The sequence below is a fragment of the Neomonachus schauinslandi genome, chromosome X, assembly GCF_002201575.2.
Source record: "Neomonachus schauinslandi chromosome X, ASM220157v2, whole genome shotgun sequence".
NCBI lineage: Eukaryota > Metazoa > Chordata > Mammalia > Carnivora > Phocidae > Neomonachus > Neomonachus schauinslandi.
This window is the reverse complement of record NC_058419.1, coordinates 62,853,408-62,925,496: the sequence shown is the minus strand read 5'-3', so window position 1 is coordinate 62,925,496 and position 72,089 is coordinate 62,853,408.

The window sequence follows — 72,089 nt, the reverse complement described above, 5'->3', positions numbered from 1 at the left end:
TCATCTCTTCAGACCATTCCATCCAAAGTAGGTATGCAAACCATTCCCCTAATGTTATTTTCCATTTATCATTGCACTTGTTTCCATTATTGAAGTTAGTGTAATCTGTATTTATGTTTTATTTACTCATTTTTTCTTTTGTTTCTATTTGTCACTAAATATTAAGCTTCATTGAGACAGGGATACAACAGCCTGTGTGATTGTTGTATACAGCACAATTCCTGGCACATGGTAATTAATATTTGTTTTATGAAATAACAGGATTTCTTTTAAACCACAATTCTGAGATCAGCTGAAGTACCTGAATTGCTACATTAATATAACCTATTGTCAATTCTACTATAGTCTTAATTTGTTTTGAATTATGTTTTTTCTTTTCTTTTTTTTTTTTATTTGAGAGAGAGAGAATGAGAGACAGAGAGCATGAGAGGGAGGAGGGTCAGAGGGAGAAGCAGACTCCCTGCCAAGCAGGGAGCCTGATGCGGGACTCGATCCCGGGACTCCAGGATCATGACCTGAGCTGAAGGCGGTCGCTTAACCAATTGAGCCACCCAGGTGCCCCTGTTTTTTATTTTCAATTTTTTACTATGAAAAATTTCAAGCATACAGAATGATTGAAAATAATATAATAACTGAATATATATCAGTAATCTAGATAAAAAATTAGCAACATTTTGTTATATATTCTTCATCTATATTTGCTTTGAAGTATTTTTGTCTTTCTTACTCTTTTGAAGTTAGCTACAGACATCATGACACTTTAATAGTAATACATCAAAACATAATTACTAACAATAAGGTCATTCTCCTATACAACTGCAATATAATTGCACCTAAGAAAACAAACAATTCCCTAGTATATTCCAATATCTATTTCACATTTAAAGCCAACAAATAGTACAACAAAGATATTTTATAGTTGATTTTTGAGCCAGTATTCAACATTGCATTTACTGTTATGACTCTTTTTTAAAATTTTTATTTTATTTAAATTCAATTAATTAACATGCTGTTTATTATTAGTTTCAGACATAGATTTCAGTGATCCATCAGTTGCATGTAACACCCAGTTCTCATTAAATCATGTGCCCTCCTTAATGCCCATCACCCAGTTACCCCACCCCCAACCCACCTCCCCTCCAGCAACCCTCAGTTTGCTTCCTATACTTAAGAGTCTCTTATAGTTCATTTCCTTCTCTGATTTTATCTTACTTTATTTTTCCCTGCCTTCCCCGATGATCCTCTGTTTTGTTTCTTAAATTCCACATATGAGTGAAACCATATGATAATTGTCTCTCTGATGGACTTATTATAGTGCCTTGCAGTTCTATCCACATCATTGCAAATGGTAAGATTTCATTTTTGATGGCTAATAGTCCATTATATAGATATCTTTATCCATTTATCTGTCAGTTGACATCTGAGCTCTTTCCATAGTTTGGCTATAGTGGATAATGCTGCTATAAACATTGGAGTGCATGTGCCTGTTTGAATCACTTTTTTTTGTAATCTTTGGGTAAATACCTCTTAGTACAATTTCTGGGTCATAGGGTAGTTCTGTTTTTAACTTTTTGAGGAACCTCCATACTATTTTCCAGTTACCATAACAGTTTGCATTCCCAACAGTGTAAAAGGGTTCCCCTTTCTCTTTAGCCTCAACAATATCTGTTGTTTCCTGAGTCATTAATTTTAGCAATTCTGACAGGTATGAGGTAGAATCCCATTGTGGTTTTGATTGTATTTCCAGATGATGAGTGATGTTTAGCTTTTTGTCATGTGTCTGTTAGCCATTTGTAGGTCTTTGGAGAAATGCCTGTTAATGTCTTCTGCCCATTTGAATGGATTTCTTTTTTTCTTTTTTGGGTGTTGTGTTTGATAAATTCTTTATAGATTTTGTATAATAGCCCTTTATCTGATATGTCATCTGCAAGTATCTTCTCCTAATTCATAGGTTGCCTTTTAGTTTTGTTGATGGTTTCCTTTGTTGTGCAGAAGTTCCCCATTGTGTATAATATTAGCTGTGGGTGTTTCATATATGGCCTTTATGATGTTGAGGTATGTTCCTTCTATCCCTACTTTCTTGGTGTTTTTTTCAAGAAAGGATGCTGTATTTTGTTGAATGACTTTTCTGCATCTATTGAGAGGATCATATATTTCTTATTCTCTCTTGAATTAATGTGGTGTATCATAGTGATTGATTTATGGGTATTGAACCATCCTTGCAGCCCAGCAATAAATCCCACTTGGTCATAGTAAATAATCCTTTTTATTTTTTTAAGATTTTATTTATTTGAGAGAGGGCATGGTGGGGACAGAAGGAGAGGGAGAACCAGGTTCCCTGCTGATCAGGGAGCCGACATGGGGTTCGATCCCAGGGTCCTGGGATCATGACATGAGCCGAAGGTGGATGCTTAAATGACTGAGCCACCCAGGTGCCCCTAAATAATCCCTTTAATGTATTATTGTATCTTATTAAGTAGTATCATGTTGAGAATTTTTGCATCAATATTTATCAGGGATATTGGTCTGTAATTTTCCTTTTTAGTGGGGTCTTTGTCTGGTTTTGGGATCAAGGTAATGGTGCCATCATAGAATGCATTTGGAAGTTTCCCTTCCACTTCTATTATTTTTGAAAAGTTTCAGAAAAATAAACATTAATTCTTCCTTAAATGTTTGGTAAAGTTTCTCTGGGAAGCCACCCAGCCCTGGACTCTTGTTTGCTGGGAGATTGTTGATTACCAATTCAATTTCTTTGCTGGTCATGGTTCTAATCACATTTTCTATTTGTTCCTATGTCACTTTTGGTAGTTCATATGTTTCTAGGAATTTATCCATTTATTCCTGATTGCCTAATTTTTTTGCTTATAGTTGCTCATAATATTTTCTTATAATTGCTTTCATTTCTGTTGTCTTGGTTGTGATCTACCTTTAATTTATGATTTTATTTATTTGGGTCCTTTCTCTTTTCTTTTAGATAAATCTGGCTAGAAGGTTATCAATTTTGTTAATTCTTTCAAAGAATCAGCTCTTTGTTTCATTGATCTGTTCTACTGTGTGTGTGTGTGTGTGTGTTTATTTCTATATCATTGATTTTTGCTCTAGTGTTTAGTATTGCCCTGTCCTGCTGGATTTAGGCTTTCTTTGCTGTTCTTCTTCCAGCTCCTTTAGGTGTAAGGTTAGGTTTTGTATTTGAGACTTTTCTTGCTTCCTGATGAAGGCCTCTATTGCTATATATTTCCCTCTTAGGACAGCTTTTGCTGCGTACCAAAGGTTTTGGACTGTTGTGTTTTCATTTTCATTTGTTTCCATGTATTTTGTAAATTTTTCTTTAATTTCCTGGTTGACCCATTCATTCTTTAGTAAGGTGTTCTTTCACCTCCATGTATTTGTGATCTTTCCAAGTTTTTTCTTGTGGTTGACTTCAAGTTTCATAGCTATGTGGTCTGAATATATGCATTGCATGGTCTCCATCTTTTTGTAATGGTTGAAGCCTGATTTGTGACCCAATATGTTATCTATTCCAGAGAATGTTCCACGTGCACTCAGAAAGAATGTGTATTCTGCTGCTTTTGGATGAAATGCTCTGAATATATCTCTTAGGTCCATCTGGTCCAGTATGTCATTCAAATTCATTGTTTCCTTGTAGATCTGCTTAAATGATCTGTCCATTGTTGTGAGTGGGGTGTTAAATTCTCCTACTATTATTGTATTATTTACTATGAGTTTATTTAACTTTATTATTAATTAATTTATATATTTGACTGCTCCCAATTTAAGGGCATAAATATTCACAATTTTTAGATCTTCTGATTGGTGGGCCCCTTTATTAGGCTATATTGCCCTTCTTCATTTCTTATTACAGTCTTTAGTTTAAAATATAGTTTGTCAGTCTGCAGATGTCTTGGGTCTAAAATGAGTGTCTTGTAAGCAGCATATCAATGGATCTTGCTTTTTCATCCATTCTGATACCCTATGTGTTTTGATTAGAGCATTCATTCCATATACTTTAAGAGTAATTATTGAAAGATATGAATTTAGTGCCGTTATAATACCTGTAAAGTTGCTGTTGCTATAGATTGTCTCTGTTCCTTTCTGGTCTTTGTTGCTTTTGGTCACTCTTTTCTGACCAAAATGTCCCCTTTAATATTTCTTGCAGAGGTGGTTTAGTGTTTGCAATCTCTTTTAGGTTTTGCTCCTCTGGGAAACCTTTTATCTCTCCTTCTATTCTGAATAACAGCCTTCTTGGATAAAGTATTCTTGGCTGTAGATTTTTCCCATTTAGCACCTTGAATATTTCCTTCCACTTGTTTCCTGCCTGTCAGGTCTCTGTGGACAGATCTCCTGATAACCTTATGTGTCTACCCTTGCAGGTTAAGGACCTTTTTTTCCCTAAGTGCTTTCAGAATTCTCTTTATCTTTGTATTTTGCAAGTTTCTCTATGATATGTCATGGTGTTGACCTGTTTTTGTTGATTTTGAGGGGAATGCTCTGTACCTCTTAGACTTGAGTGCCTCTTTCTTTCCCCAGATTAGGGAAGTTATCAGCTATAACTTGTTCAAATAAATCTTCTGCCCCTTTTTCCCATTATTCTTCTGGGACTCCTGTGATATGGATATTTTGCTTTATGGAATTGCTGACTTCCCTAAGTCTACTTTCTTGATCTAATAGTTTTCCTTCCCTATTCAGCTTCATTCTTTTCCATAATTTTATCTCCTGTATCACCTATTCTCTCCTCTGCTTCTTCAGTCCTCACTGTAATTATATCCAGTCTGCTTTGCATCTCAGTTATAGCATTTTTTATTTCAGCCTGACTAGTTTTTAGGCCTTTTATCTCTGCAGGAAGAGTTTCTCTGGTGTTTTCTATGCTTTTTTTCAAGTGCAGCTAGTAGTCTTATGACTGTTGATCTAAATTCTTGTTCAGATATATTGCTTATATCTGTTTTGTGCAAGTTCCTGGCTGTGATATCTTCCTGACCTTTCTTTTGGAGAGAATTCCTCCATCTTCTAATTTTGGCTAAGTTCCTATCTTTTGCATGTTATGAAAGCTTGTTATTTTTCCTGCACCTGAGAGTAATCATATATTAAAAAGGGGACATACACTGTCTAGGACCTGGCACTTCAAGAAGTGTTTCTGGTGTATGCTGTGCACTCTGATGTTGCATTTTCACTGCCTTTTCCCACTGGTCAGTTCTCTGCAGAGTTCCTCTTTCTTTGCAGTGGGGTGTGTTTGGACCTTTAACTAGGTGTGGTTTGATTTGTTTGTTAAAATAAGCCTGGGGGAAAAAAAAAAGAAAGAAAGTCTGATCCAAAAAAAAGAACAAGAGAAAAGGAATGAAAAAAAGATTAAAAAAAAAAAACTATAAGCCTGATTCCAAAGAAAAAGAAAAGAAAAAGAAAAAAAGAACAAGAAAGTAGAAAAGAAGCCTGATCCAAAAAAAAGAAAAAAGGAAATGAAAAAACTAACGAACAAAAAACTATAAGTCTGATTCCAAAGGGGGGGAGAAAAAGAGAATACAAAAAATTTACAGCCTGATCCAATTTCCACCAGAACTGAAGGTGGCAGTTTGAAGTACTGTATGATCAGTAGACTTGGTGTATGCATGCTACTGCCTGGGCAGGTCTTCTGATGGAGAGGCCAGCTGGACTGGTTCAGTCAGTCCTGCCCCAGTAAATAGGCACTTTCCAGGTATGGGGGCTGGGATTTGGTGTGAGTGACACCCACCTCCACTGGGGGCTGCTGGGTTGTTCTCTGAAGTCTGACCCTGTTGGTGGTGAGGGGAAAATGGCACCACCCCACTCTCTTATTCCCAGACAGGAGATCTCACATCTGTGTTGTTCAGTAAGCCCTCACAGAAAAGTGAGGGTCATCAGCACACCTGGTGCCACATTTCCCCTGCGTTTTATCTTTGGTGTGTGGCAGAGATTCAAAATGCCAACTCTTAAAAGACCCTGCATGGCATGGATCTGCTCTCTCCTCGAACTAGAGCCTCCCCTCCATGCTGTGTCTTGTGTTCTTGGTCCCAGAAAAACAGTCCCATGCCTACAAGGTGCATGGAATCTATCATGTAGCACCTGGAAAAGCAGTAACCAGGTTATCCACCCTCTGTGTGGACCTCTGTCTCCTGCTGATGAAAGGCCATCTGATGGTGCCTGGAGGGTCTTTTGTCCTTAGAGAGACAATATGCCTCTTCTAAATGTACTCCAGGCAGGGGAACTTTCTCTCCCACTGCAAACCAGGAAATGCTTACACCACTTTGTGTGCTCTCTGGCCAGTGCCCCCCTTCTCCCCAAGAGCATGCACCACAGTTCCACTCTGGCAAAAGTCATGCATGTCCAAAACCTCAGTTTGAGCTGCACACACTGTTTCCAAAAAACACTCCCACACTCAGTTCCCCTGGCTCCACAGTCTGTGGTCTGGAGAGGTTACCTTCTAGGGTGGACCCAACACCACACTCTCTGAACACCTCTCTTTTTCTTTCCCTTTTCTCTCTCTGCAGAAAGGGTTCCCCCCTCTCTATGGCAAGGAAGTTTGTTTCTCCCTCAATTCATTTCCATGCACTTCACACCTGCCAGACTCTTTCCCTCTGACTGTGGAGATATTTCTTCATATCCTCACATCAATTTCCTGGGTGTTCAAAATGATCTGACCTCAAAACTTTCTCGGGGATGAGGAAAGCCCACAGTCTACCTCCTTCTCTGCCATCTTAACTTATAACTATATTTATGCCAGAAAAAAAAAATGGATCTTAAAACAAAGACTGTAGTAAGAGACAAAGAACAGCATTACAGAATGTTAAAGTGGTAAATTCAAAAAGAGGATATAACATTTGTAAACATTTATGCATCCAACATTGAGACACCTAAATATATAAAGCAAATATTAACAAACTTAAAGGGAGAAATAGATAGTAATACAATACTGTAGAAGATGTTAATACCAGAATTACATCAATAAATAGATCATTTAGACAGAAAATCAAGAAGGAATCACTGGACTTAAATGACACAGTAAACCATATGGACTTAACAGACATATTACAAAACATCCCACCCAAAAGCAGCAAAGTACACATACTTCTCAAGTGCACATGAAATATTCTCCAGAATAAATTATGTTAAGCCTCAACAAGAAGACTAAAATCATTTGAAGCATCTTTTGTGACCACAATGTTATGAACCTAAAAATCAGCTACAAGAAGAAAACTGGAAAATTCATACATATGTGTAGATTAAACAATATTCTACTTAACAATTAATGGGTCAATGAAGAAATTAAAATAAAAAAAAAAAAGCTTCAGACAAATGAAAGTAGAAATACAACATACCAAATCTTATGGGATGCAGCAAAAGTAGTTCTGAGATATAAGTTTACAGTGATAAATCCCTACATAAAAAAAAAAAACAAGAGAAGCTCACATAAAAACCTAAATTTACAGCCCAAGAAACTAGCAAAAAAAAAAAAAGTTAGTAGAATTACTATGAACAATTTTAGGCCACCAAATTGGAAATCTTAGAAAATAGACACATTTCAGAAACATACAACCATTCAAGACTGAAACATGAAGAAACAGAACATCTGAATATAATGAATACTAGTAAGAAGATGAAATCAGTAATCAGAAACCTTCCAACAATCAAAGTCCAGAACCAGATGTCTTCACTGTTCAATTTTGCCACTCAAAGAAGACTTAATACCAATTTTTCTCAATTTCTTCCAAAAAATAGAAGAAAAGAGAACATTTTCAAAGTCATTTTAGGAGTCCAGCATTGCCATGATACCAAGACCAGACAAAGAGCCAGAAGAAAGGAAAATTACAGGCCAATTTTCCTAATGAACATAGATACAAAACTTCTCAACAAAATATTAGCAAACTGAATTCAACAATACATTAAAAAGATCATATACTGTGATCAAGTGAGATTTACCTCAAAGATACAAGAATGTTTCAACATCCACAAGTGAATCAATGTGATACACCACATTAACCCCTTATAAGAATTATATAATTATCTCAATAGTTGCAGAAAATTAATTTGACAAAATTCGCATCTATGACAAATCTTTTAACAAAATGGGTATGAAGGGAACATACCTCAATATGGTAAAGTCCATGCATGAAAAAATACAGCTAGCATTATGCTCGATGGTGAAATCTGAAAGCTTTTCCTCTAAGATCAGGGATAAGAAAAGGGTGTGCATTTTCGCCACTCTTATTTATCATAGCATTGGAAGTCTGAGGGAAATTGAGCAAGAAAATGTAGTAAGAGACATACAAAATGGAAAGAAGTAAAGTTGACATTATTTGTAGATGACATAATATTATATATAGGAAACCATAGACTCTATCAAAAACCTGTTAGAACTAATAAATGACTTAAGTAATGTTGCTGAATAGAAAATCAATATATAAATTCCATTGTGTTTCCATTCACTAATTATGAACTATTGGAAAGAGAAATTAAGAAATAAACACCATTTAAAATTGCATCACAATAAAAAAAAAATAACCTAGGAATACATTTAACCAAGGGGGTGAAAGGCTTGTACAATGAAACTATATAACCTTAATTTAAAAAATTGAAAACCACACAATGAAATGGAAACATATTTCATGCTCATGTATTGGAAGAATTAAAGTCGTTAAGATATCCATGTTTCCTCAAGCGATCTACAGATTCCATGTAATTCTTATCAAAATTCTAATGGCAGTTTTCAGAGAAATACAACAAACAATTCTAAAATTAGTATGGAACAACAAAGATTCTGAATAGCCAAAGCAATCTTGAGAAAGAAGCACTAAGCTGCAGATATCAGACTCCCTGATTTCAAAAGATATCGCAAAGCTATAATAATAAAAGTGGTATCGATTAACATAAAATTATCATAATCAATGGAACAGAAGATAGAACACAGAAATAAACCCATGCACATATGGTCAATTAATTTGTGACAAAGGATCCAAGAATTTCAATGGGGAAAGAAGAGTCTTTTCAATAAATGGTGGTGGGAAATCTCGAGAGCCATATGCTAAAAATGAAACTAGAATCCTATTGTATACCATATGCATATATTAACACATAATTGACTAAAGACATTTTTATTTGGGAGAGAGAGAATGAAAGCGAGAGAGAACATGAGCTGGAGGAGAGGCAGATGGAGAGGGAGAGGAAGACTCCCCACTGAGGAGGGAGCCCAATGATGCAGGGCTTGATCACAGGACCCTGGGATCATGACCTGATCTGAAGGCAGACGCTTAACTGACTGAGCGACCCAGGTGCCCCTTGACTAAAGACTTTTATATAAGATTTGGAAAGCTCCTTGTAAGCTACTTGACATAGATCTGATACAAAGAGAAAAGGCAAAAAATGCAAAACTAAACAAATGGTACTAGATCAAAAGCTTCTGCATGCCAAAGGTATCATAAACAAAACAAAAAGCAACTTAATGAATGGGAGAAAATATTTGCAAATCATGTATGTGATAAGGGGTCAATATCCAAAATATATAGGAATCACATACAACTCAAAAGCAAAGAAAGGAAGGAAGGAAGGAAGGAAGGAAGGAAGGAAGGAAGGAAGGAAGGAAGATGGAAACAAAAAGAGAAAGAAAATCTAATTAAAAAATGGGCAGATCTGAATAGATATTTTTCCAAAGACATATAGATGGTCAACAGCTACATAAAAAGTTGCTCAACATGACTAATGATCAGAGAAATGCAACTCAAAACCACAATGAGATATCACTTCACACAGTTAGAATGGCTATGATAAAAAAGACAGGAAATAACAAATATTTGCAAAGTTGTGGGAAAAAGGAAACCCTTGTGCACTATTGATGGGAATGTAAATTTGTGCAGATGCTATGGAAAAACATATGGGGATTTCTCAAAGAAACTAAAAATTGAACTACCGTATGATCCAGTAACTTCACTTCTGGGTAATCTAAAGGAAACAAAAGCATTAATTTAAAGATATATACACAATCATGTTCATTGAAGCATTATTTACAATAACTAAAAAATGGAAACAATCTAAGTGTCCATCAATGAATGAATAGATAAAGAAGGTATATATGAAATAGTATACTACACACTAATAAAAAAATAAAATTTGGCCTTTTGTGATGAGGTGGATGGACTTTGAGGGCGTTATGCTATGTGAAATAAGTCAAACAAAGACAAACACTATATGATCTCATTTATATTTAGAATTTAAACAAGAACAAAAATCAAGCTTATAGATTTAGGAAACAGATCAATATTTGCCAGGGGTTGAAGAAGTGGAGTGGGCAAAATGGTAGATGGAAATCAAGAGGTACAAACTTTTGAATATAGATTATATAAATTATGGGGATGTAATGTACAGCATGGTGACTATAATACTGTATAGCATATTGAAAATTTGTAAGAATGTAGATCTTAAAAGTTTTCAACACAAGAGAAAAACTGTAACTGTGTATGATGCCAGATGTTAACTAGATTTATTGTGGTAATCATTTCCTAATATATACAAATATTAAATCATTATGTTTTACAACTAAGCTAATATAATGCTATATATCAGTTGTACCTCAATTAACTTATTTTTTAGTTATAAAAAATTAAAGAGAAATTCTGTAATTGAAGAACACAATAAATGAAATAAAAAATGCAATACAGAGCTTTAACAGCAGACTTCATCATACAGAATAAAGATCTGTGAACTCAAAAACAGATCATTTGAAATAATTTGTCAGGTGGAATTTTTTTTTTAAATAATGTAAAAAGTGAAAAAAAAGCCTACAGGACAAATGGGAAATCATCAAAAATATCTGTATTACGGAAGTCCTGGAAAGAGAAGAGAGACAGAGAAGGGAAAGAAAACTTATTTAATGAGATAATGACTGAAAATATGATAAATCTTAAGAGTGACATGAACAACTGAATTCATGAATGTCAAAAGTCCCAAGACAGAAAAAAACTCAAAGAAACTTACATCAAGACACAATATAATTTCTTTCAAAAAAAAAATCTGTAGCAATTTTTTTCTAGATACGTGCCCCAAGGCAAGGGAAACAAAAGCAAAAATAAACTATTGGGACTCATCAAGACAAAATGCTTCTGCACAGCAAAGGAAGCAATCAACAAAACTAAAAGGCAACCTATGGAATGGGAGAAGATATTTGCAAATGACGTATCTGTTTAAGGATTAGTATTCAAAACATATAAAGAATTTATAAAACTCAACATCCAAAAAATGAATAATCTGATTTAAAATGGACAGAAGATATGAATAGAAATTTTTCCAAAGAAGACATCCAGGTAGTCAACACACACACGAAAAGATTCTCAACATCACTAATCATCAAGGAAATACAAATCAAAACAATGGTAAGATATCACCTCACAGCTGTCAGAATAATTAAAATCAACAAAACAAGAAACAGCAGGTGTTGGTAAAGATGTGGAGAAAGGGGAACCCTCCTACACTGCTAGTGGGAATGCAAACTGGTGCAGCCATTCTGAAAAACAGTATGAAGGTTCCTCAAAAAGTTAAAAGTAGAACTACCCTAATATCCAGCAATTGCACTACTAGGTATTTACCTAAAGAATATAAAAATACTAATTCAAAGGAATACATGTATACTGATGTTTATAGCAACATTATCTACAATAGCCCAGATATCCATCAACTGATGGATGGATAAAGAAGAAAAGGCATATATATAAATATAATATATATTAAATTATTATATACTATTATATTAATATTATGTATGATATATATTATGGAATATATGTGTATATAATGGAATATTACTTAGCCATAAAAATAATGAAAGCTTGCCATTTGCAAAGAAATGGATGGAGCTAGAGAGTATTATGCTAAGCGATATGAGTCAGGCAGAGAAAGACAAATACCATATGATCTCACTCATATGTGGAATTTAAGAAATAAAACAAATGAGTAAAGGGGGAAAAAAAATAGAGAGAAAGGCAAACCAGGAGACAGACTCAATTATAGAGAACAAATTGATGGTTACCTGAGAGGAAGTGGGCTGGGAGATGTGTAAAATAGGTGATGGGGATTAAGGAGTGCACTTGCTGTGGTGAGCATGGGTGTTGTATGGAAATTTTGAATCACTAAATTGTATACCTGAAACTAATATTACACTATATGTTAACTAACTGGAATTTAAATAGAGACTTAATAAAAGCAATGACAAAGAATTTTGACAAAGAATCAAAGACAGATAATTTTGAAAGCGAAAAGAGAAAATTTACTCATCACATACAAGGAAACTCCCATAAGGCTATCAGTGGATTTTTCAACAGTAATCCTTCAGGCCATGAGAGAGTGGAATGATATATTCAAATTACTTACAGGGAAAAAAACAAAAAACAAAAAAACAAAAATACTTTCCTGGCAAAGCTGTTCTTCAGAAGGAATAAAAACTTTCTCAGTCAAATCTGATGGAGTTCCTTACTACTAGATCTGACTTACAAGAAAGGTTAAAGGGAGTTTTTCAAGTTTAAACAAAGGATGCTAATTAATAAAGTAAAAACACATAAGAGTATAAAATTCGCTGGTAATGGTAACTATGTAATAAAATTCAGAATACTCTTACTTTGATTGTGGTTTATAAATCAATTTTACTGTACCTAGTACAAAAGTTAAGAGTATTAAAATAACTATATATACACTAATTCGATAACAGATAAAAATATTTTAAAAAACATAAATTGTTATACCATGAACATGATATGTGGTGGAGAGAGAAGTAAAACAGTAGAGACTTGTGTGCAAATGAAGTTAGGTTGTTAAGATTTTTTTTTTTCTGTTTCAAGTTTTTATTTAAATTCAGTTAGTTAATGGTGTAATATTAGTTTCAGGAGTAAAATTTAGTGATTAATTACTTACATATAACACCCAGTGCTCATCACAAGTGCCCTTCTTAATACCTATCACCCATCTGGCCCATCCCCAGGCCCACATCCCCTCTAGCAATCCTCAGTTTGTTCTCTATGGCTAAGAGTCCCTTATGGTTTGCCTCTCTTTTATCCTCCCTTCACCTATGTTTTGTTTCTTAAATTCTATATATGAGTGAAATCATATTATATTTTTCTTTCTTTGACTGACTTGTTTCACTTAGAATAATACACTCTAGCTCCATCCATGTCATTGAAAAATGGCAAGACTTGATTCTTTTTGTTGGCTGAGTAATATTCCATTATATATATATTCCATTCACTAGTTGATGGACATTTGTGCCCTTTCCATAATTTGGCTATTGCACATAATGCAGCTATAAACATTGGGGAGCATGCATCCCTTCAAATCACTTTTTTTTTAAAATCCTTTGACTAAGTGTGTTTGTATCCTTAGGGTAAATACCTACTAGTTCAACTGTTGGGTCATAGGGAAGTTCCATTTTTAACCTTTTGAGGAGCCTCCATACTGTTTACAAGGGTGGCTGCACAAGTTTGCATTCCCACGAAAAGAATAAGAGCTCTACATCCTCGCCAATATTTGCTGTTTCCTATGTTGTTAATTTTAGCCTTTCTGACAGGTGTGAGGTGATATCTCACTGTAGTTTTGATTTGTTTTTACCTGATGATGAGTGATGTTGAGCATCTTTTCATGTGTGTGTTAGCCATCTGGATGTCTTCTTTGGAAAAACATTTGTTCATGTCTTCTGCCTATTTCTTAATTGGATTATTTGTTTTTTGGTGTGTTGAGTTTGATAAGTTCTTTATAGATTTTGGATACTAACCCTTTATCAGATATGTCATTTGCAAATATCTTCTCCCATTTCATAGATTGACTTTTAGTTTTGTTGATTGATTCCTTCATTGTGCAGAAGCTTATTGTTTTTATGAGGTCCCAATACATCATTTTTGCTTTTGTTACCCTTACCTCCAGAGATGTGCTAATTGCTGGAAGTGAAATTCAGCCAAGTTGCAGGATACAAGATCAATGTACAGAAATCTGTTGCATTTCTATACACCAATAATAAAGCAGCAGAAATTGAAATCAAGGAATCAATCCCATTTACAATTGTACCAAAAACCATAAAATACTTAAGAATAGGTTGTTAAGCTTAAAATGGACTGCTATACCTGTAAGACATTGTATGTAAATCTCACCAATAATTACTTTATGTGTAAAAAGATGAAACATTCTAATCAAAAGACATATAGTAGCCAAAGGGGTGTCTGTGTGGCTTAGTTGGTTAAGTGCCTGACTCTTGTTTCAGCTCAGGTCATCTTAGTGTTGTGAGGTCAAGCTCTGCATCGGGTTCCACATTGGGTGTGGAGCCTGTTTAAGATTCACTCTCTTTCCTTCTCCATTTGCCCCTTCCCCAATCTCTCTCTTTCTCTCTGTCTACAAAAAAGACATATAGTACCTGAATACATTAAAAAAAAGTTCCAAACAATAGGCTGCCTTGAAAAAATTCACTTTAAGGACAAACATAGGCTGAAAGTGAAGGGTTAGAATAATATATTTCATGCTAATGGTAACCAAAGGAGAAAAGGTGTGGCTATGCTAATATCAGATAAAGTAGACTTAAACTAAAAACCTGTCATGAAACAAACAAACAGAAAAAGATGATTAAAGAATGGTAAAAGGTCTAATTCAACCTAAAGATACAACAATGAAATATATATGTATACACCCAACAGAAAAGCACCCAAATATATAAAGCAAACATTGATAGATATGAAGTGAGAAATAGACAATATAGTGAACATAGTAGGAGACTTAAATACCCTTTATATAATTGATAGTTCATACAGACAGAAAATTAATAAAGAAATAGCAGAACTGAACAATACTATAGACTAAACTTACCTAACAGATATATACAGAAATTTCCACTCAACAGAAGAATAAGCCTTCTTATTAAGTACACATGAACAATCCTGAGAATACATCAGATGTTAGGTCAAAAAAAATAAGTCTTAACAAATTCAAGAAGATTGAAATTATTCCAAATATCTTTTCCAACAATAGTATGAAACAAGAAAACAATAGCAGTAAGAAAACAGGGAAATTGACAAATATGTTAAAACTAAACAACACAATCTTAAACAATTACTGAGTATAGGAGGAAAACAAAATGAATCTTTGAATATATCTAAAGTCAAGCAAAAAATAAAAGACAAAATAACAACATTTAACAGATACATCAAAAGCAGAATGAAGAGAGGGGCGCCTGGGTGGCTCAGTTGTTGAGCATCTGCCTTCGGCTCGGGTTGTGATCCCAGGGTCCTGGGATCGAGCCCCGCATTGGGCTCCCTGCTCTGCAGGAAGCCTGCTTCACCCTCTCCCACTCCCCCTGTTTGTGTTCCCTCTCTCACTGTCTCTCTCTCTGTCAAAAAATAAAAAATAAATAAAATAAAATAAATTAAAAAAGCAGAATGAAGAGAAAACTTTGTAGCAATAAATACCTACATTAGGGCACCTGGGTGGCTCAGTTGGTTAAAGGACTGCCTTTGGCTCAGGTCATGATCTCAGGGTCCTGGGATCGAGCCCTGCATTGGGCTCTCTGCTCAGTGGAAGCCTGCTTCTCCCTTTCCTCCTCCCCCTGCTTGTGTTCCCTCTCTTGCTGTCTTTCTATGTGTCAAATAAATAAATAAAATATTTAAAAATAAATAAATAAATACCTACATTATAAAAGAATCATGATCTCAAACAAACCCTAACTTTAAAAATCCAGAAAGTAGAAAAAGAAAAAATGAAGTTGAACGTTATCAGAAAAAAAAAAAGAAATAAAAATTTGAGGAGAAATGAAAGTAATAGACTCTAGGAAAAAATAGAAAAAAAATAACAAAAATAAGCATTTTTGTTATTGTTCGTATTGTTAAAAAAAGGACAAGAAAGGATTTATTAGGCCCACTAAAGACAAAAAAAAAGATACACGACTCAAATAACAATAATAAAAGAGGAGATACTACAATATAGTCCTCAGAATTTAAAACAAACATAAAGGACTATTGTTTTTCTCTTTTTTTAATTTTATTTTTTTAATTCAATTAATTAACATATAGTGTATTATTAGTCGCAGAGAGAGTTCAGTGACTCATCAGTTGCATATAACACCCAATGCTCATTTCATCATGTGCCCTACTTAATGCCCATCACCTAATTACCACATTCCCCCCACACACATCCTCTCCAACAACCCTGTTTGTTTCCTATACTTAAGAGTATCTTACGGTTTGTATCCTTCTCTGATTTCATCTTTTTTTTTTCCCTTCCTTCCCCTATGATCCTTTGTTTTGTTTCTTAAATTCCACATATGAGTGAAATCATATGATAATTGTCTTTATTTAATTGACTTATTTTACTTAGCATAATACCCTCTAGTTCCATCCATGATGTTGCAAATGGTAAGATTTTATATTTTTGAAGGTTGAACAATATTCCATTGTGTGTGTGTGTGTGTGTGTGTGTGTGTGTGTGTGTGTATACCACATCTTCTCTATCCATTTCTCTGTCAATGGACATCTGGGCTCTTTCCATAGTTTGGCTATTGTAGAAATTGCTGCTATGAATATTGGGGTGCAGGAGCACCCTCAGATCACTACATTTGTATGCTTTGGGTAAATACCTAGTACTACAATTGTTGGGTCATAGGGTAGCTCTATTTTCAACTTTTTGAGGAACCTCCATACTGTTTTCCAGAGTGGCTGCACTAACTTGCATTCCCAAAAACAGTGTAAGAGAGTTCCCCTTTCTCATCTCCTCGCCAACATCTGTTGTTTCCTGACTTGTTAATTTTAGCCATTCTGACTGGTGTGGGGTGGTATTTCATTGTGGTTTTGATTTGTATTTCCCTGATGCTGAGTGATGTTGAGCATTTTTTTCATGTGTCTATTGGCCATTTTATGTCTTCCTTAGAGAAATGTCTGTTCATACCTTCTGCCCATTTCTTGACTGGCTTATTTATTTTTTGGGTGTTAAGTTTCATAAGTTCTTTATAGATCTTGGATACTAGCCCTTTTTCAGATAAGACATTTGCAAATATCTTCTTCCATTCTTTAAGTTGTCTTTTGGTTTTGTTGACTGTTTCCTTTGCTGTGCAGAAGCTTTTTATTTTGATGAAGTCCCAATAGTTCATTTTTTGCTTTTGTTTCCCTTGCCTTTGGAGATGAGTCTAGCAAGAAGTTGCTGTGGCCAAGATCAAAGACTTTGCTGCCTGTGTTCTCCACTAGAATTTTGATGGATTCCTATCTCATGTTTAGGTCTTTCATCCATTTAGAGTTTATCTTTGTGTATGGTGTAAGAAAATGTTCTAGTTGCATTTTTTTGCATGTGTCAGTCCAATTTTTCCAACAGCATTTGTTGAAGAGAATGTCTTTTATCCATTGGATATTCTTTCCTGCTTTCTAGAAGATTAGTTCACTATACAGTTGAGGGTCAATTTCTGGGTTCTTTATTCTGTTCCATTGATTTATGTGTCTGTTTTTGTGCCAGTACCATACTGTCTTGATGATTACAGCTTTGCAATACAGCTTGAAGTCTGGAATTGTGATTCAACCAGTTTTAGTTTTCTTTTTCAACATTCTTTTGGGTATTCAGGGTCTTTTCTGGTTCCATACAAATTTTTGGATTATTTGTTCCAGCTCTGTGAAAAAGGTTGATGGTATTTTGATAGGGATTACATTGAATGTGTATTTACTCTGGGTAGCATAGACATATTAATATTTTTTTCTTCCAATCCATGCACATGGAATGTTTTACCATATCCTTGTGTCTTGCTCAATTTGTTTCATAAGTGTTCTATAGTTTTAGTGTACAGATATTTTACTTTGGTTAGGTTTTTCCTAAGTATCTTACGGTTTTTGGTGCAATTGTAAATGGGATTGACTCCTTAATTCCTTTTTCTTCTGTCTCATTATTAGTGTATAGAAATGCAACTGATTTCTGTACATTGATTTTATGTCCTGCCATGATGATGAATTCCTGTATGAGATCTAGCAATTTTGAGGTGGAGAATTTTGGGTTTTCCACATAGAGTATCATGTCATCTGTGATAAGTGAGAGTTTCACTTTTTCTTTGATGATTTGGATGCCTTTCATTTCTTTTTCCTGTCTGATTGCTGAGGCTAGTATTTCCAATACTATGTTGAACAATAGTGGTGAGCAGGGACATCCCTGTCATGTTCCTGGCCTTAGGAGGAAAGGCCTGTTTTTTTCCCAGTGAGGTTATATTCACTGTGGGTTGTTCATTTATGGCTTTTTTAAAAATTATGTTATGTTAGTCACCATACAGTACATCATTAGATTTTGATGTAGTGTTCCGTGATTCATTGTTTTTGTATAACACCCAGTGTTCCATGCAATATGAGCCCTCCTTAATACCCATTACTGGGTTCACCCATCCCCTCATCCCCTCCCCTCTAAAACCCTCATTTTGATTCTCAGGGTACATAATCTCTCATGGTGCTCCTCCCCCTCTAAATCCCGCCCCTTTATTTTTCCCTTCCTTCTCCTAATGTCCTCCCTGCTAGTTCCACAAATAAGTGAAACCATATGATAATTGTCTTCCTCTTTTTGACTTATTTTACTTAGCATAATCTCCTCTAGTCCCATCCATGTTGATGCAAAATTTGGGTATTCATTTTTTCTGATGGCTAAGTAATATTTCATTATATATATGTACCACATCTTCTTTATCCATTTTTCTGTAGAAAGACATCTCGGCTCCTTCCACAGTTTGGCTATTGTGGACATTGCTGCTATGAATATTGGGGTGCATATGGCTGCTCTTTTCACTACATCTGTATCTTTGGGGTAAATACCCACTAGTGCAATTGCTGGGTCATACGGTACCTCTATTTTTAACTTTTGAGGAACCTCCACACTGTTTTCCAAATTGACTGTACCAGCTTTCATTCCCACCAACAGTGTAAGAGGGTTCCCCTTTCTCCACAACAAAATGTTTTTTCTGCATCAGTTGTGAGGGTCATATACTTCATGTATTTTATTTTATTAATGTGATGTATCACATTGATTTAGGAATGTTAAACCAACCATGCAGCCCAGGAAAAAAATCCCACTTGGTTGTGGTGAATAATCCTTTTAATATTCTGTTTGATCCTATTGGCTAGTATCTTGGTGAGAATTTTGGCATCCATGTTCATCAGGGATATTCGTCTGTAATTCTCCTTTTTGATGGGGGTTTTGTCTGCTTTGGGGATCAAGGTAATCCTGGTCTCATAGAATAAGTTTGGAAGTTTTCCTTCCATTTTTATTTTTTGAAACAGCTTCAACAGCTTCAGAAGAATAAGTATTAGTTCTTCTTTAAATGTTTGGTAGAATTCCCCTGGGAAGCCATCTAGTCCTAGACTCTTGTTTGTTGGGAGATTTTTTATTATTGATCCAATTTATTCCTGGCTAGGGTCTGTTCAGCTTTACTACTTTTTCCTGTTTCAATTTTGTAGTTTATATGTTTCTGGGAATGCATCTATTTCTTTGAGATTGCCTATTTTTTTGGCATATAGTTGCTCATAGTATGTCCTTATAATTGTATTTTTTCGGTGTTGGTTGTGGTGTATAAAGGACTGTTTTGAATAAATATATGCCAACATTGTGGACAACTTAGCAGAAATAGATGCATTAAACTCTCTAGCTCCATCTAGTTGTTGCCAAAGGCAAGACAGAAAAGACAAATACCATGTGCTTTCACTCATATCTGGAATTTAAGGGGAAAAAAAAAAGATGAGCAAAAGGAAAATGAGAGAGAAATAAACCAAGAAAGAGACTGTTACCTGTAGAGGACGAACTGATGGTTACCTTAGGGGATGTTGCTGAGGGGATGGCTTAAATAGGTGATAGGGATTAAAGAGTGCACTTATCATGATGAGCACTGGCTGATATATGGATCTATTGAATCAGTATATTGTACACCTGAAACTAACATAACACTGTATGTTAAATATATTGGAATTTAAAATAAAATAATAAAGAGAAAAAACAAACTAAAATAGCTGGAGAAGAAAGGACACTGCATTACAGGGCACCACTGGATTTCTTCTTCATAAGGCCATTACCTTCAAGAGCAAGAGACATATCTGCCTTTCCTAACACACAGAAACAGACACAGAGTTGTAGAAAAATTGAGGAGACAGAGGAATATATCCCAAATGAAAGAACAGGAACAAGCACAGCAACAGACCTAAGTGAAATGGATAACATAATATGCTTGATAGTGAATTTAAAGTAATGATAATAAAGATTAAAAATAGGTTCTATAAAATAAATAGCAGGCTAGACAAAGCACAGGAATGAATTAATGACCTGGAAGACAGTAATGGAAAGCAATCAAGCTAAGCAAATGAAACCAAAAAGGATTATGCAAATTGAGAATAGACTTAGGGAATTCAGTGACTCCATCCAGCATAATAACATTCACATTATAGAGATCCCAGAAGAAGAAGGAGGGAAAAAGGACAGAAAATTTATTTGAAGAAATAACAGCTAAAAACTTCCCAAATCTGGGGAAGGAAACAGGTATCCAGATCCAGAAGGCACAGAGAGCCCCAAACAAAATCAACACAAAGAGGTCCACAACAGGACACATAGTAATTAAAATGGCAAAAGTGGTAATAAACAACAACAAGAAAATAAGCATCAAGAGAAAAAGTAAAGCACCAAGAGATAAGAGAACAGTTGCATACAAGGGAAACCCCATAAGGTTAGTGGGGTTTTTTTCAGCAGAAACTTTGCAGGTCAGTAGGAAGTATCATGATATACTTAAAGTCCTGAAAGGGAAAAATCTGCAGCCAAGAATACACTCTCCAAGGAGGCAATCAGTCAGAATAGAAGGAAATATAAAGAGTTTCACAGACAAAAAAAAAATAGAAAAGAACAGAAAAGGAAAGGAAAATAAAAAGGAAGGAAGGAAGGTAGGTAGGTAGGAAGGAGCTCAAGACCACTAAACAAGCCCTACAAGAAATATTTAAAGGGAACTCTTTGAGTGGAAAGGAGAGAACATAAGTGAGAGTATGAAAAGTAAAAAATACAAAAGCTGTAAAAGCAAATAAATCTGTATAAATCAGTAAAGGCATTCACAAAATAAAAGAATGAAAATATGACACAATATACCTAAACATGGGGGAAAGAAGAGAAAAGAATGGCTTCAAACTTAAGCACCATCAACTTCATATAGACTGCTATATGCAGAAGATGATATATACAAACCTAATGGTAACAACAGATTGAAAACCAGTAACAGGGGCACCTGGGTGCCTCAGTCAGTTAAGCCTCTGCCTTCAGCTTGGGTCATGATCCCAGGGTCCTGGGATTGAGCCATGCAATGAGCTCCCTGTTCAGTGGAGAGCCTGCTTCTCCCTCTCCTTCTGCCCCTCCCCACCCACATGTGCTCTCTATCTCAAATAAATAAACAAAATCCTTAAAAAATAAAATAAATTAAAACCAGTAAGAGATGGTTAAAGAATAAAGAGAAAGGAATCCAAGTATATCATCCAAGAAAGTCAGAAAACCATGAAAGTACACAACGGAAGAAAGGATTAGAGAAAAACTACAAAAACAACCACAAAACTAGTAACAAAATGCAATAAATACATATATATCGGTAATTACTTTAAATGTAAGTGGACTAAACACTCCAATCAAAAGACATAAGGTGGCTGAGTTGAACAAAAGACAAGACCTATCTATATGCTGCGTATAAGAGATTCATTTCAGACCAAAAGTCCCCTGCAGATTGAAAGTGAGAGGGTGGAGAAACATTTGTCATGCAAATGGATGTCATAAGAAAACCAGAGTAGCAATACTTAGGTTGGAGAAAATAGACTTTAAAACAAAGACTGTAACAAAGAGACAAAGACAAAGAAGAACACTATATAATAATAAAGGGGACAATGAACCAAGAAGATAAAATAATTTAAAATATTGATGCACCAAATGTTGGAGAATCCAAATATTTAAAACAGTGAATAACAAACATAAAGGACAATCTTACTAGAATGGAACTTCACTCCACTTAAATCTATGGATGGATCATGCAAACAGAAAATCAACAAAGAAACAGTAGCTTTGAATGACACACTGGAACAGAAGTATATTCATAACATTCCATCATAAAACAGTATAACACACATTCTTTTCAATTGAACATGGAATATTCTCCAGAATAGATCGTGTATTAGGCCACAAAACAATAATCAACAAATTCACAGGATTTAAGTCATACCATGCATCTTTTCTAACCACAATGCTATCAAACTAGAAGTCAACAACCAGAAAAAATCTGGAAAGACCAAAAATACATGGAGGTTAAGTGGCATGCTACTAAAAAATGAATTGGTCAACCAGGAAATAAAAGAAGAAATTAAAAACAAAATACATGGAAACAAATGAAAATGAAAACAGAGTGGTCCAAACTTTTAGGGATGCAGCAAAAGAGGAAAGTTAATAGCAATACAGGCCTACTTGTCAAATAAATGACCTAACACACCTAAAGTAGCTAGAGAAAGAAAAACAAACAAACCCCAAACCAGCAGTAGGGAAGAAATAATATGAATTAGAGCAGAAATAAATGTATAGAAACAAACAAACAACACAGATCAATGAAACCAGGAGCTGGTTCTTTGAACAGATTAACAAAATTCATATACTTCTAGCCAGACTAATCAAAAGATAGAAAAAAAAAATCACTAATGAAAAAGGAGAAATAACAATGGACACCACAGAAATGCCAATGATTATAAGGAATATTATGAAAAAGTATGTGCCAATAAATTGTACAATTTAGAAGAAATGTATAAATTCCTAGAAACATGTAACCTACCAAAACTGAAGCAGGAAGAAATCAAAACTGATCATACCAATTACCAGCAAGGAAATTGGATCAGTAATCAAAAAACACTCCCCCCCCAAAAAAAGTCCAGAACAAGACAACTTCACAGGGTATTTCTATGAAACATTTAGAGAAGAGCTAATACCTACTCTCAAAATATTCAAAAAAATACAAAAGGAAGTAAAACTTCCAAATTCATTCTATGAGGCCAGTGTTATCCTGATAACAAAACTAGATAAAGAAACCACAAAAAAAGAACTACAGGCCATTATCTCTGATGAACATAGACACAAAAATCCTCAACAAAATACTAGCAAACTGAATCCAACAATACATTTTTAAAATATTCATCATGATCAAGTGGGATTAATTACCAGAAGCAAGGGTGGTTCAATATTCACAAATCAATCAACATGATACATCACATCAATAAGAGAAAGGATAAGAACTATATTATCATTTCAATAGTTGCAGATAAAGCATTTGGCAAATTACTATGTTCATTTATAATAAAAACCCACAAAAAAGTATGTTTAGAGGTAATATATTTCAGCATAATAAAGGTTTTGTATGAAAAACCAACAGCAAACATCATTGTCCTTGGGAAAAACAGTGCTTTCCCCCTAAGGTTAGGAATAAGATGAAAATGTCCACTCTCACCACTTTTATTGAACATAATACTGGAAGTCCTAGCTACAGTAATCAGAAAACAAAAAGAAATAAAAGGCATCCAAATTGGTCAGGAAGAAGTGACATTCTCACTATTTGCAGACGACATGATACTCTATATAGAAAACCTGAAAAACTTCACCAAAAAGTACTAAAACAGATAAATGAATTCAGAAAAGTCGCAGGATACACAATCAGTGTACAGAATTCTGATACATTCCTATACACTAATAATGAAGCAGAAGAAAGAGAAATTAAGAAACAATCCCATTTATAATTGCAACAACAACAACAAAAAACCTAGGAATAAACTTAACCAAAGAAGTAAAAGACCCACACTCTGAAAACTGTTAATGCATTGTTGAAAGAAATTGGAGATGACGGAAAGAAATAGACATCTCATGCTCATGGATTGGAAGAACAAATATTGCTAAATCATCTATATTACCCAAAGTATTGTACACATTTACTGCAATCTAGAGAACTAGAACAAAAATCCTAAAATTTGTAAGGAATCACAAAGACCCTGAATAACCAAATCAATCTTGAAAAAGAAAAACAAAACTGGAGTCATAATTCCAGACTTCAAGTTATATTACAAAGCTGTAGTAATCAAAACAATATGGCACTGGCACTAAAATAGATAAGTCAATGGAACAGACTAGAAAACCCAGAAATAAACCACAATTATATGGTCAATTAATCTTTAAAATGAGGCAAAAATATGCAATGAAAAAAAAAACATTCCCTTCAATAAATGGTGTTGGGAAAACTGAATAGCCATATGCAAAAGAATGAAACTGGCCCACTTTAAAGATAACTCAAATTGGACTAAAGACCTAAATGTGAGACCTGAAACCATAAACATCCTAGAAGAGAGCAGAGGCAGTCATGTCTCTGACATGAGCCATAGTAAAATTTTTCTAGATATGTCTCCAGAGACTAGAGAAATAAAAGCAAAAATAAACTACTGGAACTGTATCAAAATAAAAAGCTCCCACACAACAGGGATCCCTGGATGGCTCAGTCAGTTAAGTGTCTGCCCTCAGCTCAGGTCATGATCCTAGGGTCCTAGGATCAAGTCCCATATTGGGCTCTTTGCTCAGCGAGGAGCCTGCTTCTCCCTCTCCCTCTGCTTTCTGCTCCTCCTGTTGTGCTCTCTCTCTCTCTGACAAATAAATAAATAAAATCCTTTAAAAAAGTTTCTACACAACAAAGGAAACAATAAATAAAACTAAAAGGCAACTTACTAAATGGGAGGAGATATTTGCCATGACATGACTGATAAAGCATTAGTATCCAAAATATATAAAGAACTGATGCAACTCAACATTCAAAAAAATAATAATCCAATGAAAAAAATTGGGTGGAATACATGAACAGACATTTCTCCAAAGAGGAAATCCGGATGTCCAACAGAGACATGAAAAGATGCTCAGAATCACTCATCATCAGGAAAATGAAAATAGAAACTACAGTGAGATATCACTTCACACCTGTCTCAATGGTTAAAACAAACAAAAACACAAGAAAGAACAAGTGTTGGCAAGGATACGGACAAAAAGGAACCCTTATGCACTGTTGGTAGGAATCCAAATTGGTGCAGCCACTCTGCAAAACAGTATGGAAGCTCCTCAAAAAGTTAAAAAATAGAGCTACCCTAAGATCCAATAATTGCACTAATTTGCATTTAACCAAGGAATACAAAAACACTAATTCAAAAGGATATATGGACCCCTATATTTACAGCAGCATTATTTACTATAGCTAATTTATGGATACAGCCAAAATGCCCATTGATTGATGAATGGATAAAGAAGATTTGGGGAATATATATTATTCAGCCATAAAAGGAATGAAATCTTTCCATTTGCAATGACATGGTTGGAGCTAGAGAATATAATGCTATAGCAAAATAAGTCAAGAGAAAGATAAATACTGTATGGTTTCACTCATATGTGGAATTTAAGAAACAAACAAACAAAAAATGAGCAAAAAGGTAAAAAAAAGAGAGAGAGAGACAAAGATAGAGAAACAAACCAAGAAAAAAGACTCTTAATTGTAGAGAACAAACTGGTGGTTTCCAGAGAGGAGGTGGGTGGAGGCATGGGTAAAATAGGCAATAGAGATTAAGGAGTGCACTTGTAGTGATGAACACTGAGTGATGTATGGAATTGTTGAATCACTATATGGTACAACTGAAATGAATATAACACTGTATGTTAAATAACTGGAATTAAAATAAAAACTTAAAAACTAAAATAATTTACTGTTCATTAAAATAACATAATAACAAAAGTACATTAAGTAAATGGACTATGAATGATGTTGCACACATCTAAAGCAACTACTATTTTTTAAGCAACATGCCAGGCTTGTGCTAAACAGTTTTTATATATCAAGTCTTATAATCCTTACAATTAACCCATTTGTGTAGGTTTAATTTTCCTCATTTTAACATACAAAGAAATTGAAACTTGAATAGTTTAAGCCATTTGGTCAAGAACACGTAAAGCAAAATATCTAACCAAGATCTATTTAACAAACCGCTGTGGTCTTCCTGCACTACACTGACACAAAAGAGTGATTAAGTAATTTCAAACATCTTTGAAAGGTGTAGGTATGACTGGTGGTAGTGGTGGCAGTAAAGAAAACCTAACCAGTGTACCATTTATCAAGTTACCTGACAAATTTGGGTTCCTTCAGGGTTATAAGATATTTTTTCTTTAAAAACGATTTCCTATTTGATATGGAATGAACAGAAATAAAAAAATAATAGAACTTGTGGTGCACCTGGGTGGATCATTCAATTGAGGGTCCAACTCTTGATTTCGGCTCAGGTCATGATCTCAAGTCCTGGGATCCAGCTTTGCATTGGGTTCCAAGCTCAGCAGGTAGTCTGCCTCTCTTCTCTCTCTCTCTCTCCCTCTACCCCTACCCTGGCTCACGTGTGCTCTCTCTCTTAGATAAATAAATATTTTAAAAAATATAAATAAAATATAATACAACTTGTTCAAAACATTAGTCTTTCATAGTTTCATAGTTAAAAGAGGTTTATACCAATTTACAGCACATGCACATGATGAAGTTTTATTTTCTTTATATGTATATATATACACATATATTATATTGAATATATATGCAAATATATACAAATATATACACATATATTATTTAAATATATATACATATAAAAGTATTTTAATAAATACTTAATATTTAATATATATTGTTAAATATAAAATTGTACATAATTATATATACTTATATATACTATATTTAATATTGAATATATATTTAAGTATATATTATTTAAAATCAAGTTAGTTAACAAATAGTGCAGTATTGGTTTCAGAAATAGAATTTAGTAATTCATCACTTACATATAACACCCAGAGCTCATCCCCACAAGTGCCCTCTTTAATATCCATCAGCCATTCAGCCCATCCCTCCACCCACCTACCTTCCAGCAACCCTCAGTGTATTCTCTTAACCATAGAGTCTCTTATGGTTTTCCTCACTCACTGTTTTTAATCTCCTTTTATTTTTCCTTCCCTTTCCTTAAGGCCATCTGTTTTGTTTCTCAAATTTCCACATATGAGTGAAATCACACATTTGTCTTTCTCTGACTGACTTATTTCACTTAGCATAATATCCTCTAGTTCCAAACATGCTGTTGCAAATGGCAATATTTCATTCTTTTTCATGGCAGAGTAATATTCCATTTTATACACACACACTTACACACATAATATTCCATTATATATGCATATTATATATAAATATATATTAATAAATTATAAGTACATTTATAGTTATATATAACATAATATAAATATTATATACATACCACCTGTTCCATTCCATTCCATATTTTATATATATACCACCTGTTTTTTATCCATTCATCAGTTGATGGACATTTGGGCTCTTTCCACAATTTGGCTATTGTTGATAGGGCTGCTATAAACATTGGGGTACACGTGCCCATTCAAATCACTTTTTTTGAATCCTTTGGATAAATACCTAGTAGCATAATTGCTGGGTCATAGGGTAATTCTATTTTTAACTTTTTGAGGAACCTCCATACTGTTTTCCAGAGTGACTAACAGTTTGTATTCATCTGAACAGTGCAAAAGTGTTCCCCTTTCTCCACATCCTCACCAATATCTATTGTTTCCTAATTTGTTAATTTTAGCTATTCTGTCAAGTGTGAGGTGGTATCTCATTATGCTTTTGGTTTGTATTTCCCTGATGATGAGTGATGCTGAGCATTTTTGGATGTATCTGTTAGCCATTTGTATATCTTCTTTGAGACATATCTGTTCATGTCTTCTGCCCATTTGCTAACTGGATTATTTATTTTTGGGGTGTTGGTTTTGATGAGTCCTTTTTTAAAAAGATTTATTTATTTATTTGAGAGAGAAAAATAGAGAGAGAGAGTGGGGAGATGGGCAGAGGAAGAGAATCTTCAAGCAGACTCCCCACCAAGTAGGGAGCCCAATGCAGGGCTCGATCCCACAACCCATGAGATCATTACCTGAGCCTAAACCAAGAGTCAGAAGTTCAACTGACTGAGCCACTCAGTTGCCCCAGTTTTGATGAGTTCTTTATACATTGTGGATCTAGCTTTTTATCTAATATGTCACTTGAAAATAACTTCTCCCATTCCGATGGTTGCCTTTTAGTTTTAGTGATTGTTTACCATGCAGTGTGGAAGTTGTTTTGTTTTGTTTTGTTTTGTTTTAATCTTGATGAAGTCCCAAAAGTTCATTTTTCCTTTGCCTCAGGAGTCATGCCTAGTAAGAAGTTGCTGTGGCCAAAGTCAAAGAGGTTGGTACTGGTGTTCTCCACTAGGATTTTGATGGTTTCCTGTCTTACTTTTACATCTTTCACCCATTTTGAATTTATTTTTGTATATGGTACAAGAAAGTGAGCCAGTTTCATTCTTCTACATGTGGCTGTCCAGTTTTCCCAACACCATTTATTGAAGAGACTGTCTTTTTCCATTGCATATCTTTCCTGCTTTGTCAAAGATTAATTAGCCAGATAGCTGTGGATCCATTTCTGGGTTCTCTATTCTGTTCCTTTGATCTATGTGTCTGTTTTTTGCCAGTATCATACTGTCTTGATGATTACAGCTTTGTAATATAGCTTGAAGTCTGGAATGGTGATGCCACCAGCTTTTTTTTTTTTTTTTCAACATTACTTTGGCTATTCAAATTCTTTGCAGATTCCATACAAATTTTAAGATTTTTTGTTCTAGCTCTATGAAAACATGCTGTTGGTATTTTGATAAGGATTGCATTGAATGTGTAGATTGCTTTGGGTACTATAGATATTTGAGTAATATTTGTTCTTCCAATCCATGAGCATGAATATTTTTCTTTTTTTCTTTTTTTTTTAAGATTTTATTTATTTATCTGACAGAGGGATAGAGAGAGAGAACAAGTACGCAGAGAGGCAGGCAGAGGGGGAGGGAGAAGCAGGCTTCCCGCCGAGCAGGGAGCCCGATGCGGGGCTCGATCCCAGAACCCTGGGATCATGACCCGAGCCAAAGGCAGCCGCCCAACCGACTGAGCCACCCAGGCGCCCCGAGCATGAATATTTTTCAATTCTTTTGTGTCTTCTTCAAATTCTTTCATAAGTATGCTATGGTTTTAGTGTACAGATCTTTTACCTCTTTGGTTGTGTTTATTCCTAAGTATCTTATGGTTTTAGGTGCATTTGTAAATGGGATTGATTCCTTGATTTCTCTTTCTACTGTTTCATTATTGGTGTATAGAAATGCAACAGATATTTGTACATCAATTCTATAGCCTGCAAGTTGGCTGAATTCATGAATCAGTTCTAGCAAATTTTTGGTGGAGGCTTTTGATTTTCTACATAGAGTATTATAAGAGAATATTATGAGCAATTATATGCCAACAAATAGGGCAATCTGGAAGAAATGGATACATTTCTAGAAAAATATATACTACCAAAACTGAAACAGAAAGAAATAGAAAATTTGAATGGACCCATAACCAGCAAATAAATTGAATCAGTAATCAAAAATCTCCCCAAAAGGGGGAGAAAAAAGATGGTGGAGGAGTAGGGGACCTTATTCCCACTGGTCCCCAGAATTGAGCTGGATATCTACCAGACCACTCTGAACACTCATGAAATCAGCTTGAGATGTGAGAAGACAGATCTGGATCTCTACAAACAAAATATCAGAGGGGGTGGTTTCAAGGTACAAAGCAGGGAGCCATGATTCTGAGGGCAGATATCAGAGGATAAATGGAAGGAGGAGGGAGCCTGGACATCAGGATCCTAACCTCTGGTGAGCGATAGCCTCCCATGCTGGGGACAGAGCACAGACTCGGAGACCTGTAGCAATGGTGAAAGGACTTTAGGGGAGACCCCAGGACTGAAACCAGAGTGGCAGGGCCACGCATGCGAACAGGTGCAGTTGGCTGTTTTAGAAGCACAAAGGGCAGAGATGTGCCCTGACCTGGAGGCAAGGCTTGGGACCCCTGCAGAGGGGCGCACAACACAGGATGCTGCAGTTTATAGCAGCACAGACAGAAACGGAGATAGTGTGGCCTGGAGAGCTCACTGAAGAAGAGTCTGTGATCTCTCTGCTCTGAGGCAGGGGGTTGGAAATGCTCTCTTCTGCTCTGACTCTTGGAAGAGATGCAGAAAGCTGCCAGGGAAAGCTGCCAGAGAACAAAAGCTCCCCAAAAAAAGATTTCCACTGAGACCATCCCCTGTCACAAGGGGAGAGCAACTCTACCCAAAAGGGGTTGCCTGAGTAACAGTGTGGCAGATCCCTCCACCAGAAGACAGCCTGGGAAAACAAGAGGCCAGCAACCCTGAGATCCCTAGAAAACAGGTGCATCTTGCTTGGGTTGTAGTCAATAATTTGGACTCTATAAATTCCCTCAACCACCCCTCAACAGAATGACTAGGAGGAGGAACCCCCAAAATAGGAAAAACTCAGAGACTCTGACTTATGCCACAGATTTACAAATGGATTCAGATATAACCAAGATGTCGGAGATGGAATTCAGGCTAGCAATTGTGATAAAAACAGCTAGAATGGAGAAATCAATTAATGGCAACATAGAGTCTCTAAGGGCAGAAATGAAAGCTGAATTGACAGAACTTTAAAATGCTATCAATGAGATCCAATCTCATCTAGATAATCTAACAGCTAGGGTAAGTGAGGCAGAAGAATGAATTAGTGACCTGGAAGACAAAATTTAAAAAAAAAAAGGTAAAAGAGGAGGCCATGGAGAAACAACTCAAAATCCATGAAAAAGAATCAGAGAAATAAGTGACACCATGAAATGTTCCAATGTCAGAATTATTGGAATCCTGGAGGGAGTGGAGAGAGTGAGGGGACTAGAAGATATATTTGAGCAAATCATAGCTAAGAATTCCCTAATCTGGGGAGTGAAACAAACATTCGTGTCCTAGAGGCAGAGAGGACCCCTCCCAAGATCAAGGAAAACAGGCCAACACTCCGGCATGTAATAGTAAAACTCAGAAATCTTAGAACCAAGGAAACCATCTTTTTTTTTTAAAGATTTTATTTATTTATTTATTAGAGAGCGAGCGAGAGAGAAACAGCATGAGAGAGGAGAGGGTCAGAGGGAGAAGCAGGCTCCCCGCTGAGCCGGGAGCCTGATGTGGGACTCGATCCTAGGACCCTGGGATGATGACCTGAGCCGAAGGCAGTCGCTTAACCAAATGAGCCACCCAGACGCCCCCCAAAGAAACCATCTTAAGGGCAGTTAGGAGGAAGAGATTCCTTATGTACAGAGGGAGGAACATCAGAATAACGTCAGACCTATCCACAGAGACCTGGCAAGCCAGAGAGGCCTGGCAAGACATATTCAGGGTACTAAATGAGAAGAACATGCAACCAATAATACTTTATCTGGCAAGGCTGTCATTTAGAATGGACAGAGAGATGCAGAGCTTCCAAGATGGGCAGAAACTGAAAGAATATGTGACCACTAAGCCGGCCCTGCAAGAACTATTAAGGGGGGGTTATAAAAGGAGAAAGACCCCAAGAGTGATATACAACAGAAATTTACGTGGACAATCTATAAAAAAAAAAAAAAAGTCTTCTCAGGAAACATGATGACAATTAATTCATATCTTTCAATAATTACTCTCAATGTGAATGGCTTGAATGCTCTCATAAAATGGCACAGGGTTTCAGATTGGATAAAAAGACAGGACCCATCCATAAGCTTTCTACAATAGACTCATTTTGAACCTAAAGATACATCCAGACTGAAAGTGAAGGGATGGAGATCCATCTTTCATGCCAGCAGACCTCAAAAGAAAGCTGGGGTAGCAATTCTTGTATCAGACAAATTAGATTTTAAACTAAAGACTGTAATTAGAGACACAGAAGGACACTATATCATTCTTAAAGAGTCTATCCAACAAGAAGATCTAACAATTGTAAATATCTATGCCCCCAACATGGGAGCAGCCATCTACATAAGCCAACTGTTCACCAAAATAAAGAGTCCTATCGATAACAATACCTTATTTGTAGGAGACCGCAATACTCCACTCTCAGCAATAGACAGATCATCTAAGCAGAAAATCAACAAAGAAACAAGAGCTTTGAATGACACACTAGACCAGATGGACCTCATAGATATATACAAAACATTCCACCCTAAAACAACAGAATATGCATTCTTCTCGAGCGCAGATGGAACTTTCTCCAGGATAGACCACATACTGGGTCACAAATCAGGTCTCAACCAATGCGAAAAGATTGAGATTATTCCCTGCATATTCTCAGACCATAATGCTTTAAAACTGGAACTGAAGCACAAGAAAAATATTGGAAAAAATTCAAACACTTGGAAGCTAAAGACCACTCTGCTCAAGAATGTTTGGGTCAACCAGGAAATCAAAGAACTTAAACAATTCATGGAAACCAATGAGAATGAAAACACATTGGTCCAAAACCTATGGGATACTGCAAAGGTGGTCCGAAGGGGGAAATCCATAGCCATCCAAGTCTCACTCAGAAAAATAGAAAAATCCGAAATACACGAACTAACTTTACACCTTAAAGAACTAGAGACAAGAAACAAATGATGCCTAAGCCACATATTAGAAGAGAAATATTTAAGATTAGAGTGGAGATCAAAGAATTAGACACCAGAAACACAGTAGATCAGATCAATGAAACTAGAACTGGTTCTTTGAAAGAATTAATAAGATCAATAAACCACTGGACAGAATTATCCAACAGAAAAGAGAAAGGACCCAAATTAATAAAATCATGAATGAAAGGGAGAGATCAAAACTAACACCAAGGAAATAGAAACAATTATTAGAAATTATTATCAACAACTATTTGCCAATAAGCTGAGCAATCTGGATGAAATGGATGTTTTCCCGGAAACCTATAAGCTGCCAAGACTGAAACAGGAAGAAATTGACAACCTGAATAGGCCAATATCCAGTAACGAGATTGAAGCAGTGATTAAAAACCTCCCAAAAAACAAAAGTCTAGGGCCTGATGGATTCCTTGGGGAATTCTCCCAAACATTCAAAGAAGAAATAATACCTATTTTCCTGAAGCTGTTTCAAAAAATAGAAACAGAAGGAAAGCTTCCAGACTCCTTCTATGAGGCCAGCATTACCTTGATCCCCCAAGAAAGCAAAGACCCCATCAAAAAGGAGAACTTCAGACTGATATACCTGATGAATATGGATTCTAAAATTTTCAACAAAATCCTAGCTAATAGGATCCAACAATACATTAAAAGGATCATCCACCATGACCAAGTGGGATTTTTCCCATGGATGCAAGGGTGGCCCAACATTTGCAAATCAATCAATGTGATAGAGCACATTAATAAGAGGAGAGAGAAGAACCATATGGTACTCTCAATTGATGCAGAAAAAGGATTGACAAAATATAGCATCCTTTCCTGATTAAAACTCTTCCGAGTACAGGGATAGAGGGAACATTCCTCAAGTTCATAAAATCCATCTATGAAAAACCCACAGTGAATATCATCCTCAATGGGGAAAAGCTGAGAGCCTTTCCCTTAAGATCAGGAATATGTCAAGGATGCCCACTCTCGCCACTATTGTTCAACATAGTACTAGAAGTCCTAGCAACAGCAATCAGACAACAAAAAGAAATAAAAGGTATTCAAATTGGCAAAGAAGTCAAACTCTCTTTTAACAGATGTCATGATACTTTATGTGGAAAACCCAGAAGATTCCACCCCCAAATTACTAGAACTCATACAGCAATTCAGTAATGTGGCAGGATACAAAATCAATGCACAGAATTCAGTTGCTTTCTTATACAATAACAATGCAACTCTAGAAAGAGAAATTAGAGAAATGATTCCATTTACAATAGCACCAAAAACCACGAGATACCTTGGAATAAACCTAATGAAAGAGGTAAAGGATCTATACTCTAGGGACTACACAAGACTCATGAAAGAAATTGAAGAAGACACAAAAAGATGGAAAAACATTCCATGCTCATGGATTGGAATAATAAACTTTGTTATAATGTCTATGCTACCCAGAGCAATCTATACCTTCAGTGCCATCCCAATCAAAATTCCAATGACATTTTTCAAAGTGCTGGAACAAACAATCCTAAAATTTGTATGGAATCAGAGAAGACTCTGAATCACCAAGGAAATGTTGAAAAAGAAAAACAAAGCTGGGGGCATCACGTTGCCCGATTTCAAGCTATATTACAAAGCTCTGATCACCAAGACAGCATGGTACTGGCACAAACACAGACATATAGACCAATGGAACAGAATAGAGATCCCAGATATGGACCCGCAACTCTATGGTCAAATAATCTTCGACAAAGCAGGAAAAAATACGCGATGGAAAAAAGACAGTCTCTTCAATAAATGGTGTTGGGAAAATTGGATAGCCACATGCAGAAGAAAGAAACTGTACCATTCTCTTACACCATACACAAAGATAAACTCAAAATGGATGAAAGACCTCAGTGTGAGACAGGAATCCATCAAAATTCTAGAGGAGAACACAGGCAGTAACCTCTTTGACATCGGCCACAGCAAACTCTTTCAAGATACAACTCCAAAGGCTAGTGAAACAAAAACAAAATTGAACTTTTTGGAGTTCATCAAGATAAAATCTTCTGCACAGCAAAAGAAACAGTCAACAAAACAAAGAGGCAACCCACAGAATGGGAGAAGATATTTGCAAATGACATTTCAGATAAATGGCTGATATCCAAGATCTATAAAGAACTTCTCAACCTTAACACCCAAAAAACAAATAATCAAGTCAGAAAACAGGCAGAAGACATGAACAGACACTTCTCCAAAGAAGACATAGAAATGGCTAACAGACTACATGAAAAAATGTTCATCATCATTAGCCATCAGGGAAATTCAAATCAAAACCACACTGAGATACCACCTTACCCCAGTTAGAATGGCAAAAATTGACAAGGCAAGAAACAACAAGTGTTGGAGAGGTTGTGGAGAAAGGGGAACCTTCTTACACTGTTGGTGGGAATGCAAGTTGGTAGAGCCACTTTGGAAAATGGTGTGGAGGTGCCTCAAAAAATTAAAAATAGAGCTACCCTATGACCCAGCAATTGCACTACTGTGTATTTACCCCAAAGACACAGATGTAGTGAAAGGAAGGGCCATATGCATCCCAAGGTTCATGGCAGCAATGTCTGCAATAGCCAAACTGTGGAAACAGCTGAGTTGCCCTTCAACAGATGAATGGATAAAGAAGATGTGGTCCATATATACAATGGAATATTTTTCAGCCATCAGAAAGGATGAATATCAAACTTTTACATCAACATAGTTGGGACTGGAGGAGATTATGCTAAGTGAAATAAGTCAAGCAAAGGAAGTCAATTATCATGTAGTTTCACTTATTTGTGGAACACAAGGAATAGCATGGAGGCCATTAGGAGAAGGAAGGGAAAATGAAGGGGAGGAAATCGGAGGGAGAGATTAACCATGAGAGACTACGGCCTCCGGTTTTAGAGGGGAGGGGGGTGGGGATATCGTTTAGCCCAGTGATGGGTATTAAGGAGGGCACATACTGCATGGAGCACTGGGTGTTATTGAAAAACAATGAATCAGGGTGGCTCAGTTGTTAGGTGTCTGCCTTTGGCTCGGGTCATGATCCCGGGGTCCTGGAATCGAGCCCCACATCGGGCTTCCTGCTCGGTGGGAAGCCTGCTTGTCTCTCTCCCACTCCGCCTGCTTGTATTCCCTCTCTCACTGTGTCTCTCTCTCTGTTAAATAAATAAAGTCTTTAAAAAGAAAAGAAAAGAAAACAATGAATCGTGGATCACTACATCAAAAATGAATGATGTATTGTATGGTGACTAACATAACATAATAAAATAAAATTTTAAAAAATGCCCAACAAACAAGAGCCCAGGCTGGATGGCTTTCCAGGGGGATTCTACCAAACATTTAAAGAAGAATTAATACCTATTCTTCTGAAACTGTTCTAAAAAATAGAAATGGAAGGAAAACTTCTAAATTTCTTCTGTGAGACCAACATCACCTTGATTCCAAAACCGGACGAAGGCCTCATTAAAAAGGAGAATTACATTTAAAAGGGATAAGAAGCATATTATCCTCTCAATAAATGCAGTAAGAGGATTTGATGAAATTCAGCATCTTTTCTTGATAAAAACACTCAAGAAAGTAGGGATAGAAGGAATATACCTCAACATCATAAGAGCTATATGAAAGCTAATACCACAGCTAATGTCATCCTCAATGGGGAAAAACTGGGATTGTTTCCTCTAAGGCAGGAACATGACTGGGATTTTCACTCTCACCACTGTTGTTCAACAAAGTACTGTAAGTCCTAGCCTCAGTAATCAGACAACAAAAAGAAATAAAAGGCATCCAAGTCAGCAAGGAAGAAGTCGTACTTCCACTCTTCCACTTTTCACAGACAACATGATATTTCTTTTACTATATATTTTATTGACCATATCTATTTATATTTGATTAATATTGAGAAAAAGATACAAAATCACTTTAGTTCTTTTTAATTTAATTTAATTTTATTATGTTAGTCACCATACATCATTCGTTTTTGATGTAGTGATCCACGATTCATTGTTTTTGTATAACACCCAGTGTTCCATGCAGTATGTGCCCTCCTTAATACCCATCACTGGGCTAACCCATCCCCCCACCCCCTTCCCCTCTAAAACCTTCAGTTTGTTTCTCGGAGTCCATAGTCTCTCATGGTTTGTCTCCCCCTCGGATTTCCCCCCCTTCATTTTTCCCTTCCTTCTTCTAATGTCCTCCATGCTATTCCTTATTTTCTAAAGATAAGTGAAACCATATGATTTAGTTTCTCATTTTTTTTAATTTGAGTGTATTTGACATGCAATGTTACATTAGTTTCAGGTATACAATACAGTGATTCAATGTTTCTTTAATGTTATACTATGCTCACCACAAGTGTAGCTATCATTCATCACCATACAATTCTATTACAGTATCATTTACTGTATTCCCTATGTTGTACATTTTATTTCCATGATTGTTCATTCCATAATTGGAAGCCTGTATCTCTTACTCCCCTTCACCTATTTTGCTCACCCTCCCCACCCTCCTTCCTTTTGGCTACTATGTTTGTTCTCTGTATCATAGGTCTGATTCTGATTTCTGTTCATCTGTTTGTTCATGTCTTGTTTATAGGCACTGTGGAAAACAGTGTGAAAGTTCCTTAAAAAATTAAAAAAAAATCTTATGATCCAATAATTTCACTACTGGGTATTTACCCAAAGAAAATGAAAACACTAATTTGAAAAGATATATGCACCCTATGTTTATTGCAGTAGTATCTACGATAGCTAAGTTATGGAAGCAACCTATGTGTCCATCAATACCTGAATAGATAAAGAAGATGTAATATATATATAAGAGCTTGCCATTTGTGACAACAGGAATGGACCAACCGAGTATTATGCTAAGTAAAATAAGTAAGACTGAGAAAGTAAAAAACAATGTAAAATATAACCTTTAACATGCGCTAATTAGAAAGACTTGAAACCTTATATTTTAAGTTTATACAAAATATATTTCAAAAGTAAATAATAAGATACTAAAGTTCAATTAATCAATTACCAATATTGGCACAAATTTAACCCACTGAAATTGATGTTTTATATGATAGTTTGAGGAGTTTAAGTTTCCTTATTAACCAGGCAGTGAAGTGTGATCAACAAAATAATTGGCTTGTGCTCAGGAACACTGAGGCTTAGAATGGATACTTTTTCTTTAGGAAGAAAGTATATTAATTTGCAATATTGGTTATTCATGGCATCCCTAACCTCTTGTTTAAATCAGGTCCCTTTTTTTACTGCTTTAGAACAAAATTCAAAGGGAATGGGAGCTTTGTAAGAATGGGAATGGATGCATTAAATATGTACCAAGTGTGATACCACAGTGGAAAAAGTAATGTCAGTAGCTGGAGAGCAAAAAATTCACAAATTATATATATCTCAAAAGTAGGAGGTTGAAGTTTGGAAATGTCACTTCTTAAAGCTAAAATTATTCAGAATCAATACAGAAATATTGACAATAACTATAGATTATCAAACATTCTAATTTCTAAATACTTATGCAGTTAAGTTGGTAAGAAGCGACTAAACTACAGCTCAATTAAATGTGAAATATAATATAATATTGGATATTCATAATATGCTAATGAAACATGGGGACAAGTAGAATTCTCATGGAATCTAGAAAAAGGTAAGTTAAAAGATGAGATTTGTCACTATTTTGTAACAATGGAAAAATTTTACTGTATCTGGTTGATACAGGTATTTCAGTCACTAGAAAGAGACACTTTTATAGTGGAGCAAGCACTACTACAGTCTGGAAAAAATATCCCCCAAATCAGTTGGAATTTATTTTCTCTCTACTCACCAAGAAAATTTTTGATAATTAATTCATTTTTCTTTAAAACATGGATATGTTGCTTCAAGGATCAAAACCAGGTATTATTCCCAATGTAAATTAATAAACAGAAATGCTATATCATTGATTCATATGATTAGTAAGTTAGACATAAATCAATTCACCACAATGTGGTCAGCTCTTGGATTGTTAAAACTAAATTTTTATAGTAGAAAATCTGTGGACTAGCTTCTGATAACACTCCCATTTTTTCCCCATGAAACCCAGCTTTAATCAGCCAACTTGAATTTACAGGTAATAATATAATAGGATACTCCTGAATAGATGAAAGAATCTTAGCAATCCTAGCCACATAAGAATGATATATAATATAATAACAAAAAATTCTAAGATCAGACCCTGAGGAATTGCAGCATTTAATGGCTGGGTAGAATAATAAAATATGGAAAATACACTGATAATGCATGTCAGGTCTATAAAAAAAAACCTAGAAATATATGAAAATAAAGATCAGTGTCAAGGAATTCAAAGAAAAGTATTATATCAGGTAGTGGGTGGTCAATTGGACTGAATGCTTCTGAAAGGGCAAATAAGATGAAGATAATAAAGTGTCCCTTAGATTTTCCTTAACAAGAGCTTTATTCTTCCTTAACAAGTGCAGATTTAAAGTTAATAGGAAGGATTAATGAGTGAGTAGGACGTGAGAAAATAACAAGAACAGACTACACTTTCTTGTTTTTTACTCATGTTATTTTCTTTTGTTAGTTTGATTTTAATTATTCAAGTTATATATGTGTATATTTTCCATTGCTCAATGGCATACCTCTACTTCCTTCTAGTTCATTGATTTCTACAGTAGAATATATTATCTAGGAATTTGTTATTCAGAGAGCATTTGTAAATGGTGAAAATTTTGATCTCTTTTAGTTCTAAAAATGTGTTTAGTTTGTCTTCATTCTTTGATCATTTTTTTGGTTGATGTACTATTTTGTTGAAAGACTAATTTTAGAGTAAACCTGATTATTTTCCTTTGAGATAGGTGGACCATTACACGTAGACACAGACTTCTTGGGCTAAAAATCCAAGCAAACTTTAGTACTGTGTCCCATTCTTTCAAGATCAAAGGAGAAGAAAAGTGAGAACCACTAGGTAGAGAAGACAAGAATGTTCATAATTTCTCATCACTACAAGTAGGCTACAAAATAAGCTGACAGTGGAGACAAATCACAAACTGTCTGTTTGGCAAATTGGTTTCAACAGAAGCAGCACAGTCTGGGTGAGTACTATTGACTTAGAACAATTCAGATCATAAGTCAACAGGCCCTCCTTAAAAGGCTATCTGGGTATAATTCTTAATTCTACTACAAGTAGTGAAGCACAACAAGCTAATAAAAATGGGGAAGAGACATGTGAGAATACAGAAAAAAGTAATTCAAATGGCTTTTAAATGTATATAAATGCATTCAACCATGAACACAGTAAAAGAAATGAAAGTTAAAAGTACTTTAAGAGATGGGAAAGAGAAATGAACATTTTTCCAAAGAAGAAATCCAGATGGCTAATAGACACATGAAAGGATGCTCAACATTACTCATAACCAGGGAAATGCAAATCAAAACTACACTGAGATATCACCTCCCACCTGTCACAATGGCTGAAATAAAAAAATTCAAGAAAGAACTAGTGTTGGCAAGGAGTGGAGAAAAAGGAACCATTGTGCACTGTTGGTGGGAATGCAAACTGGTGCAGGCATTCTGGAAAACAGTATGGAGTTTCCTCAAAAAGTTAAAAATAGAGCTACCCTACAATCTAGTAATTTCACTCCTGGGTATTTACCCCAAAATTTAAAAAAAAACCCACTAATTTGAAGGGAAAATGCACCCCTATGTTTATTGCAGCATTAATTACAATAGCCAAATCATGGAATCAGCCCAAGTGTCCATCGATACATAAACGGATAAAGAAGTGGTATATATAAACAATGGAATATCATTTGGCCATTAAAAAAATGAAATCTTGCTATTTGCAACAACATGGATGGAGCCAGAGAGCATAATGATAAGTGAAATAAGTCAGTCAAAGACAAATACTATATGATTTCACTCATATGCAGAATTTAAGAAACAAACAATAAAAACAAGCAAAGGGGGAAAAAGGAGTGAGAAACAAACCAAGAAACAGACTGTTAGCTATAGAGAACAAACTTTATATATTTAAAATTTTCTCATTTAGTATGGCTTATTATGCAAAAATCTGGAAATCCATGTGCTCATATTTAAGGAACTAGTTTAATAAACTCTGGCACATCCATACAATGGAGTGTTATGCAGATGTAAATATAAGAGTCAGTTCTCTGTGTATTGATATGGAAAGATCTGCAAAATATATTAAGTGAAAAAAGCAAGGTGTGGAATAGTGTATATTGCATACACACTTTCATATAATAAAGGGCATATATATATATATATAGGCAATAAATTGGAAATACAGTTAACAATCAAATACATACACACACACACACACACATTTGTATTTGCATAAAGAAACACTGAAAGGAGATATTAGAAACTAATAATAGGATTCCCCAACTATGAGATGGGTGGCAGATTGTGGAAATTGATGGATAGGAATGTGGAGTGAAAGGTGATAACACAAAGCAAAAGCCATGCAGCCTAATCACCTGGCCTTTTAAGGATTGGGCAACATGTATACATTCAGGATTTGGAGCAGCCTGGACAAAAGTAACTCATCAAACTTTTCAAATACATCCATAAAAACCAATTAAAAATTTCAAACAGCATTAGCACCTCTATCCAAACTGCCTTATCCCAATGGTTATAGTTTTTAAATTATTTTATGAAGACAGTATGATAAAAAAAATAACATTTCATTTCAAAAATTTTTTGCTTGGAAGCAATTATTCCCCAAGACAAAAAGTGTTACAAGAACCTGTTACCAAGACAAGAAGGTAATGGGAAGAAGAAAGAAAGTTCAACAGGTAGCAGGAAAAGAATAATTACAGAGAACCCACCATCAATTTTCTCTATAACTGGTCATTTTTAAATAGAGTATATATAATTTTAAAAATAATTTTAACATCTGTTAAAAACATAAAATAGATAATATTTACCCATATCTCTAGGCATCTAAACATTACTCTGATCTCATTTTACAGATAAGCCAAATCAGAGGTTCATGCTGTGTATACCCTGGATATTAGAACAACCGTTATCATGTCATATGACTGTCACATTTTACCTTGCTGAGGAATTGGGTTTCATTTGTGACTGTAAACAGGACAAGTATTGAGACATGGATCTATGGACCTGTATTTTGCCACTGAAGTGATGTGGCCTGTCTTGATGCCAAATGCAGTTTCTTTCGAATTCAAAATTATTTGTTGTTTTTATTCAGATTAAAATGCATGCAAAATGCCATAATGTCCTTTGGTATCAAGTGGGCACTGTTTCTTGGAACATCTGGGAAATTATTTTGTGTGACTGTTAACTGTATTTTCAATTTACTGCCTTGGAGTTGGTTTGGTAATGTCAGTCGTATTAGTGGAAATAATTCTAACTTCATTATATAGCTAAAAGATTAAAGTGATGAGGCATTATAATTTTTTCTTAAATTAAAGGAAATAAATGGTTTGGGTCAATTTGAGTAGATTACTTTAATTGTATAGAAAGGGCATGTTGTTCTCTTTGATGTTTCCCAATGCCTTTCATTGATAATTAGTTTAAGATGAGATGATGCATTAGTATTTTTAGTGCAAAAAAAAAAAATTGGCTTACCATTTAACCAGAAAGAGGTGCTTTTACTTCTCTTGGTTTCTTATAATTTCTTGCTTCTCGTTTGTCATTTTCTTACTGCACACTATAAAATATGCTTTGTTCAATCAAAATACTGAGTAAATAAAACAGGAATAGTAGGTATTCAATATATATTTATTAAATTCAACCTAATTGCTTCAATATTTCTGTATCAAGTAGAAGAAAATCTAAACTGCGATTATATTTGTTGTACTATTAGCACCAAAGATAAGTTTTACTTCATTCACTTTTCTGTGTCCTATGACCACAAGCACTTTGCAGTAACTATTCAAAAGAGATCCCTATTAAACAACTCTAAATCTGGCACAAAACAAAAGAAAATAGGTAAATAATTTTCCAAGAGAGGGAAATGAAGAAGGTGGCAACATTTTTTACGTTGTTATTTAAATTCCAGTTAGTGAACACACATTGTTATATTTGTTTCAGATGTACAATATAGTGATTCAACACTTCCATACAACATAAGGTCTTCATCTCAGTAAGTGCACTCCTTAATTCTCATCAACTATTTACCCATCACCCCACCCACCTTCTCTCTGTTAACCATCAGTTGATTCTCTATAGTTAGGAGTATGTTTCCTGGTTTGCCTCTCTTCCTATTTTTGACCATTTCTTTGTTTCTTTTGTTTCTTAAATTCCAAATACGAGTGAAATCATATGGTATTTGTCTTTCTCTTACTGATGTGTTTCGCTTACCATTATACTTTACAGCTCCATCCATGCTGTTGCAAATGACAAGATTTTATTCTTTTTTTAAAGAATTATTTATTTATTTTAGAGAGAGAGAGCACAAGTGGGGGGAGTGGCAAAGGGAGAAGAGATGAGCAGACACCCACTGAGCAGGGATCCCCACTCTGGGCTTGATCCCCAGACCCTGAGATTATGACCTGAGCTGAAATCAAGAGTCATCTGTTGCTTAACTGACTGAGCCACCCAGGCGCCCCAATTTCATTCTTTTTATGGCTGAGGAATATTCCCTTGTATATAAATACTACATTTTTTTCATCTATTCATCAGTCAATGGGGACCTGGGCTGTTTCCATAATTTGGCCATGTAGATAATGCTGCTATAAACATTGGGGCGCATATATCGCTTTAAATTAGTGTTTTTGTATATGTTGGGTAAATACCTAGTAGTGCAAGAGCTGGATCATAGGGTAGTACTATTTTAACTTTTTGAGGAACCTTCATAGTGTTTTCCAGAGTGGCTGCACCAGATTGCATTCCCACCAACAGTGTAAGAGCATTCCCCTTTCTCCACATCCATGCCAGCAATTGTTTCTTGTATTGTTGATTTAACCATTCTGACAGGTGTGAGGTGATATCTCATTGTTGTTTTAATTTGTATTTCCCTGATTATCAGTGACTTTGAGCATCCTTTCATATGCCTGTTGGCCATCTGTATGTCTTCTTTGGAAAAATATCTACTCATGTCTTCTGCCCAATTTTAATTGGATTATTCATTTTTGGGGTGTTGAGTTTATATATTTGGGATACTAACCTTTTACAGATATGTCCTTTGCAAATATCTTCTCCCATTCCATAGCTTGCCTTTTAGTTTTGCTGATTGTTTCCTTTGTTGTACAGAAGCTTTTTATTTTGATGAAGTCCCAATAGTTCATTTTTGTTTTTATTTCCCTTGCCTCAGGAGACATATCTAGGAAAAAAGTTGCTAAGGCATAAAGTGGTATCTCAATGTGGTTTTGATTTGAATTTCCCTGATGTCCAATGATGTTGAGCATTTTTTCATGTGTCTGTTAGCCATTTGTATGTCTTCTTTGGAGAAGTGTCTGTTCATGTCTTCTGCCCATTTTTTTACTTCATTATTTGTTTTTTTGGGTGAGTTTGAGAAGTTCTTTCTAGATCTTGGATATTATCCCTTTATCTGTAGTGTCATTTGCAAATATCTTCTCCCATTCTGTGGGTTGTCTTTTTGTTTTGTTGACTGTTTCCTTTGCTGTGCAGAAGCTTTTTATCTTGATGAAGTCCCAGAAGTTCATTTTTGCTTTTGTTTCCCTTGCCCTTGGAGACGTGTTTTGAAAGAAGTTGCTGTGGCCGATGTCAAAGAAATTACTGCCTATGTCTCACATTAAGGTCTTTCATCCATTTTGAGTTTATCTTTGTGTATGGTGTAAGAGAATGGTCGAGTTTCACTCTTCTGTATATAGCTGTCTAATTTTCCCAGCACCATTTATTGAAGAGACTGTCTTTTTTCTATCGCATATTTTTTCCTGCTTTGTTGAAAATTAGTTGACCATAGAGTTGAGGGCCCATATCTGGGCTCTTTATTCTGTTCCATTGATCTATGTGTCTGTTTTTGTGCCAATACCATGCTGTCTTGATCACAGCTTTATAATATAGCTTGAAATCAGGCAACGCCATGCCCCCTAGCTTTGTTTTTCTTTTTCAACATTTCCTTGGCAATTCAGGGTTTTTTCTGGTTCCATACAAATTTTAAGATTGCTTGTTCCAGCACTTTGAAAAATGCCACTGGAATTTTGATCGGGATGGCTTTGAAAGTATAGATGGCTCTGGCTAGCATAAACATTTTGACAAGACAAGGAACAACAAATGTTGGAGAAGTTGTGGAGAAAGGGGAACCCTCCTATACTGTTGGTGGGAATGCAAGTTGGTACAGCCAATTTGGAAAACAGTGTGGAGGTTCCTCAAAAAGTTAAAAATAGAGCTACCCTATGACCCAACAGTTGCAATACTGGGTATTTCCTTCAAAGATACAGATACAGTGAAAAGAAGGGCCATATGCACCTCAATGTTCATAGCAGCAATATCCACAATAGCCAAACTGCAGAAGGAACAGAGATGCCCTTCAACAGATGAATAGATAAAGAAGATGTGGCCCATGTATACAATGGAATATTACTCAGCCATCAGAAAGGATGAATACCCAACATTTGCATCAACATGGATGGAACTGGAGGAGGTTATGCTAAGTGAAATAAGTTAAACAGAGAAAGACAATTATCATATGGTTTCACTTATTTGTGGAACATAAGGAATAACATGGAGGATGTTAGGAGAAGGGAGGGGAAAATGAAGGGGGGAAATAAGAGGGGGAGACAAACCATGGGTAACTATGGACTCCGGGAATCAAACTGAGGGTTTTAGAGGAGGGTGGGGAATGGGTGAGCCCGGTGATGGGTATTAAGGAGGGCATGTATTGCATGGAGCACTGGGTGTTATACGCAAACAATGAATCATGGAACACTACATCAAAAACTAATGATGGGGCACCTGGGTGGCTCAGATGGTTAAGCGTCTGCCTTCGGCTCAGGTCATGATCCCAGGGTCCTGGAATCGAGTCCCGCATCGGGCTTCCTGCTCCTTGGGAGCCTGCTTCTCCCTCTGTTTCTGTCTGTCATGAATAAATAAATAAAATCTTAAAAAAAAAAGAAAAAAAAACAAATAAAAACTAATGATGTACTGTATGGTGACTAACATAACATAATAAAAAAATTATAATAAAAAAAGTTGCTATGGCTATTTCAAAGAGATTATTGCCTGTGTTCTTCTCTAGAATTTTTATGGTTTCATGTCTCACATTTAGGTTTTTAATCCATCTTGAATTTATTTTTGTGTATGGTGTAATAAAGTAGTCCAGTTTCATTACTTGCTTGTTGCTGTCCAGTTTTCCCAGCACGATTTGTTGAAGAGACTGTCTTATTCCCCTGGGATATTCTTTCCAGCTTTGTGGAAAATTAATTGATCACAGAGTTGTGGGTTCATTTCTGGGTTTTCCAATTTGTTCTATTGATCTATATGTCTATCTTTGTGCCAGTACCATACTCTTTTGATTACTACAGCTTTACAATATAACTTGAATCCAGAATTGGGATGCTTCCAGCTTTGTTTTTCTTTTTCAAGTTTGTTTTGGCTAACTCTGGAAAACAGTATGGAGGTTCCTCAAGAAGTTAACAGTAGAGCTACCCTACAGCCCAGCAATTGCACTAGTAGTTATTTACCCCAAAGATACAAATGTAGTGATCTGAAGGGACACCTGCACCCCAATGTTTATAGCAGCAATGTCCACAATAACCAAACTATGGAAAGAGCTGAGATGTCTATTGACAGATGAAAGGATAAAGATGATGTGTGTGTGTGATATGTGTGATATATATATATATATATATATATATATATATATATATATATATATATTGGGAATATTAGCCTCAGAAAGGATGAAATCTTACCACTTACTTCAATGTGGATGGAACTGCAGTGTACTGTGCTGAGCAAAATAAGTCAATTAGAGAAAGACAATTATCATATGGTTTCACTCATATGAGGAATATAAGATACAGCACAGAGGATCGTAGGGAAAGGGAGGTAAAAGAGAATGGGAAGAAATAGAGAGGGAGACAAACCATGAGAGACTCTTAACCATGGGGAAGAAACTGAGGGTTGCTGGGGAGATGGCATGGGGGGCATGAATAATTGGGTGATGGGTATTAAGGAGGGCACATGATGTGATGAACACTGGGTGTTATATGCAACTGATGAATTACTGAATTCTACATCTGAAACTAGTGATGTACTATATGTTGGCTAATTGACTTCAGATTAAAATAATTGCTTTGGCTATTCGGGGTCTTTTGTGGTTCAATAAAGTTTTAGGATTGTTCTAGACCTGTGAAAAATACTATTGGTACTTTGATAAGGATTTGGTTGAGTAGATTGCTTTGGTTGGTATAGACATTTTAACAATATTTGGTTTTTTTCAATCCATGAACATGGAATGTCTTTCCATTTCTTTTTGTCCTCTTCAATTTCTTTCATCAGGGTTTTATACTATTCAGAGAACAGGACTTTCACCTCCTTGGTTAGGTTTATTCCAGGTATCTTATGGTTTTTGATGCAAGTCTAAGTGGGGTTAATTCCTTGATTTCTCTTTCTGCTGTTTCATAAGTGGTGTATAGAAATGCAATAGATTTCTGTACATTTATTTTGTATCGTGTGAATTTACTGAATTCGTGTATCACTTCTAGCAGTGTTTTGGTGGAGTCTTTTGGGTTTTCTACATACAGTGTCATGTTATCTGTAAATAGTAACAGTTTTACTTCTTCCTTGCCAATAAGGATGCCTTTTATTTCTTTTTGTTGTCTGATTGCTAAGGATAGGACTTTCAGTACTATGTTTTTGTTGCTGTTGTTGTTTTAATTCAAACTCAATTAATTAACATATAATGTATTATTTGTTTCAGGGGTACAGTTCTGTTATTCATCAATCTTACACAACACACAGCACTCACCACAACACATAACCTCCCCAATGCCCATCACCCAGGCACCCCATCACCCCAACCCCTCCCCTCCAGAAACCCTCAGTTTGTTTCCTAAGATTAGGAGTCTCTTACTGTTTGTCTCTCTCTCTCTGGTTTCATCTTATTTCATTTTTTTCTCTCTTCCCCTATGATCCTCTGCCTTGTTTTTTAAATTCCACTTATCAGTGAGATCATATGATGATTGTCTTTCTCTGATTGACTTATTTTGCTTAGCATAATACCCTCTAGTTCCATCCACGTCATTGCAAATGGCAAGATTTCATTTTTTGATGGCTGCATAATATTCCATGTATATATATATGCCACATCTTCTTTATCCATTCATTTGTTGATGTACATCTGTACTCTTTCCATCATTTGGCTATTGTAGACATTGCTGCTACTAAGTTAAATAACAGAGGTGGTAGTGGACATCCCTGTCTTGCTCCTGACCATAGAGGAAAAGCTCTCTGTTTTTTCCCATTGAGGATGGAATTAGCTGTGTGTTTTTCATATATGGCCTTTATTATGTTGAAGTATGTTCCCTCTAAACCTATTTTGTTCAGTGTTTTTATCATGAATGAATGTTGTACTTTGTCAAATGCTTATTCTGCAACTATGAAAATGATCATATGGTTCTTATCCTTTCTTTTATTAATGTGTTGTATTTCACAGATTGATTTGTGAATATTGAACCACACTTGCAACTGAGGAATTAATCTCACTTCATTGTGGTGAATGTTTTTTTTTAATGTATTGTTGGATTTGGTTTGCTAGTATTTTATTGAGAATTTTTGCATCCATGTTCATCAGGGATATTGATCTCTAATTCTACTTTTTATTGGAGTCTTTATCTGGTTTTGGTTTCAGGGTAATGCTGGCCTAATAGAATGAATTTAGAAGTTTTCCTTCCTTTTCTACTCTTTTGCAGTAGACTGAGAACAATAGATATTAACTCTTCATTAAATATTTGGTAGAATTCGCCTGTGAGGACATCTGGCCCAGGACTTTTGTTTGCTGGGAGTTTTATTATTATTACTAATTTTAATTCAATTATAATTGCTGGTTATCAGTCTGTTCATGTTTTCTATTTGTTCCTGTTTTAGCTTTGGTACTTTATATGTGTCTAGGGATTTGTCCATTTATTCCGGGTTGTCCCTTTTTTTTTTTTTTTTGGCATAGAGGTTTTCATTATAATCTCTTAAAATTGTATTTCTGTCTTATTGATTTTTATTTCTCCTCTCTCATTCATTTTTTTTTTAATTTAGATTCTTTCTCTTTAGTTTTTGGTAAGTCTGGCTAGGTTTTTTGTTTGTTTTGTTTTGTTTTTCTAATTGATTTATTCAAAGAACCAGCTCCTGGTTTCATTGACCTGCTTTTGTTTCTTTGTTTGTTTTAGTTTCTGTAACATTTATTTTTGCTCTAATTTTTATTATTTTCCTTCTCCTGCTTGTTTTGGTTTCATTGTTCTTTTTCTAGCTCCTTTAGGTGTAAGTTTAGGTTGTTTATTTGAGATTTTTCTTGTTATTGAGGTAGGCTTACTTACTATATACTTCTTTCTGAAGACTGATTTTGCTGCACTTCAAAGGATTTGGACTGTTGTGTTTTCATTTTCATTTGTTTCCATGTATTTTTTTTTCCCCCTGGTTGGCCTATTCATTGTTTAGTAACATGTAGCTTCACCTCCATATATTTGTTGTCATTTTTTTTTTTTTCTTCTGGCTATCTTCTAGTTTCAAAGCATTGTGGTCAGAAAAATTTCATGGTATAATTTCAAAATTTTGTATTAGTTGAGGTCTGTATTATGACCTAATATGCAATCTCTTCTAGAGAATGTTTCACGTGCACTTGAAAAGAATGTGTGTTCTGTTGTTTTAGGATGGAATGTTCTGAGTATATTTGTTAAGTCTATCTGGTCCAGTGTGTCATTCAAAGCCATTATTTCTTGTTGATTTTATTGTTTGGATGATTTGTCCATTGATGTAAGCGGGATGCTAAAGACCCCTACTATTATCTTGTTATTATCAATTAGTTCCTTTATGTTTGTTATTGTTTTATATATTTGAGTTCTCCAATGTTGGCTGCATAAATGTTTAAAATTGTTATATATTCTTGGGATGCCTGCATGTCTCAGTCAGTTAAATGTCTGCTTTCAGCTCAGTTCATGATCCCAGAGTCCTGGGATTGAGTTCCACATTGGGCTCCTTGCTCAGTGGAGAGCCTGCTTCTCCTTCTGCCTGCCACTCACCCTCCTTGCTCAGTCTTTCTCTCTCTCTCTGACTAATAAATAAAAATCTTTAAAAAAAAAAGTTGTGGGAGGAGCAAGATGGAGAAGGAGTAGGAGACCTAAATATCATCTGGTCCCAGGAATTCAGCTAGATAGGGATCAAACCATTCTGAACACCTATGAACTCAACAAGAAATCGAAGAAAAGAATAGAAGCAACTCTCTGAACAGAAAAGCGACCACTTTCTGGAAGGTAGGACGTGCAGAGAAGTGAATCTGAGGAGATATTCGGGAAGATAGACGGCGGGGGAGGGGGCCTCTGGCAGCTGCTACTGGCAAGCGATAGAGCAGCAGAGCACAAAATCAGAAATTTTAGAAGTCAGCTCTGCTGAGGGACGTTGCTCCAGTGGCTAAGCGGGGGTGGAACCCTCACTGGGACAGTGTGGTCTCAGGACCTTCGGGGCCAAAGAAAGACTGGGGGTGCCTGAGAGCAGCAGAGCTCCCAGCTATCAGAGCAGGGAAGCCAAAAGCTAAGACAGAGCTGAGGAGTGGGCTCTCAGCTCGAGGTTGCCATAAACTGTGATCCATGGCACAGTCAGGCCACTGCTCTTCCAGCGGGGACCCAACAAGTGGCAGATCGGGAGAGACACACTTTTCTCCCCTGGGAGGAGTGGCACGGGAGTGCCCCACAAGAATCTGCTGGGTTTGGAGACTGCAAATGGGGTCGTGTGCCAGAGATAGAAATGCTCAGTCACAGGCCAGTGAGCACGAGTGCAGCCAGAGACCAGGGAGACGGGAGTGATTGATTGCTTTTCTCTGGGAGCTCACTGAGGAGTGGGGACCCAAGTTCTCGGCTCCTCCAGGGTGGAGATTGGGAGGCTGCCATTTCACTCTCGTCTTCCAAAGCTGTACAGAAAGCTTGCAGGGTACAAAATCTACCGAGAGCAAACCCGAGCAGATTACTTAGCCCTGACCGGCAAGGGCGGGGCAATTCCGCCTCTAGCAAAGACATTTGGGAACCACGGCAACAGGCCCCTCCCCCAGAAGATCAGGAAGAACAGCCAGCCAAGACCAAGTTTACTGATCAATGAGAACAGCAGAACTCCAGCACTAGGGGAATACAGCACATAGAATTCATGGCTTTTTCCCCTGATTCTTTAGTCTTTCAAAGTTAATTTTTTTTTAATTTTCTTTTTTTGTCTTTTTCTTTTTTTTTTAATTTTTCTTTTTCCCTTTTTCAACCAACATCTTATCAATCCCTTTTTTAAAAAATCTTTTTTATTTTTCATTTTTAGAGTCATATTCTATCTCTTAATAGTAGTTAACCTTATTTTTGGTATATATATATATAAGTTGTTCTCTCTTTAAAATTTTGGGATACAGTTTCTTCTAACAGACCAAAATATACCCTAAATCTTCAGTGTATGGATTTGTTCTAGTCTCCTGCCAAATCCATTCTCTCCTACTTTTTTTTTTCTAATCCTCTTCTTTCTTTCTTCAACCAACTTCTTATCATCAATTCCTTTTATAAAATCTTTTATAATTTTCATCTTTGCAGTCATATTCCATCCTTTCATTGTATTTAACCTTATTTCTGTACATATGTAAGCTTTTCTTTCTTTAAAATTTTTGGAGGAACTTTCTTCTAATGGACCAAAATACACCCAAACTCTAGTGTGTGGCACTGATCTATGCACCAGCCTGATCATATTTGATCATATTCTATATTTTGTTTGTTTGTTTATTTTATCTTTTTCTTTCTTTATATTTTTTTTTCTTTCTTTCTCTTTCAGGTCTCTTCTGATTTGTTTAGTGTATATTTTTCTGGGGTCGTTGTTACCTTGTTAGAATTTTGTTCTCTCATTCATATATTCTCCTCTGGACAACATGAAAAGATGGAAAAAATCACCAAAAAAAAAGAACAAGAGGCAGTACCGACTGCCAGGGACCTAAACAATATGGACATTAGTAAGATGTTGGAATTAGAGTTCAGAATGATGATTTTAAAGATACTAGCTGGGCTTGAAAAAAGCATGGAAGGTACTAGAGAAACCTTTTCTGGAGAAATAAAAGAACTAAAATCCAACCAAGTTGAAATCAAAAAGGCTGTTACTGAGGTGCAATCAAAAATGGAGGCTTTCACTGCTAGGATAAATGAGGCAGAAGAGAGAATTAGTGATATAGAAGACCAAATGATGGAAAATAAAGAAGCTGAGAAAAAGAGAGATAAACAACTACTGGATCACGAGGACAGAATTTGAAAGATAAATAATACCATAAGACAAAACAATATTAGGGGGCACCTGGGTGGCTCAGTTCTGAAGCGTCTGCCTTCGGCTCAGGCCATGATCTCAGGGTCCTGGGATCAAGCCCTGCATCAGGCTCCCTGGTCAGCAGAAGCCTGCTTCTCCCTCTCCCCCTGCTTGTGTTCCCTCTCTCTCTCTCTCTGTCAAAATAAATAAATAAAATCTTAAAAAAAAAGATGAAACAATATTAGAATAATTGGGATCCCAGAAGAAGAAGAAAGAGAGAGAGGGGCAGAAAGTATATTGGAGCAAATTATAGCAGAGAACTTCCCTAATTTGGGGAAAGAAACAGACACCAAAATCCAGGAGGCACAGAGAATCCCCCTCAAAATCAATAAAAATAGGTCAACAGTCCAACATCTAATAGTAAAACTTATGAGTCTCAGAAACAAAGAGAAAATCCTGAAAGCAGCTCAGGATAAGAGATCTGTAACCTACAATGATAGAAACATTAGACTGGCAATAGACCAATCCACAGAAACCTGGCAGGCCAGAAAGGACTGGCAGGATATATTCAGAGCACTAAATGAGAAAAATATGCAGCCAAGAATACTATATCCAGCTAGGCTGTCATTGAAAATAGAAGGAGAGATAAAAAGCTTCCAGGACAAACAAAAACTAAATGAATTTGCAAACACAAGACCAGTCCTACAAGAAATATTGAAAGGGATCCTCTAAGCAAAGAGAGAGCCTAAAAGTAACATAGACCAGAAAGGAACACAGACAATATACAGTAACAGTCACCTTACAGGCAATACAATGGCACAAAATTCATATCTTTCAATAGTTACCCTGAACATAAATGGGATAAATGCCCCAATCAAAAGACACAGTGTATCAGATTGGATAAAATAAAAACAAGACCCATCAACATGCTTTCTGCAAGAGACTCATTTTAGACCCAAAGACACCCCCAGATTGAAAATGAGGTGGTGGAAAACAATTTACCATGCTAATGGACACTAAAAGAAAGCTGGGGTGGCAATCCTTATATCAGACAAATTAGATTTTATTTTTTTATTTTTATTTCTTTTAAAGATTTTATTTATTCATTTGAGACACAGAGATACAGAGAGAGAGAGCATGAGCAGGGAGAGAGGCAGAGGGAGAAGGAGAAGCAGGCTCCCTGCTGAGCCAGGAGCCCGACGTGGGGCTCGATCCCAGGACCCTGGAATCATGACCTGAGCCGAAGGCAGATGCTTAACCATCTGAGCCACCCAGGCGCCCCCAGACAAATTAGATTTTAAACCAAAGACCATAATAAGAGATGAGGAAGGACATTATATCCTACTTAAAGGGTCTAGCCAACAAGAAGATCTAACAATTTTAAATATCTATGCCCCTAACATGGGAGCAGCCAATTACATAATCCAGTTAATAACAAAAGAAAAGAAACACATTCACAACAATACAATAATATTGGGGACTTTAAAACTCAACTCACTGAAATGGACAGATCATCTAAGCAAAAGATCAACAAGGAAATAAAGACTTTAAATGACACACTGGACCAAATGGACTTCACAGATCTATTCAGAACATTCCATCCCAAAACAACAGAATACACATTCTTCTCTAGTGCCCATGGAACATTCTCCAGAATATATTACATCTTAGGTCACAAATCAGGTCTCAACCAGTACCAAAAGATTGGGATCATTCCCTGCATATTTTCGGACCACAATGCTTTGAAACTAAAACTTAATCACAAGAAGAAAGTCAGAAAGAACTCAAATACTTGGAAGCTAAAGTGCATCCTACTAAAGAATGAATGGGTCAACCAGGAAATTAAAGAAGAATTTAAAAAATTCATGGAAAAAACGAAAATGAAAAATGACGAGTCTTCAAAATCTTTGAGATGCAGCAAAGACAGTCCTAAGAGGAAAATATATAGCAATACAAGTCTTTCTCAAGAAACAAGAAAGGTCTCAAATACACAACCTAACCCTACACCTAAAGGAGCTGGAAAAAGAACAGCAAATAAAGCCTAAACCCAGCAGGAGAAGAGAAATAATAAAGATTAGAGTGGAAATCAATGAAATAGAAACCAAAAGAACAGTAGAACAGATCAATGAAACTAGGAATTTGTTCTTTGAAAGAATTAATAAGATTGATAAACCCCTGGCCAGACTTATCAAAAATAAGAAAGGATCCAAATAAATAAAATCATGAATGAAAGAGGAGAGATCACAACCAACACCAAAGAAATACAAACAATTATAAGAACATATTATGAGCAACTATATGCCAGCAAATTAGATAATCTGGAAGAAGTGGATGCATCCCTAGAGATGTATCAACTACCAAAACTGAACCAGGAAGAAATAGAAAACCTGAACAGACCTATAACCACTAAGGAAATAGAAGCAGTAATAAAAATCTCCCAGCAAACAAGAGCCCAGGGCCAGATGGCTTCCAGGGGAATTCTACCAAACATTTCAAGAAGAATTAATACCTCTTCTTCTGAAACTGTCCCAAAAAACAGATATGGAAGGAAAACTTCCAAACTCATTTAATGAGGCCACCATTATCTTAATCTCAAAACCAGACAAAGACCTCATCAAAAAGGAGAATTACAGACCAATATCCCTGATGAACATAGATGCAAAAATTCTCACCAAAATACTAGCCAATAGGATCCAACAGTACATTAAAAGGATTATATTCACCATGACCAAGTGGGCTTTATCCCTGGGATGCAAGGTTGTTTCAACATCCACAAATCAATCAATGTGATACAATCCATTAATAAAAGAAAGAACAAGAACAATATGATCCTCTCAATAGATGCAGAAAAAGCATTTGACAAAGTAGAGTGTCCTTTCTTGATCAAAACTCTTCAGAGTATAGGGATAGAAGGTACATACCTCAATATCATAAAAGCCATCTATGAAAAACCCACAGCAAATATCATTCTCAATGGGGAAAAACTGAGAGCTTTCCCCCTAAGGTCAGGAACATGGCAGGGATGTCCACTATCACCACTGCTGTTCAACATAGTATTAGAAGTCCTAGCCACAGCTATCAGACAACAAAAAGAAATAAAAGGCATCCGAATTGGCAAAGAAGTCAAACTCTCACTCTTTGTAGATGATATGATACTTTATGTGGAAAACCCAAAGACTCCACCCCAAAACTCCTAGAATTCATACAGGAATTCAATAAAGTGGCAGGATATGAATTCAATGGACAGAAATCAGTGGCATTCCTATACAACAACAAGACAGAAGAAAGAGAAATTAAGGAGACAATCCCATTTACAATTGCACCCAGAGTATAGGATACCTAGGAGTAAATCTAACCAAAGAGGCAAAGAAACTGTACTCAAAAAACTATAAAATACTCATGAAAGAAATTGAGGAAGACACAAAGAAATGGAAAAATGTTCCATGCTCATGGATTGGAAGAACAAATACTGTGAAGATGTCAATGCTACCTAGAGCAATCTACACTTTTAATGCAATCCTTATCAAAATACCATCCACTTTTTTCAAAGAAATGGAACAAATAATCCTAAAAATTTGGATGGAACCAGAAAAGACCCGAATAGCCAGAGGAATGTTGAAAAAGAAAAGCAAAGCTGGTGGCATCACAATTCCGGACTTCCAGCTCTATTACAAAGCTGTCATCATCAAGACAGTATGGTACTGGCCCAGAAACAGACACATAGATCAATGGAACAGAATAGAGAGCCCAGAAATGGACCCTCAATTCTATGGTTAACTAATCTTCGACAAAGCAGGAAAGAATATCCAATGGAAAAAAGACAGTCTCTTCAACAAATGGTGTTGGGAAAATTGGATAGTCACATGCAGAAGAATGAAACTGGACCATTTCCTTACACCACACACAAAAATAGACTCAAAATGGTTGAAAGACCTAAATGTGAGACAGGAATCCATCAAAATCCTAAGGGAGAACACAGGCAGCAACCTCTTCAATATCGGCCACAGCAACTTCTTCCTAGAAACATCACCTAAGACAAGGGAAGCATGGGCAAAAATGAACTATTGGGACTTCATCAAGAGAAAAAGCTTTTGCACAGCAAAAGAAACAGTCAACAAAATCAAAAGACAACTGACAGAATGGGAGAAGATATTTGCAAATGACATATCAGATAAAGGGCTAGTATCCAAAATCTATAAAGAACTTATCAAACTCAACACCCAAAGAACAAATGATCCAATCAAGAAATGGGCAGAAACATGAAGAGACCTTTTTGCAAAGAAGACTTCCAAATGGCCAGCACACACATGAAAAAGTGCTCCACATCACTTGGCATCAGGGAAATCCAAATCAAAACCTCAATGAGATACCACCTCACACCAGTCAGAATGGCTAAAATTAACAAGTCAGGAAATGACAGATGTTGGCGGGGATGTGGAGAAAGGGGAACCCTCCTACACTCTTGGTGGGAATGCAAGCTGGTGCAGCCACTCTGGAAAACAGTATGGAGGTTCCTCAAAAAGTTGAAAATAGAGCTACCACATGACCCAGCAATTGCACTACTGGGTATTTACCCCAAAGATACAAATGTAGTGATCTGAAGGGGTATGTGCACCCCAAAGTTTATATCAGCAATGTCCACAATAGCAAAACTATGGAAAGAGCCAAGATGTCCATTGACAGATGAATGGATAAAGAAGAAGTGGTATATATATTCAATGGAATATTATGCAGCCATCAAAATGAATGGAATCTTACCTTTTGCAATGATGTGGATGGAACTGGAGGGTATTATGCTGAGCGAAATAAGTCAATCAGAGAAAGACATGTATCATATGACCTCACTGATATGAGGAATTCTTCATCTCAGGAAACAAACTGAGGGTTGCTGGAGTGGTGGGGGGTGGGAGGGATGGGGTGGTTGGGTGGTAGACATTGAAGAGGGTATGTGCTATGGTTAGCACTGTTAATTGTGTAAGACTGTTGAATCACAGACCTGTACCTCTGAAACAAATCATACATTATATGTTAAAAAAAAAAAAAAAGAAGATAGTAGGAAGGGAAAAACGAAGAGTGGGAAATTGGAGGGGGAGTCGAATCATGAGAGACTATCGACTCTGAGAAATAAACTGAGGGTTCTAGAGGGGAAGGGGTGGGGGGATGGGCTAGCCTGGTGATGGGTATTAAAGAGGGCACATACTGAATAGAGCACTGGGTGTTATACACAATCAATGAATCATGGAACACTACATCAAAAACTAATGATGTGGGCGCCTGGGTGGCTCAGTTGGTTAAGCGACTGCCTTCGGCTCGGGTCATGATCCTGGAGTCCCGGGATTGAGTCCCGCGTCAGGCTCCCTGCTCGGCGGGGAGTCTGCTTCTCCCTCTGACCCTCCTCCCTTTCATGCTGTCTCTCATTCTCTCTGTCTCAAATAGATGAATAAAATCTTTAAAAAAAAAAAAACTAATGATGTAATGTATTGTGATTGACATAATAAAAAAAAAAATTGTTATATATTCTTGTTGGATTGTCCCTTTAAAGTTCTATAGTGCCCTTCTTTATTGCTTTTTATAGTCTTTGTTTTCTTTTTTCTTTTTTTTTATTATGTTATATTAGTCACAATACAATACATCATTAGTTTTTGATGTGGTAATCCATGATCCATTGTTTTCGTATAACACCCAGTGTTCCATGCAGTATGTGCCCTCCTTAATACCCATCACGGGACTAACCAATCCCCCCTCCCCCTTCCCTGGAAAACCCTGTTTGTTTCTCAGGTCCATAGTCTTTGTTTTAAAGTCTAGTTTTTATGATATAAGTATTGATATTCAGACTTTCTTTTGACATCCATTTGCCAGATAATTATTTTTCCACCCTCTCACTTGCAATCTGCCTGTGTCTTTAGTTCTAAAATGAGTCTCTTGTAGGCAGCATATAAATGGGTTATGTTTTTATCCATTCTGACACCCTATGTCTATTGATTGGAAGGTTTAGTCCATTTACATTCAAACTAATTGTTGATATATATGTATATATTGCCATTTTATGTCTTGTTATTTTTTCTGGTGATTTCCTCTCATCCTAAGGTGGCAACATTTGAGAATAAAGGGAAAGGACTGGATTTATGCTTTGGGAATGGTTAAGAGAATTGCAGCATCAAGACTGAACAAGAATTTCTTTTTTTTTTTTTTTAAGATTTTATTTATTTATTTGAGAGAGAGAGAATGAGAGAGAGCGAGTACATGAGAGGGAGGAGGGTCAGAGGGAGAAGCAGACTCCCTGCCAAGCAGGGAGCCCGATGCGGGACTCGATCCAGGGACTCCAGGATCATGACCTGAGGCGAAGGCTGTCGCTTAACCAACTGAGCCACCCAGGCACCCTGAACAAGAATTTCTATTAACGTTTTAGAAGGCCTGCACTCTATACATGTTTTTGTGTGAGTGTGTGTCTTGTAAATCTCATTTTATTTTTTTTCTGACTTTATTGAGGTACGGTCATCGAATAAAACTGTATTTATTTAATATGTAAACTGAGATGTGTTGATATGCATATACATTGTGAAATGATTACCACAATCAAGCTAATTAGCATATTAATCACCTCACAAATTTGCATTATTTTTGTGGTGTGAACTATTAAGATCACTTCTGATGGAAAGGCAAATACCATATAATTTCACTTATATGTGGAATCTAAAAACAAACAAACAAAATGACCAAACAAAAAAAATCTGAAAGAATTCCATACATACAGAGAACACAGATGGTTGCCAGAGGGCAATGGATGGAGGAATGGCAAAATGGGTAAAGGGTAGTGAGAGATACATTCTTCCAGTTATAGAATAAAGGAAAGGTATAGCATAGGTAATATAGTAAGTGGTGTAATAGTTTTGTGTGGTAACACATGGCAGCTACACATGTGAGCAGAACATAATGTATAAATTTGTCAAATCACGGTTATCTACCTGAAACTAATGTAGCATTGTGTGTGAACTACACTTTAATAAAAAATCTACTCTATTATTGAATTTCAAGTATATGATATAGTATTATTAACTATAGTCACCATGCTGCACCTTAGATTTACAGATTTATTCATCCCATGTAACTGGATCTTTGTATACTTTGACCAAAATGTCCCCATTTTCTCACCTCCCAAATGCCTGGCTAACACCATTCTATTCTTCACTTTTATGAGCTAGATTTTTAAAATTTTCATATAAAGTGAGATAACGCAGCACTTGTCCTTTTGTGTTTGGCATATATCACTTCTCATTATGTCCTCCAGGTTGATTCATGTTGTTGAAAATGGCAGGATTTCCTCTTTTTTTAAGGATGAGAATATTCCATTGTATAGATATATCACATTCTATTCATTGATCTATTCATCAAACAGCCAGGATTTAGGTTGTTTCCAAGTTTTGGCTATTGTGAATAATGCTGCAATGAACATAAGGGTGCAGATATTTCTTCAAGATAGTGATGTTATATGTCCTTTGGATGTATAACCACTAGAAGGATTTCTAGATCATATGGCAGTTCTGTTTTTAATAATTGAGGAAACTCCATACTGTTTTTCCTAATGACTACATCAATTTACATGCCCAACAACAGTGTACAGAGTTTCCATTTTGTCCACATCTCCACCCAATAGTTATCTTTTGACTTTTTGACCCATTTTCACAGGTGTGAAATAGTATCTCATTGTATATTTGATTTTTATATCCTTGATAATTAGTGTTATTGAGCACCTTTTCATATACCTATTAACCACTTGTAGATCTGCTTTTGAGAAATGCCTATTAAGGTTCTTTGCCCATTTTTAAAAAATCAGGTTATTTGTGTGTTTTCTATTGAGTTGTTTGAATTATATATATATATATATATATATATATATATATATATATACATATATATATTCAGTTAGGCACTGTATAGTACATAATTAGTCCTTGATGCAGTGTTCAACGATTCATTAGTTAAGTATAACACCCAGTGCCCATCACAGTACATGCCCTCCTCAATACCCATCACCCTGTCAAGAAAAAATATCCACTGGAAAAAAGACAGTCTCTTCAATAAGTGGTGTTGGGAAAATTGGACAGCTACATATAGAAGAATGAAACTGGACCATTCCCTTACACCATACACAAAGATAAACTCAAAATGGATGAAAGACCTCAATGGGAGACAGGAATCCATCAAAATCCTAGAGAAGAGCATAGGCAGTTACCTCTTCAGCATCGGCCACAGTAACTTTTTCCAAGACATGTCTCCAAAGGCAAGTGAAACAAAAGCAAAAATGAACTTTTGAGACTTCACCAAGATAAAAAGCTTCTGCACAGCAAAGGAAAAAGTCAACAAAACTAAGAGACAATCCACAGAATGGGAGAAGATATTTGCAAATGACATTACAGATAAAGGGCTGATATCCAAGATCTATAAAGAACTTCTCAAACTCAACACTCAAAAAACTAATAACTAAGTCAAAAAATGGGCAGAAGACATGAACAGACACTTCTCCAAAAAAGACATACAAATGGCTAACAGACACATGAAAAAATGCTCAACATCACTAGCCATCAGGGAAATACAAATTAAAACCACAATGAGATATCACCTTACACCAGTTAGAATGGCAAAAATTGACAAAACAGGAAACAACAAATGTTGGCGAGGATGTGGAGAAAGGAGAACCCTCTTACACTGTTGATGGGAATAAAGGTTGGTACAGCCACTCTGGAAAACAGTATGGAGGTTCCTCAAGATGTTAAAAATAGAGCTACCTTATGACCCAGTAATTGCACTATTGGTGTTTACCCCAAAGACACAGATGTAGTGAAAAGAAGGGGCACGTGCACCCCAATGTTCATAGCAGGAATGTCCACAATAGCCAAACTGTGGCAGGAGTGGAGAGCCCTTCCACAGATGAATGAATAAAGAAGATGTGGTACATATGCACCATGGAATATTATTCAGCCATCAGAATGGTTGAATACCCACCATTTGCATCTACATGGATGGGACTGGAGGGGATTATGTTAATTGAAGTAAGTCAAACAGAGAAAGACAATTATCATATGGTTTTGCTCATATGTGGAACATGAGCAATAGCACAGAAGACCATAGGGGAAGGGAAGGAAATCCAAAGGGGAGAAATCAGAGAGGGAGCTGAACCATGAGAGACTATGGACCCCGAGAAACAATCTTGGGGTTTCAGATGGGAGGAGGATGGGGGGAGGGTGTAACAGGGTGATGGGTATTGAGGAGGGCACATGATATGATGAGCACTGGGTGTTATACTTAACTAATGAGTTCCTTATATATTTTGGATATTAACCTTTTATCAGACATATGCTTGCCAAAATTATCTCTGATTCCACAGTGGCCTGTTTACTTGTTGATTGTTTCTTTGCTACACAGAGATATTTTGTTTTCTCTTTTTTATGTTGATGCATTCCACATGTCTATTTTTGTTTTTATTTCCTGTGCTTTTGGTGTCATATCCAAAAACTTATTGCACAGGCCAATGTCAAGAAGCTTTATCTCTGTGTACAATTTCATTCTTTGGCATGTAGATATCCAGTTTTTCTATCTCTATTTATTGAAGAGACTGTGTTTCCCCGTTGTGTGTTCTTGGCACAATATTGAAGATTAATTTAACATAGATATATGGATTTATTTCTGGGCTCCCTATTCTCTTTCATTGGTCTATTTATATGTCTGTTTTCCCCCAGTACCATATTGTTTGCATTATTGCAGTTTCGTAATTTCTTTTGAAATCAAGATGTATGATGTCTCCACTTTTGTTACCTTCCTAAATTTCTTTGAGTATTCAGGGTCATTTGTGACTTGATAGGGATTTTAGAATTGTTATTTATGTTTCTGTAAAAATGCCATTTAATTTTTAATTGAAGTATAATTAATAAACAGTATTACATTAGTTTCAGGTGTATGATTCAACACTTCTATACATTACTCAGTGCTCATCACAATTCCTATAATTTTATCTGATTTAAACTATTTCACCCATCCACCTATCCTCCAGTGATCAGCACTTTCTTCTCTGGTTTTAAGACTCTATTTTTGTTTTTGTCTATTTTCTCTTCGTTCATTTGTTTTGTTAAATTCCACATATAAGTGAAATCATATGGTATTTGTTTTTCTCTAATTGATTTATGTCTCTTAGCATTATAACCTCATGTTTTTGCAAACAAGATCTTATTTTTTTACCTTAAGTTTTATTTTAATTCCAGGTACTTAACATGTTAACATATGATGTTATATTAGTTTCAGATGTACAATACAGTAACTTAACTGTTACAGTCTTTTTATGGCTGATTAATATTCCATTGTGTATTATAGCTATATATATATATATATATATATCTCCCAAATCTTCTTTATCTATTCACCTATCTATGGAGACTTGCATTGCTTCCATATTATGGCTATTGTAAATAATGCTGCAATAAATATAAGCGTTTATATATCTTTTCAAAATAGTGTTTTCATTTTCTTGAGGTAAATACACATTAGTGGAATCACAGCATTGTATGATAATGCTATTTTTAAAATTTTTTGAGGGACCTCTATACTGTTTTACACAGTGGCTGCACCAATTTGCACTTCTGTCAACAATGCACAAAGGTACCCTTTTAACCATATCTTTGCCAACTATTGTTATTTCTTCTCTTTTTGATTTTAGCCATTCAGACAAGTGCAAGGTGATATCTCATGGTTTTGATGTACATTTCCCAATGATTCTGATGAGCATAATTTTAATTACATATTAATTTTAATTCCAGTATAATTAAGATGTGACCTCATATTAGTTACAATATAGTGATTCAACATTTCTATACATTACTCAGTGCCCATCATCATAAGTGTACTCTTTATAACCCATCACGTTTCACCCATTCTCTCTCCCATTTCCAATCTGGTAACTATCAGTTTGTTCTTTATAGTTGAGTCTGTTTTTTTATTTGTCACTCTTTATTTTACCTTTGCCCATTTGTTTGTTTCTTAAATTCCACATATGGTATTTGTCTTTCTCTGACTGACATTTTTCACTTAGCATTATACTCTCTAGCTCCATCTATGTCATTGCAAATGGCAAGATTTCATTATTTTTATTGTTAAATAATATTCCATTATATATATAATTATACATATATGTGTATAATGGAATTATATGTATATGCACATATATAAATGGAGTATTATTCAACAATAAAAGTAACGAAATTATCTAAATAGATATCTGTAGATAAATACATATAGATAGATATACATATACATATAGATATCTCTGTAGATATAGATATATCTATATATAGATATCTCAAATATTCTTTATCCCATTCATCTATTAATGGGCACTTGAGCTGCTCTTATAATTGGCTATTGTAAATAATGCTGCAATAAACATAAGGGTGCATGTATCCCTTGAATTAAATTTCTTTTTTAATTTTGGGATAAATACCGATTACTGTGATTATTGGATTTTAGGTTAGTTCTATTTTGACCTTTAAAAAAATAATAATAGTCATATAAAGGACATACAAAATGTATATATATAGTACATTAGCATATAACCATACATAAGAATAACAGAAGAGCTTACAGCAAAACATCTGCAATTATTTTTCAGTGATTATAAATTCTTGATTTATGTTGTCATCTTGGTACCTTAGTCTCCCTCAAACATTTACTTATTTTTTTAATTTTGGTGGGTACTTTTTCTTCCAAGCTTTTATTTAAATTCAAATTAGTTAACATATACTGTAGTGTTTCAGGAGCAGAAATTAGTGATTCACCACTTACATATAACACCCAGTGCTCATCACAACAAGTGTTCCCCTTAATGCCCATCACCCATTTAGCCCAACCCCTACCCACATACCCTCTAGCAACTCTCAGTTTGTTCTCTATATTTAAGAGTCTCTTATGATTTATTTCCCTCTCTGTTTCTATTTACTTTTATTTTTCCTTCCCTTTCCCTATGTTCATCTGTTTTGTTCCTTTTTTTAAAAGATTTATTTATTTATTTGAGAGGGAGGGAGAGAGAGAGAGAAAGAGAGAGAGAGATGGAGAAACAACTCAAGCAGGGAGAGGGGCAAAGGGAGAGGAAGAAACCTCAAGCACACACCCACTGAGTGGGGATCCTAACATGGAGCTCAATCCCAAGAACTGAGATCATGACCTGAGCTGAAATCAAGAGTTGACCACTTAACCAAGCCACCCAGGGACCCCAAATGTTTTGTTTCTTAATTCCTCATATGAATGAAATTATGTGGTACTTGTATTTCTCTGACTTATTTCACTTAGCATAATACACTCTAGCTCCATCCATGTTGTTGCAAATGGCAAGATTTCGTTTTTTGATTGTTAAGTAATATTCCATTGTATATATATACCTCCTCTTCTTTATCCATTCATCTGTCAATGGACATGTGGACCCTTTCCATGTTTTGGCTATTGTGGATAGTACTGCTATAAATTTTAGAGTGGATGTGCCCTTTTGAATCAGCATCTTTGTATTCTTTGGATAAATACCTAAAAGTGCAATTGCTGGGTCATGGGTTAGTTCTATTTTCAACTTTTTGAGAAACCACCATATAGTTTTCCAGAGTGCCTGCACCAGTTTCCATAACCACAAAGAGTGTAAGAGGGTTCCCTTTTCTCTGCATCTTAAACAATATCTGAGGTTTCCTGAGTTGTTAATTTTAGCCATTCTGACAGGTGTGAGATGGTATCTCATTTTGGTTTGATTTGTATTTCTCTGATGATGAGTGATGCTGAGCATTTCTTCATGTATCTGTTAGCCATTTGTATGTCTTCTTTGAAGAAATATCTATTCATGTCTTCTTCCCATTTCTTAACTGGAATATTTACTTTTGGGGTGCTGAGTTTGATAAGTTCTTTATAGATTTTTGATAATAACCCTTTCAATTTTGATTTAAAGAGAAGTCAAGAATGAAATGATGGAAAAATATATTTCATGCTAATAGTAAGCAAAATAGAACTAAGATGTCTATGCTAATTTCAGAAAAAAAAGTAGATTTCAGTAAGCCAGAAAATTTTGTGAAGAATAAAAGGATATTATATATTGATAAAATGGTCAATCCATCAATAATATATAACAACTATAAATATGTTTGCAATGAACAACAGTATTCCAGTATATATGAAGTAAAAATGGAAAGAACTGAATGGAGAAATATTTAGATAGTAACAGTAGGGGCCTACAATACTGATTTTCAGTTATGACTATAACAGTAAGACAGATCAATAACAAAAAAAAGAGTACATGAAAAAGAGATCAATAACAAAATAGAGTAATGATAGATAACAAATATATACAGAACACCAGCATTGTACATTAAATACTTTTGTAGATAGATCATATCTTAGGCTACGTAACAAGTCTCAATAAATTTAAAAGATTATACTGTACAAAGTATTTTCTCTGACCAAAATGGAATGAAACTACTAAAATCAATTTTAAAAATAGAAAAGTAAAAAGTTCACAAATATGTGGAAATTACACAAATTATTCTTAAATAACCAATAGGTCAAAGAAGAAATGACAAGGGAAATTAGAAACATTTACAACAAATTAAAAATAAAACACAATATACCAAAACCTATGTGACTCAGTGGAAGAATTTTCAGAGGAAATGTACAAACTGTAAATGCTTACAGTAAAGAAAAAAAAAAGATTCCAAATCACTAACTTAACTAATCTAACTTTACAACATCTGGAACTGGAAAAAGAACACCTAGCCAACCTTAAAGCTAGTAGAATGATGGAAGTAATAAGAATTAGAGCAGAGATGAATGAAATAAAGAAAACAATGTAGAGAATTGATAAAATTTAAAATTTTTCATTGAAAGTAATTGACCAATTTGGCAAACTCTTAAGTAGATGGATAACACACACACAAAAAGAGAAGATTACGGGCGCCTGGGTGGCTCAGATGGTTAAGCGTCTGCCTTCGGCTCAGGTCATGATCCCAGGGTCCTGGGATCAAGTCCCACATCGGGCTCCCTGCTCCTTGGGAGCCTGCTTCTCCCTCTGCCTCTCTCTCTCTCTCTCTCTGTCTCTCATGAATAAATAAATAAAATCTTTAAAAAAAAAAAATAAAAAAAAAAAAAAAAGAGAAGATTAAATTTACTAAAATCAGAAATAAAAAGGACATTACTACTGATGGCATAAATAAAAATAATTATAAAATAATAATATAAACATTTTTATGCCAACAAATTTTATAACCTTGATAAATGGACAAATTCCAAGTAACACATAGACTGCCAAAATTGAATAGAGATAATAGAAAATCTGAAAAAAAAACATGTAAGACATATAGGTATTGGATCAATAATCAAATACTTCACAACAAAGAAAAGCCATCATCCATATAGATTCACTGTTAAGTTCTACCAAATATTTTAATGAAAAATTAACACCAGTCTTTTCCAAAATATTACAAAAATTAAAAAAAGGAAGGGACACTTTCTAACTCATTCCTTGAGACCTGGATACGAGACAAATACATCAGAAGAAAAGAAAATTATAAACAAATTTTACCTATGAATATAGATACAAAATCTTCAAGAAAATACTGAGACCAAATACAGTAACATATTAGATGATATGCCATGACTATGTGGATTTTATTCCAGAATGCAATAGTAATTCAACATGCAAAAAAAATTATTTATTTAATACATCACATTTAATTTAGTGGAGGGGAAAAGTCATATAATCATCTCAGTTGTTACAGAAAAGTTTTTTTTTCTACTTATGTTCTTCATTTAACAAGGTGCACTAAGGTATGATTTAGAGAAAATAAAATTCACTTCTTTTGGTATACAGTTTCATGGTCTTGAAAAATGCATGTAGTTGTATAACCATCACCACAATCAAGATATGCAAGAGTTCCGTCTTGTCAAAAAGTTCCCTTGCTTCTTTTGTAGTCACCCATTCTCCCCATTGCAACCCTGACAAGAAACTGTTTTCTGACACTGAAATTTTGATAGCTGTAGGTTTTCAGTTTTTATTTTCATTTAATTTCTATTCTATATGTTTGATATTTCTTTTTTTTTAAAGATTTTATTTATTTGTTTGACAGAGAGAGACACAGTGAGAGAGGGAACACAAGCAGGGGGAGTGGGAGAGGGAGAAGCAGGCTCCCCGCTGAGCAAGGAGCCCAATGCGGGGCTTGATCCCAGGACTCTGGGGGCATGACCTGAGCCGAAGGCAGACACTTAACGACTGAGCCACCCAGGCGCCCCTATGTTTGATATTTCTTGAGACTTCCTCTTTGACCCATGAATTAGGTAACTGTTGCTTAGTTTTCAATTTCTTGGAAATTTTCCTGATTTTTCTATTATTGATTTCTGGAGTTTTATTTCATTATTTTCAGGTAACACATTGGGTTTGGTTTCAATTATTTAAATTTGTGAAGATCTGATTTATGACCCAAAATAAAGTTGATCTTCCTGAATGTTACATGAGCATTTGAACAGAATGGGTATTCTGCTGTTTTGGGATGGAGTTTTGATAAAAACCTTCAGTAAACTAGGAATAGAAAGGAGTTTCTTCAAACTGACAGAAGACATTTATGAAAAATTGACAGATAACATTATACTCAATGGTAAAAAAGTAAAAGCTCTCCACCTATGATCAGAAAGAAGGCAAAGATGTCTATTTTCCCTACTGCTATTCAGCATTACAGTGTAACTTCTAACCAAAGCACTTAGGTAAGAAAAATAAAAAGCATCCAAATTGGAATGACAGGAGTAAAACTACTTGTATTCTATCTGTGTGTATATATATATTCCCATCTTATATATAACTATTCCTAAATAATTAAATTTTAAAAAGTATTAGATTCCAGTTCAAGTTGGCACTATAGGAAGATCCTGGACTTATCTTCTCACATAAGCACACTGAACTGGCAGCTACATGTGGAACAATTTCCCCTGAAAGAATTCCTAAACTAGCTAAGAAACTCTTACACATTAGGTGAATGAGAAAACAACAACAACATTGAAATGGGTAGGAGAGGCTGAGACACAATCTTGACATAAATTCACCCACTGCATGATGACCCATAATCAGGGGGACTTTACAATGCTGAGCTTCTCCTTGAGAAGCAAAGGGTTTGAACCACACATCTAGAATCCCAATTTTAAGACCTGCAGCTGAGAGATGAGCCCCCAAATCATATAGCTTTGAAATCCAACAGAGCTCGAGCCCACAAACTCACAAGGCTATACAGAACATTGAAAAACAGCCCTTAAGGGATTTGTGTGGATTCACCATGCCTATACTTCAGGCCCAGTGTAGTGGCAGTCAACTTCTTCTTCTTTTTTTTTTTTTTTTCAGTGTAGTAGCAGTCAACTTCTAATTACAGGCAGACTACAGTTCTCTCCAGAAACTGGGGGGACCAGTGGACACCATCTTTTCACTCTCCCTCTGCCCCATGTCACTGCAAGGTCACTAGTTATTCCAAGAAAAGAGATTGTATCTGGCATTTCTGACAGCCACTCAGGGAACACATACCTTGATAGTATGGTTTTGGTGGTGAGCAGAACTTGTGTTCATGGGTTCAAGATGAAGATAACAAAAAGACAGTTTTTAGCTGGTTATTACCCTCAGGGTTCAACACAGAGGAAGTAGACAGAAACACCCATCTTCCCTAGACAAAGATATATTTGCATATTTTAAAATTTGCTGCCTGAGTGTCTGGTTTCCAATCAACCTGGATCTAGGTGATGTCTGAGAACGTCACTCTGTGGACAGTGAGAGGTCTTGATACATCCTCAATTATTGCAAACCACTAAGAATACAGTAAGTTGTTGGGTCAATCACAAAGATTTGATAGACAAAAAAGACTGGAAGAGGAGGTTGTTTCATCTAATAGATAGAAACTGCAGAGAGCCAAGGAAAATGAAGAAACAGAAAAATGATCTAAATGAAAGAACAAGATACTCAGAAAAAATAAATTAATTAAATGGAGAGAAGTGACTTATCTGACAAACTGTTCCAAATAATGGTCATGCAGATTCTCAACAATGTAAGGAGAACAATGAAACAAAAAGTAAGAATTTCAAAAAAGATAGAAAATATAAAGATGTACCAAATAGAAATTGCAGAGCAAAAAATACAATAAATGAATTTAAAATACAATAAGTATAGTAGAAGGGATCAACAGCAGACTAGATGAACTGTAATAAAGGATCAGTGAATTCAAGCACAGAGCAGTCAAACTCATCCAATCAGAGCAATAAATAAATAAATAAATAAAAAATAAATAAATAATAAATAAATAAATAAAATGGAGTAAAGATAGCTTAAATGACTTGTGGGACAACATAAAGCCAAACAACATTCGCATTATATGAGTCCCAGAAGAAGGAGAGAAAGGGGCAGAAAAATTATTTGAAAAAATAATGGCTGTAAACTTCCCTAAACAAGGGAAAGACAGACATCAAATCCAAGAAACCCACAGAGTTCTAAAGATAAACCTAAGGAGACTCACACCAAGACATTGTATTCATTTTTTTACCTGCCATTAAGGTTTATTATAAGCAATACAGCATGGCATTAGCATAACAATAGACAGTTCAATGGAAGAAAATGCAGAGTCCATAAATAAGCATATTATATATATAACTTTAAGTAGGTTTTAAATAATATAAAATAAATATAATATATATATATATATATATATTTTAATAAATACCCAAAAACAATACTGCAGTGATAGAATGGTCTTTTACATAAATGGTGCTGGAACAATTGGATATCCGAATGCAAAAAAAAATAAGAAAAGAACAAAATAAATAATTTGATTTTTTACCTCACACCATATATAAAATTTAATTCAAAATGAAACATAGACCTAAATGCAAACCTTAAAACTATGAAACATCTAGATCAAAGCATGGGAGAAAATCTTTGTGATACTAGGTGGAACAACAATTTTTTAGCTATGACAGCAAAACACCAAACCCATAAAAAATAAATTAGTAGAATGGGCTTCAACAAAATATTAGAAATCTTCTCTCCTAACAGTTGTTAAGAAAATGAAAAGATAAGCCAAAACCTGGGAGAAAATATTTGAGAATCACATATCCAATCAAAGACTTGTATCCAGTATATACAGAGAACTTTCTAAACTCAACAGTAAGAAAACTAATAATCTAATAAAAATAGATAAAAAATTTAAACAGACATATCAAAAAATAAGATTCATAATTAGCCAATAAACTATGGATGAAAAGATACTCAACGTGGTAAATTGGAATATGTAGATTAAAACCACAATGATCTACTTTTACACACCTACTAAATGGCTGAAATTAAAAGGCTGACCATACAAAGTGTCTGTAAGTGTGCTCCAATCTTTCCACTCTCCCTTTCCCACTACAACTCTAGTTCAAAACATTTTTTAAGTTTTTATTTAAATCCAATTAGTTAACATACAGTGTAATATTAGTTTCAGGTGTACGATAAAGTGATTCAACACTTCCATACAACACTTGGTGCTCACCACAAGTGCACTCCTTAATCCCCATCACCTATTTAACCCATCTCCCTGCCGACCTCCCTTCTGGTAACCATCAGTTTGTTCTCTACGGATAAGAGTATGTTTATTGGTGTGCATCTCTCTTATGCTCCCCCTTTGCTCATTTGTTTTGTTTCTTAAATTCCACATAAATGAAATTTTATGGTATTTGTCTTTCTCTGACTGACTTATTTCTCTTAGCATTACATTCTATAGTTCAATCCATTTCATTGCAAATGGCAAGATTTCCTTTTTTATGGCCCTACTGGGGCCATAAAAATATTCCATTGTGTATATATACCACTTCTTTATTCATTCATCACTTGTTGGACACTCGGGCTATTTCCATAATTTGGCTTTTGTAGATATTGCTGCTATAAACAGCAGGGTATATGTATCCCTTTGAATTAGTATTTTTGTATTCTTTGGGTAAATACTTAGTAGTGCAATTCCTGGATCATAGGGTAGTTCTTTTTTTACCTTTCTGAGGAACCTCCATAAAGTTCATAGAGTGGCTGTACTAGTTTGCATTCCCACCAGCAGTGCAACAGGGATCCCATTTCTTCACATCCTCACCAATACCTGTTTCTTGTGTTGTTCATTTTAGCCATTCTGAGAGGTGTGAGGGCTATCTCATTGTAGTTTTGATTTCCATCTCCCTGATGATCAGAGATATTAAGCATGTTTTCATGTATCTGTGGGCTCCTTCAGGACTGTTTTGGAAAAATATCTATTCATGTCTTCTGCCCATTTTTTAAATTTGATTATTCATTTTGGGGGTGTTGAGTATTATAAGTTATTTATACATTTTGGATACTAACCCTTTATCAGACATGTCATTTGCAAATATCTTCTTAATTCTCTAGGATGTCTTTTAGTTTTGTTGATTGTTTCCTTTGTTTTGCAAAAACTTTTTATTTTGATGAAATCTCAGTACTTTACTTTTGCTTTTATTTCCTTAGCATCAGGAGTCCTATCTAGAAACAAATTGTGATGGCCAATGTCAAAGAAGTTATTACCTGTGTTCTCCTCTAGGATTTTATGGTTTCCCATCTCACATTTAGGTCTAGTCAATTTTGAGTTTATTTTTGTATTTTGTATTTTGTGTAATAAAGTGGTCAAGTTTCAATGGAAAGGCATTTCATGCTCATTGATTCAAATAACAAATATTGTTAAAATGTCTATACTACCCAAAGCAATCTACACATTAAATGCAATCCCAATCAAAATGCCAATAGCATTTTTCACAGAACTAAAACAACTGTAAATTGTATGGAGCCACAGAAGACCCCAAATAGCCAAAGCAATATTGAAAAAGAAAAGCAAATCTGGAGGCATCACAATTATGGATTTCAAGTTATATTACAAAGCTGTAGTGATGAAAACAGTATGGTCCTGGTACAAAAATAGACACATAGATCAGTGGAACAGAATAGAAAACTCAGAAACCAACCCACAAATAGGTTGACAAACCAGG